General features: G+C 42.3%; 6 protein-coding genes across 8 annotated transcripts in view; 4 read left to right on the plus strand and 2 right to left on the minus strand.

The window, feature by feature from the left end:
• Positions 1 to 72, plus strand: part of LOC5505272 (F-box/LRR-repeat protein 15) — a 1230-nt gene extending 1158 nt beyond the window's left edge. Inside the window, exon 1 of the mRNA XM_001626059.3 lies at positions 1 to 72. This exon is cut by the window's left edge and continues 1158 nt beyond it. The gene's annotated coding sequence lies outside the window, so the exon portion shown is untranslated.
• LOC116613083 (dual adapter for phosphotyrosine and 3-phosphotyrosine and 3-phosphoinositide) overlaps positions 1 to 11213 on the minus strand; it is an 11257-nt gene extending 44 nt beyond the window's left edge. The window contains exons 1-10 of one of the 2 annotated variants that reach the window (XM_032373697.2): positions 11062 to 11213; positions 10142 to 10264; positions 9240 to 9373; positions 4743 to 4876; positions 4061 to 4108; positions 3623 to 3625; positions 2984 to 3046; positions 2156 to 2241; positions 1511 to 1598; positions 1 to 1426 (exon numbers count right to left, since the gene is read on the minus strand). The exon at positions 1 to 1426 is cut by the window's left edge and continues 44 nt beyond it. In XM_032373697.2, the coding sequence (XP_032229588.1) occupies positions 1382 to 1426; positions 1511 to 1598; positions 2156 to 2241; positions 2984 to 3046; positions 3623 to 3625; positions 4061 to 4108; positions 4743 to 4876; positions 9240 to 9373; positions 10142 to 10264; positions 11062 to 11180 (843 nt within the window). In that variant the 5' untranslated portion in view covers positions 11181 to 11213 and the 3' untranslated portion in view covers positions 1 to 1381. The remainder of the gene's footprint in view (positions 1427 to 1510; positions 1599 to 2155; positions 2242 to 2983; positions 3047 to 3622; positions 3626 to 4060; positions 4109 to 4742; positions 4877 to 9239; positions 9374 to 10141; positions 10265 to 11061) is intronic. The other variant, XM_032373698.2, reaches the window with a different exon arrangement.
• A 154-nt stretch (positions 11214 to 11367) lies between these two features.
• On the plus strand, positions 11368 to 13508 carry LOC116613085 (anaphase-promoting complex subunit 13). Its single transcript, XM_032373701.2, has 4 exons — positions 11368 to 11480; positions 11691 to 11778; positions 12303 to 12350; positions 12656 to 13508. Exons 1-4 carry the CDS (start codon positions 11472 to 11474, stop codon positions 12751 to 12753), a joined length of 243 nt encoding a protein of 80 aa, XP_032229592.1. The 5' UTR covers positions 11368 to 11471; the 3' UTR covers positions 12754 to 13508.
• Positions 13509 to 14702: 1194 nt separating this feature from the next.
• Positions 14703 to 32272, minus strand: LOC5505256 (serine/arginine repetitive matrix protein 2). The gene is made up of 16 exons (XM_001626073.3): positions 31832 to 32272; positions 28079 to 28255; positions 27796 to 27846; positions 27534 to 27647; positions 26756 to 26835; positions 25660 to 25762; positions 24980 to 25040; positions 24759 to 24853; positions 24148 to 24297; positions 22601 to 23595; positions 22244 to 22371; positions 21507 to 21614; positions 20975 to 21097; positions 19844 to 19982; positions 17774 to 17858; positions 14703 to 17248 (listed from the first exon to the last, which is right to left on the minus strand). Exons 1-16 carry the CDS (start codon positions 31943 to 31945, stop codon positions 16013 to 16015), a joined length of 3759 nt encoding a protein of 1252 aa, XP_001626123.3. The 5' UTR covers positions 31946 to 32272; the 3' UTR covers positions 14703 to 16012.
• A 16535-nt stretch (positions 32273 to 48807) lies between these two features.
• On the plus strand, positions 48808 to 57664 carry LOC5505260 (spermatogenesis associated 6-like protein). 2 transcript variants are annotated; one of them, XM_032373693.2, is made up of 12 exons: positions 48808 to 48992; positions 49129 to 49266; positions 49373 to 49421; positions 49523 to 49570; positions 51351 to 51481; positions 52006 to 52083; positions 52382 to 52718; positions 53301 to 53584; positions 54076 to 54116; positions 54396 to 54455; positions 54900 to 54964; positions 55592 to 57664. In XM_032373693.2, exons 1-11 carry the CDS (start codon positions 48945 to 48947, stop codon positions 54931 to 54933), a joined length of 1248 nt encoding a protein of 415 aa, XP_032229584.1. In that variant the 5' UTR covers positions 48808 to 48944; the 3' UTR covers positions 54934 to 54964; positions 55592 to 57664. The 2 variants fall into 2 exon arrangements, with proteins under 2 accessions (XP_032229584.1, XP_032229585.1); XM_032373694.2 differs by having other exon boundaries at positions 48813 to 48992; positions 52634 to 52718.
• Positions 57665 to 63986: 6322 nt separating this feature from the next.
• The window catches only part of LOC5505278 (bifunctional heparan sulfate N-deacetylase/N-sulfotransferase 3), a 14906-nt gene continuing 8590 nt past the window's right edge, over positions 63987 to 70302 (plus strand). Inside the window, exons 1-2 of the mRNA XM_048734383.1 lie at positions 63987 to 64329; positions 68831 to 69735. Coding sequence (XP_048590340.1) covers positions 64209 to 64329; positions 68831 to 69735 — 1026 coding nt within the window. The 5' untranslated portion in view covers positions 63987 to 64208. The remainder of the gene's footprint in view (positions 64330 to 68830; positions 69736 to 70302) is intronic.

Here is a 70302-nt window from a genome sequence, read left to right on the forward strand (position 1 = left end):
ATTGATTGTAATGTACACAATTATAAGACAACTGTCAAATTTTAAAAAGATAAAAATCATCATCATACACAAGATATTTTTCTGACTCAATTTGTCTTAATTAAAATTTATGTTCAAGGCAGGGAAACCCTAGACTATTACACTGATTTATCAGAACTTCAGTGATCAGAGGGGAAGTAAAGCAAACCATCTTGGAGTGTCTGAAAAGAAACCAGGCTACTAGGGCTTTCGCAATTCAAAAAGAATTTTGTCGCTTTAGTACTTATCAAGGGATGTTAGAATCAATTAATAAATATACAGTAGATACCAAATCATAAATAATTTGCTCAAAATTCAGTCAACCAAGATCAATTATATTTTATGATTTGATTAGCACTTTTTAAGGTTGTGTCAGTAAGTTGTTACAGAAATTCAGATTTTACAGTGGAATCCCAATAACTTAAACCCCCTACTAACATGCAAATTTAAACTATAAACTCCCCAGTGTTAAACACTCCTTTCTCGTGGGGACTTTTAAAAGACTATGAGTTCCCTAAATACCCTCATTTTTTTAAGGGTTAATGTTAATGGTGTTCCACAGTACATTGAATATTGATAAAAGATTAATTTAATACTTCTTTCTATATATATTTCCCTAGATGTCCTATCAAACACACATGCTTTCTACATTTATATAATTTACAATATCATACTTTTTTCTATTATACTCCAGCAAGGCATTGTGGGTCCATGGGGTACAGTGTTAACTCCCCACCCCCTTTGTACTAAGATTTTAGAAGAAATGTATTGGGGCTAAAACCACATATTTGGCTTCTGCCATGTGTCATTTATCGACGTTCCCAGATCCACCCCTGTAAGAATTGAGACAAAGACAAGCAATTCTCCTCCTATAAACTGTTGCATACATGTATTAAGCTAGTATATTCATTCTTTGCTTGCAATCACCTTAAAAATATTGTCAAAACACTTTGACAATAAATGAAAAGGTTATAGTCCAGTTTTAAAATTCTACTGTGGTCACAACACAGAATTAATAAGTGAACATAAATGCACATAAATCCACAAGTGTAGTATTCTTAGTTTGTTCAAATGGTTTCTTGCCATTAATTAGCTAGACTTTTGCCGTATTTATACATCCTTTGTATACCTTTCCAAGAACAGTGGAATTCGTAGACTGGACAATTAGATGGTGACCTTCAAAAAGGGTTATGAAAAAAGAAAGTACAGTAAAGGGAAAGACCTTGAATATCATTTATACAAAGAATTATCCCCATTAAGCCCCAAAGAGAGGTCACCTCCTCGGTTCCTCCATCAATGAGTTGACAAATAGTGACAATGCAAACAAAGTATAGTCTAGTTCTGTCAACCTAGATTTGTTGTGTTATCTAACAGATGACTGACGCTTTTTCCCAATAGACAAATTCTCCTGTGGAGCAATGAAAAGAGATTAAAATGTAGCATGACCAATTCCATTACTACACAATTTATTTGACAGACAGTTATTTCTCACCAGCTTCCATTGCAGCATTTTAATCCAGTCTTCAGCTTCTTGGGCGGAATTTGCAAAGCAGTAAAATGTCCTATATGGCATTACAATTCTGTAAGAGAAACACAGGGTTTATGGTTAAGAAAGATTTCTCCCTGTGGTTGTTTGTAGCATGTGTAACCAGTCATAGATATCACAATGGGAGAGGATTTTGCGATTCTTTACAGCAAGATCAAGAAAACGGTGAACACTGGAAATATGTAAGGAATGTTTTTTCGACCAATCACTCATGAGATATTCAAACAGTCAATTAGAAACATAACTCAACAAGTCTCAGTTTCTGAATTTTGGCGTCTGATTTGTCAGAAGAAAATAAACATTTAAAAAAAACACATATTTTTAGGTGTTCACGGTTTTAATGGTTGCACTGTAAGAAGATTACACTGCTTCTTTTGCAGACAAGAGAGGAGTGCACATAAACAACAAAACAAGAACACAATTGACAATGTTGAATCCTTCCAGAAAAAGCTGTCTTCAGTGCCTGTTTTTCTCAGCTTATAGTGTTTATAAGATGATTGATTTTGCTAATGGGTATGCTATCCATGGTGGTAACAAAGTACAGTTCAGTGACCCAATCTTTTAAACAAACCAAACATAATGTAATCTTACCTAAAACAGTTAGCTTTATTTTGAGAGTCATCTTTTGCCACTTCATAACATGCCTCCAGATCTAAAACTTTGATTGGTTCTCTATCCTGTAATAATAAAACATGATTAATATTAAACAAATAAAAGGTATTGTATTTTCTTAGGTGTATAGGGTATGATTTATGTTTCCTTGGTTGATCTGTATTTTTCCTAGTCTTACAGTCTGTCCTTTCATGTCTGTAGTTCGTAATAAATAGGCAGTAGTCAGTATCCACTTCAAAACCATAGTATGATAAGCATGCCTGTCAACCTCCAAAAATCTTAAGGCTTGGGGGGAGGGGTGGAGTATCTTTTTTTGGGGAAGGGGTGGGTATACCCTCATGGGCGTTTGTCGTATAGAAGGCTCTTGCTCACAAATCCACTTATATATCTCACAAGGGTTTTAGATAAATTGCGCTCCCAAGGGAATTATTCTAATGGGAAATAGGCAAAATGTCGGTTTTCTATAGAATTATTTTTTGGAAGCGATAAAAATCGCAAAAAAGCGGGAGATTTTGTGCTCAACGCGGGAGAGTGGAAGAAGGGGTCCAAAATCTTGAGACCTCCCTGATGTGAGAGAGTTGACAGATGGATGAGTAGATGAAAGAAATAACCACAGGAAACTCACATTTCAAAATAAATTTCTATATCAGTTAATATGTGACATTAGCGAGACAGATTCAATTCAATGTAAGTTTCTGTCTACAGTAACTTGGCACATACTTGTGATTTATATTCTGATGTAATAGCTTTAAATACAATAAACGCCGAGTCTGGCTCCATGCTGTATTTCTCTACAGTTTTACTTACGCCTTTTGTCTTATAATATCTCAACTCATTCTTGATCAGTACAAACCATCTTGTTCTCCAGTTCTGCAAAACAGCAAGCATCAAGATTATATTTATTACTATCGTCAGATTATCATCAACATTATAATTATGTTCATCACTATAATGCTGCTGCTATCAATTGAACCAAACACACTACAGCCTTACTCCTCAATATTTAAAAGGGAACATACAAAATTGAAAAAACGAGCGACACAAAAAGCTCTGCGCAGGAGGGTAAGGTTTATATTGTTATAAAATATTAACCTAATGGAATTTAAAGTTTATTTTTTTAAACTTTTATCATGCGACATTTTATCAAGTGACATTTTATTTCAATGTGTATATGATCAATTTGAAAAATCATTAATTGTGTTTTGACATTATTATCTGTTTTTAATGAATTCAAATGGTATTAGGTACAGTATTTTATTATAAACCAGTTTTATAATCATTTTTTTTTCATTTTCTCACACCAGCTTCCTTCTGCTATAGTTAACAAAGTAGGACCAGCCAGAAAAAGAAATCCCTGATTTCTTTAGACATGAACTGTACTGAGAATGATTATGAAACTGGCTTACTTTTTTTTATAATGGTATTCAAATAATCACTTTGACTCACTTTCTATAAAAGACAGAGCAGCCCCAATGGTCGGAGAGATTGCAGGAAAGTGATCATCATATGTCAGGGGTAAAATGAAAATAATAATACAAACTTAACAAAATTTAGAGTGTCTTACATGTGGAAAACTGATCAAAACATCTGTTTAACATTTTAAAGTGTGAAGGATATGAATACCTAGTGATTGCATTAATAAGTGCATTTTTTTAGTTAAACTAGTTCAATGTAACGTTTACCATTATTTCATAAGAAATAGTAGAGTCATATAAAGGAGATATGATATTTAATTGAAATGAATGTAACAACTGCAGTGTTGGTAAACATAAGAATGGGACAGAAACCACCTAGTTTAAGGTTTGTGTCATTTAATTTAAATATTTTTTCAAGAGAAAATCATAGTGAAAAATTTAAAAAATAAACATGCAAAAAAATACTCACCTTAACTGTTCCTCCCAATTTTGTGAGGTATCCTTCTTTAGATCCAAACTTTAGGAAGAAATAAAATAAACAAAGATGGTGAATGGATAGGTATAAATAGATGGGTAGAAGAACGAAGAAAGAAGAACTGAGGACTGAAGTAAATTTTGTACATGGAATCTAGATTGAATATTACAGTTTTGTCTTCGAAATCAAGTTAAAAAAAATGTGCGACATTGTTAAGTTTCTTCCAGGCTGTACTGTATGTTCAGTGATGGTTGTTCACTTTTCTCCAGACCATTAACATTAACATTGACATAATCAGCATGGGCACTCCAGCCTTCCTCCTATCTTTATCAAAATTCAAAAAGAAATGTATGGGAGAGGCAACTACTTTTCATAAAAAGATTTCGGATAGGAATTTTGGAAAATGAAATAGGGAAATAAAATTTTCTGTAATAATTTTTTTTTTTGCTGAGACTAACAGTACCAAGGCAATAAAGGCAGAGCTGTAGCAGGCCTAGAAATATAGGTGGGGCACAATACAGAAAAAATAAGAAAATAAGGGGTCACAGCCACTCCCCTACTAGTCATTTTCTTATAATTTTTTTAAAATATTTGGGGGGGGGGGCCCGTGCCCCCAATGCCCTACCCCCCTGCTTCGGCCCTGAATGGTTATAAATATAGTTTGTATGTGACTCACAGATTGTATATGTCCTTCTGTTGGGGATTGGCCTGCACGGTTTTTACCCCACTCTGCATGAACTCTCACTTTTTCGTACGTTGATGGCTCATCAATGTCTCTTGGATATGGATATTTCAAAAGGGTTAAAACTCCTGAAAAACAAACAGAATGTAAAATTAGTTTCCCTTCCTCTACAAGATGGCAGCCATGATGCACTTGAGGCTAGTTTTTCGCTGTAAAAACACCGGGCCTGCATTGCAGGCTATACTAAAGATATAAGTATACATTCTTCTTAAATATATACACGGCAAAAAAAGTCGAGTATTCTCAGATATACTCCCAAGGGCAGATTTAAGTAAGATTCGAAATCTGCCTCTGTCTTCCTTGCGTCTTCCCCCTAGGGGTAAATATTCCCGTGTCTTCCCTAAGTATTCTCCGAATATACTCAAGACTATAAATTACAACAAGTAATACCCTAATATACACCGTGTGAAGACACGTGGAAGATGCGAGTATGCATCTAATTTACACGACATGGAAGACAAGGTGCATACTAAGTGTCTACCTCATGTCTTTCCCAAATAATCCACGGGTGTAAACTCGTGTTTTACACAAGTCTTCCCCAATGGTAAGACATGACGTCGACTCCGCGTCTACTCGAATATTCTACAGTGTAAGATCTGGAATATGCCCCATGTCTTACGCACATATTCGCATGTCTTCATTACCACCCTTTGGTAACCCCCCTTTTGTTCGTATTCGCATGCCTTCCCCTAATAATCCACTGGTGTAAACTCGTGTATTCTACAAGTCTTCCCCGGTGGTAAGACATGAGGTGGACACCGCGTCTGCTCGAATATTCTACAGTGTAAGAACTGGTATATTACCCATGTCTTACGCACATATTCGCATGTCTTCATAACCCCCCTTTGGTAACCCCCCTTTTGTTCGTATTCGCATGTCTTCCCCTAATAATCCACGGGTGTAAACTCGTGTTTTCCGCAAGTCTTCCCCGGTGGTAAGACATGAGGTCGACTCCGCGTCTGCTCGAATATTCTACAGTGTAAGAACTGGTATATTTCCTATGTCTTACGCACATATTCGCATGTCTTCATAACCCCCCTTTGGTAACCCCCCTTTTGTTCGTATTCGCATGTCTTCCCCTAATAATCCACGGGTGTAAACTCGTGTATTCTACAAGTCTTCCCCCCGGTGGTAAGACATTAGGTGGACACCGCGTCTGCTCGAATACTCTACAGTGTAAGAACTGGTATATTTCCCATGTCTTACGCACATATTCGCAGGTCTTCATAACCCCCCTTTGGTAACCCCCCTTTTGTTCGTATTCGCATGTCTTCCCCTAATAATCCACGGGTGTAAACTAGTGTTTTCCGCAAGTCTTCCCCGGTGGTAAGACATGAGGTCGACTCCGCGTCTGCTCGAATATTCTACAGTGTAAGAACTGGTAAATTTCCCATGTCTTACGCACATATTCGCATGTCTTCATAACCCCCCTTTGGTAACCCCCCTTTTGTTCGTATTCGCATGTCTTCCCCTAATAATCCACGGGTGTAAACTCGTGTTTTTCGCAAGTCTTCCCCGGTGGTAAGACATGAGGTCGACTCCGCGTCTGCTCGAATATTCTACAGTGTAAGATTCCCCATGTCTTACGCGTATATTCGCATGTCTTCATTACCCCCCTTTGGTAACCCCCCTTCTGTTCGCATTCGCAAGTCTTCCCCTAATAATCCACGGGAGTAAACTCGGGTTTTCTGCAAGTCTTCCCCCGTGGTAAGACGTGAGGTGGACACCGCGTCTGCTCGAATATTTTACAGTGTAAGATCTGGTATATTCCCCATTTCTTACACGCATATTCGCATGTCTTCATAACCCCCCTTTGGTAACCCCCCTTTTGTTCGTATTCGCATGTCTTCCCCTAATAATTCACGCGTGTAAACTCCTGTTTTCCGCAAGTCTTCCCAGGTGGTAAGACAAGAGGTGGACACCGTGTCTGCTCGAATATTCTACAGTGTAAGATCTGGAATATTCCCAAGTCTTCCGCATGTATTCGCAAATATTTGTACTTATAGCAAAACCGGTACAGGGGCCAGCGGATTATTTCATTTCAAAATTTTGGCGGTCTTAGTTGGTTAACGGTTAACCGCCTCAGCGTTACGCGTGTTATAACTTTGTGTTTTGCCTCTACCTCGAATTCCTATCTTCTTCATGACGCAGATACAGTGGAATGCATATTATAAAGTTAATGGTGAGTTAAGAATATATTTTGTGGGTCAGGATATTCAGAGGGGAAAGCTTCGATAACGGTTGAAACAATGTCCTAACAAACTAAATTATTAAACTTACAATACCATTTAGCCAAGCTATTTATTTATAAGGAGATAAGCCAATAACCTTTAATTTTTTTGGATAACAGCGAAGCAAACAAAGAACTTATTCTGTTATGATTTATATTTCGTTCGAGGCTTCGGTAGTGCGATACCAAGCTATTAATCAGCAGCTGACACGCTACTGGTTCATCACTCAGTAAAGAGATTATTAGCTCTGAGGATACTATTTATAAACTTATCAATTTTGCTGTGTAGAGTATTCCTGAGCATTGTAATAATAATAATAATCGATTTTTATAGCGCCACTTCTACTATGAATCCAGTGGCGCTTTACAATATAAAAATTAAGGTAACAATATTTTATATAAAGTATTTAAAACTTAGTAACTTAGACTAAACTAGCTAACTAATTAGCAAACTAACTAATTAACTAACTAACTAACTGACTAACTAACTAACTAGCTAGCCTAGACTAACTAACTAACTCATAGCATCTTTGCCCATCATCAATGGCTCTCAGAATGTCATTTTGTATGCGCGTAAGGGCTGTCTCAGTACTATGCCCTTTTTTGTAGGCCGACTGATAGATCTCATGCAAGCCCCCGCAATCAAGATGTTGGTTTAGTCTATATAAAATAGTCTATATAAAAACTAGGCTGGATAACAATGAACTTTTATCACTTTTGCTGTCTAATGTGTTGCTCTTGTTTTGTTTTTCTTTGTTTTTAAATACAAATAGTAGTACTGATACTTAGGACTGCCTCACTAAGTGCTGATTATTGATGTAACGCGAAATTAGCTATAGAACGTATTTACATGATTGTATGATTTTATCACTGGCTTAGCAACCCATCTACTTCTACAGAAGAATGTTATGGGATTTGTTATTCTGAAGACATTATGCACTTGTATTTTACATTTCACTGACTTACATGTAAAAAAATTGTTAATAAACTATTTTTAACATGAATATTATGTCCAAAGTTTTACTGTCTCCAAACGCAAATTATCACCACGTTTGCCTGATGGACACGAGTTTGCGCCAGCGAATACTAGCGAAAGCGCTTGTCTGCACTGCGGAAGAATACCATAGGAAAACTAGGGGAATATTTAGATATGCACATGTAATCACCTTGTCTGTACTGCGGAAAAAACGCGCTTACGCTAGCGGATACTAGCGTAAGACGCAGCGAATACTCTAGTAAGGGCAGATAATCACCCATAGGAAAACCTAAGGAATATTTAGGTATGCACATATAATCACCTTGTCTGCACTGCGGAAAACACGCGCTTACGCTAGCGGATACTAGCGGAAGACAAGGCGAATACTTTAGTAAGCGCCTAATAATCATAGGTAGGAAGACGTGCGGATATGGTACGTTATCGCTCCCTTCTACCCGTGTAAGACCTGTGTAAGACACAGAATGTTCTCTCGGGCAAGACGCGCGCAGACAAATGGAATATTACAAATTTGCCCCGGATATTCCACATGTCTGCACTAGGTGCAAACTCGACTTTTTTTGCTGTGATAATTATACAGAAGATCCAATGTAACATTTTCCATGAAAAAACGAAGTTGACAGGTTAACGAACTGATAACTATATATTTTAAATTTTCTTGTACCACACCTCAGTTGAAGGGGGGCCTTTTCCTAAACAAGCCTTTTCCTAAACAAGCCGTGCATGCTTGTTGCGAAATTACAATTCAACAATTAGGGATAGCGGATAGGGTATTGTGGACATCAATTTTTACATCTAAGAGATGACCAAATAAAAATATTACAACCCTCTTATCAGAGATTTTTTCAGGTTTTCTATACTTGATGGGAAACACACAAACAATCTTCTGCTATCAAATAAATCTATTTTTGCCCACAACCACCTTGAGACAGCCATTGGGATTGCTAACTTAAAAAATGGCCCTAGCATTTGGGCTAATTTAACATCCTAAGGGATAGAAGAGGCATATATGTAACTTTTTTGGAGGAGTCAACTGTGTGTGTGTGTGTGGGGGGGGGGGGGGGGGGGTTAGCTGTGCACTCAATGGCATTTCTAAGGAAAGTACATAAGAAAAATGGACACTTGTAGTACCTCTCTGACAACATCTACAAATATGACAGCTTAGGAAAAAAGAATTGAATACAACAAAACCTCACTCATACTGTACCTGATTCACCTCCGACGAGAGGCTTATTTTCAAAGTGTTGGACAAATTCATTAAGAGTTGTGAATTTGCCCATTCCAAATGTGTAATGATGCCCTTCTCGGCCAATCTGAAAATGCTTTACTGAGTCTGCACATCTGTAAGAGCAAAGACATTTTGTGCACCAGTTTTAAATAGTTTATAAAAAGGAGAGTATAAAAAATTGGACTTCTTTGTCACCAAGGGAAATGATTGCTATAACAGAAATATTCTTTAATTGCACTATGTACTACTCTATGTTAATCTAATAAATCAGTAGTGAGGAATGCCTTCACTCTCATGTCTGCTTTTAGAATAACTATAGGTTGAGACTACTTATGTTTATCATTTGAATTTCCATCTTTTGAATTAAACAAAATAAATAAGGGGAAATGGTGGGGTGTTAATTTGAAACCAAACGGTTATTTCAAAGTTGAGAGTTTATTTTAAGTTTAATCAAGTTAAATAATCGAAATAGTAAGAAATCATACAACAACTATAACAAATAGTTTAATGTGTTGCTTTTTGTTCAAATTAAAAATAGTAATGAAAGGGTGCAATAAGCCTTACATTTCTTTGGGTGGTAAGGGATACTTATTTTAAGGGTAAAGGGGAACTTATTTCATATTTTGCGCATACTGGGACTGCATATTTGAACTAGGGGGCTTGTTGGAAACTGAGTGCTAAAACAATTATTTACAGTAGTCTACAATTTAGAATCCCCTGGTTTTGGTTAAAAAATGGTGAATCAAAAGAGAGAAATGTTGGCCTCAATCACAACTGAAGTGGACTTAACTTCCTCCCCTCCCTTCACCCCCTTTCAACTGCACCCCTCCCTTTGTTTTTATTTTTAAAAAATGCATACTTCTAGAGAAGCCACACTATACCTGCATGTTAAGGAGTATTCCCCTTTGTTAGTTGTGCTGTCACGTAATAAATAACTACCGTCCATTCCATTAGCCATGAGTAGGCCCTCGGCGACATGTCGACTGATGTTCCCATGGTACCAGCTGGCAATAGATTGAAGGCAATTAATAGAATAATCCACAGAAATGGCATACTGGATTTATTATCATACAAGTTCATTATCAATGTATTAAACAATAAAATAATCAGATCTAATATCTAAAACAGGAATAGGAATACAAATATTATTTGAATTAATGTTAATAAATGAAAATAAAAAGTTGGTTTAATGTACAAATGGCTTAAAATCCATCAATTTACGTCTCTAATTCGCGTTTCTTTTGCGCTTACGATATTTTAATCTTTCAGATATAAGGTTACATAGTTACATTTTGTCTAAAAACGTGGTTATACACTTTAGTTGCAAAAACGATATCTTTTCCTTTAACCGAATTTTATCAATCTATATAAGTTATTTTTGCTTGTGTTTAATGGATCATGAAGGACGATAAACAATTCCTTGTTAAATTATCAATCGCTTCTTGTACTTTATATTTGATATGAAAACAAAACCTTTGTCAGGTTATTTTTCCAATGGCTTTCGGAGCGAAATAACAAGGGTTTTTTTAAGATAAGTCTGCGAGAAGAGCAAATAGTAAGGGAATAAAGGCTAAGCGCTGTTCTCCTCCAAACAAGTGGAGGTTTCCTCAAGATCTTCAATCAAAAAGCTTTTTCATTTAGCAAACAGCTGTTCACCAACACAGTCTACAAATTCTCCAAAAAATAATTCCACTAACCTCAGATGCTCCTCATATCGAAACCATTAAAGTATATTGGAATAGATTTTAAGGTAAAGCCTCAACATTGATAACTTTTTTAGAGAAAACCCTCGTAAACTTACTTTAATTGTTCGACTTCAGCGTCTACGTCTTCCACATCCGCCATGTTTGAGATCGAAGCCGCCTTGGCGCGTTTCGTAATTGTTCCTGGGTCCCCTGGGGTTTCCCCGAACCGCATCATTTTAGACGTTGCGGGGGTGGGTGATATTGTTCTCTAATCTTTGGTGGTTGAAACGTGAAAAAACACCCATATGACGTTTATACTGACAATAAAGTACTTAGTGGTAATTAATTTAGACAAAAAGGTGTTTTCTTGTCTTTCTTTTACCTTTTTTGGATATTTCTCTTCTTGAAGTCTGGGTGCCAGTGTGCATTGACGTTATAAACATGGAACGCCTGCCGGATTCGGACCGCGCGCGCATTCCTGATTAAAAGTTTGCAAGTAAGCACATTTCATCGAGGTCAATTTATAATGTCGAAGGTAGGAAAATATCGTATACTTTTAGTAAAGAAAGGTTGTAGTCATAACTCTACCTTCAATAAGGAACGCATGGAGTTAAAGAGCTTCGAATTTTTATAATTCGTTCGAGTAAAATTGCCCCCTCGAGATCTTCTCTTAGTGCAAACCCTGCAAATATTGCGGCCAAGTTCTTGAGATGTGTCCATGATTATGGCTTGTTTTCGCTTGTAGGACGGCGAATGGTCGTATGCACATCGCGATGGAAGATTATTGGATGTGATAGATGATGCCTGGAAAACTGACCAACTACCAAAAGACGGTGAGAAAAATAAATAATGATTCTCATTAATAGAGCCGAAACTATTCACACAACGCCCTAATCTGCCTAGTTGTATTCCGACAATATTTCACCAACTTTTAAGAACATGCTTTTTAGTCCATTTTTAGTCCTGATGTGTTCTCAAATGCAGAATTAAATTTTGCTCATAGTAACAACCTTATTATTGCTATTGATCATTAGTAATTCCCTTCCTTATAACTCATAGGGTAATATTTTTATATACACTAAAATTTAAGATTCAGCCTTAAGGGCCTATGGTACTATCTTTTGAGTCCGTTGCTAGGGAAATGCGTTTGTTTTATAAAAGCCTCTGTGTTTTGTCAAATCTCCTGGAACTTTCAACATAAAGGTTTTAGACATAAATGACACAAGTGATGATGTCATCTGACTCCTCACATGGTCACATGACCCAGAACATAAAAATGTGTCGGAGAAGCTACTGTTCAAATTTTATGTCATATTTTTGGCAGAAATATTTTGACCTACCATCTTTTCATGTGTAGATATCGCAGTACCAGAGTTTGAACTCCCTCCAGTTGACGACAGTGATAGTAAGTTTGTTCTAGTTTTGAATCTCTCCTTTCCCCTGACCATGACCCCAATTATAAATTCTTTGAGGTATACAGTTTTCACCAATCAAAGTTTGACTTGATCAGAAATGACAGAGTGTTGCAAGTTTTCCAAGTGTTGTCGAATGAGCACTTGATTGGCTGGATTGCCAAGGGTTGTTTACAAGTTGAATTTAATTGGTCAAGTTCTAAAGGTCATTCACATGGCCTACTTTTTATATCCTGACTGCTAATGATAAAGATCAAGTTTTGAGCTTTCAATGTACTTAATGTCTGTCTCCATCTAGACCACTGTAATATGGACTCCTTGAAAGAGCAAGATCAGAAGTGGACAGACCTTGGAATCTCTCAGCTTCAAGAGCAGCAGCAAGCCCCTAGTAATTGATGTATTCAGTTTGTTTTCAAACAAGATAGAGCTGCACACCTCAGATCTTTCAATCCGAGAGCCTTAAGGCTTGCTTGTTGGTAATTTTGCATCTGTTGCACATGCGATTTTACCAAAATGCAATTCTTATGGTTCAGTGATCAGGAACCCAATAACTGCAGCACAGTTGTCTGATATCGGTGCATGAAACTGATAGTCACTACAGTTTTTAAATTCATCTAATATAATAACTTCCAAGGGCTTATTTTATGACTATCTTGATAATTCAATGCACTGACAGTAGGTGAGTAGAGTACAGTAGATTCTTTTTGTAGTCCAAAATTCAGGAAGACAAGTGCTTAGTAAAATAAGCAATGTGGGTATAGTTAGGTTGTTTGATCAAACAATTTTAATGCAACAGTTTTTAAAACCTTTTTATCAAAGAGCTGTACATTCTTGCTCAAAACACTGCACCGTAAAATACCATAGAAAAATCAGAGCATTAACACAAGCAATTTTGACATTGATGACGACATTGCTGTTATTAGTAGTCTGTGGTTATTATGCTTTCAGTGTTTAATGAAGATTATTCTCCTACACTTCTAGAGATATCCAAGCTGTCTGCTCATTAACAAAGAGCTTTAAGACTTGCCCTTGTGTAGTTCCGCATCGTAAAGTGCACTACAACCAAGTTCGATGTCTGGGGAAATAATGGCCATATAATTACTGGTGTTAATATTTATTATGACAAATAAAGTGTTCTTGATTGGTTTTGAGAACTGTGACATGATAACAGCATGGTAATAGGTGTATGAAGATAATAACTGTTAGACAAGCCTTTATCAGGAATATGATAGCAATTGCCTTTGTTAGTCATGTATTTGTATTCATGTTCTGACTAAAACAACTACAGACCAGCTGTAGCAGGCCCGTATCCAGGGGGCAACAAAAAAAAATGTTTGGCTGGATATACCGTGCACATCATGTCTTTAAATGACTTTTTAAATCTTTTTATAATAATTATCTTTATTATTATCGCTCTATGTTAAAAAACACCCTATTAATAAAATTTTAAATACAATATTGAATTTATTTGAATTACTGGTTGCCTAATTTAATAAGGCAAGGGAGCAGTATACTGGAATATTTGTCTGCTGAAATGGAAAAACGAACCACTCCGCTCAAAATCCTGGCTACGGGCTACGGGAAACTAGGTGGATTGTAAAGGCATGGTGGAATCAGAAACAAACAGTTTAACTTCAAGAATTAGGAGTAAGTACGCAGCTGCTTTGTCTCCTATTATCTTTGTTTTACAAAGGAGTTCTTTTGTCTCTATTCTTCTTGTTCTTTGTGTGGAGGTGCGGATATTGTTCATTTGCCCAATCAAATTGCAGCTTGTAAGAGCTGCATACTGACCCAGAATTAGCCCTGGATTTTTTTTAGCTCAAGTAGTGTAAAACATCCCACTGTTTAATGTTCATTTATTTCTCTGAGCTTTTTACTCATGCTTGCATGATCCTTATGTTAACAATTGGCAAACATCAGTATTCTGTATTGATGGGCTTGGTGTGGCATGTTTCACTTGTTAAAAGAGGAAAAAGGAGGCACTGAATGAGCATTTAGGGTACTTTGTCATGGGGGAATAGGTTTTCTGATCAGCCAATTCACACCTAAAATGGTACCCAGATTACAGATAAAGGGGTGTAAGGGAGGCTTATATGGCGATAAAAAAGAGCAAATGCAATATTCCAACACCTATTTTTAAAAAAAACTCTACTTTGGTCTCAAAATCAGTCCTTTCTTCTTGAGTCTAAAGAGCAAAACGTTTCGGCAAATACTTTTTCCTCTAAGACGAGGCTTCTGTTTTGGTGAACTAGAAAAAGGGCTTACTCCGGCAGTGGGTGTTCAGATTCCCCCAACTATCCATGTCCCAAACTCAGACAGGGTTTTATATGAATTACACATACTAGTTTTATATTTGTTCCTTAAAAATATTTTTTACTAAAATTTACACAAATGTGGTATCCTCTATACTCAACTAGCTACCCTCAATTCTGACTCTGAAATATTTTTTTGCTAATATTGATTGTATTGTTTGTCAATTAAAATATATCTAGAAGAGGGGGGATGGGTCATAAGGGGTAAAGTCAGATGGAGGGGAGAAGATGTTTAAGCTGAAGAAATTTGAGTTGTTGTAAAACTACTCTCAGAATAAAGGTTTCCTGTGCTAAGAGGTGACCTCTGAGGAAATGCAGGGACTGGAAGCCCAGTCAGAATGTCTGGGAAAAATGCTCCTGTACATTGTTCCTCTCACAATTCAAGTATTTGCTTAGAACGACTTACAGGAAACTACACACCTGGACAGATGCATAAATTACAATTCTTTGTCAATAATATGACTGGCTTTAGAAGTAGTCATTTGAGATACACTATGTGTTTGTTAATAACAATATTGTTGCCATGCCTTAAATAAAAGGTTTTCTCACTTACTCTCACATTTTTCTGCGGAATACAGAATATAATGACCCCTCTAAAATGTTTATATACACAAATTTGTACAGGAAAATACAGAGGGGGGATAAGGGGTCATGAGTTTTTGAAAATTTAAATTGTATTTACAAGGAAATGTGAGGAATGAATACAAGTTAAACTTGCTTGTTAGACTTGAAAAATGCACACAGCTACCAAAAGTATCACTAGAAAACTCTTGCTGATAATAATGATCCCCCAGGAGTGAAATAAAAAGAGAGCAGGATGTGTCATTTAGACTTTGCAATGGTTAAATACTTTGATAAGTATTTCCCTGAGTTTTAGCAGGTCTTGGACCGCACCCAGGACGTTTTTGAAGGAAGATGAGAGGGTTCCACTTTTACAAGTCCCCTGTCCACATAAAACTACTAAAACGGCAGTTCTACAACCAAAAAGAAACCATGGATCTCAAAATATATCTGACAATCGCAAAAAAGGAACAATTCATACAATTATCAAGGTAAAGCCATCATAATTCTGAAGTTATTTATTTACCCCTAAGTACTTTTTGGTTGAAGAATTGTCATTTGACATTGTCTGTTTGCACTAGGGATGTTTACTTGTAAAGAAGGTGTTGCTGATTGTGAAAAAAGGCGATTCCACTTTACACGTCTCCTGTCTTTTATATGCCAGGTAAAATAAGGTGGTTCCCAAAACCTGGGACCCTTTAAGGTCCCTGTATTGTGATGTGTCATAGAGCTGGCCTAGAAATAATGGCAGTGCAACCCTTGGAGACCCTGTTTTTGGCGGTCTAGTAGTAGATGGCACTGCGATCATGTGAGTGCCTCCTGCGTAGCTCTCCTTCACATCCAGCACACATTTTCTGGTGTCTCTCCACTTGCACTCTCTGGCATCGAACACACACTGGCTTATCAGCAATGATTCTTGCCGACATGGCATGCAAGTCCTTAGGGTCAGGCTCGCTACGCGGGTGACCATCCGACCTGGTAGAGGAGGTGTCCGAGTACCAGGACGTTTGATTGGGGCCGGCTGACAGACTCCGTAGCCCCTCTCGGGACTTCTGTACTGCTAGATAGGAAGGTGGGGAGGGGCGGTAGGCTGGAGGGCGGTGCTCAGATGTGACACTGCTGGATAGGCGCCCTGAAGATGAGGAGGATGAAGACGTGTCCATCTCATAGGGGCGTGGTCGAGCCCCATGATCCTGTCTTGAGGCTGTCCCGTTAGCTGTTCCTGCATACATGACTCTAGACTGCCTTCTTGGCTCTTCATTGTATTTGCTGGTGTCGTTCGACTGACGGTATTTAAGAGTAATTGATGCAGATGAGACTTTTCTCTCTGGAGGGCGTGGTCTTGTAAACTCCTCCTTGTCTCTTGAAGCATCAGCGGAGTGTCTGCTATCAGATGGGCTGACATCTTGATTTGAGTACTGGGAGCCGTACGAATGACGCTGCGACAGAGGAGAGTGTTTAGATGTTGGAGACCGCTGGGGTACCGGGGAATTTTGTGATACTGGGGATCGCTGTGACACCGGGGATCGTTGCGCTTCTGTTTCTCGTATCGGAGATCTCTGAGAATACCTGTGCCCTTCCGGCGAGCGTTGTAAATCGTTCGATCGTTGTGCATCGCGTGCCATATTGTACAACTCGGGCGCAACACGACGCAACTCGCTGGCATCTAGGCGCGAGTCGCTTGCAACACCCCTATCTCTATTCGCTACCGGCTGTTGCCTTATACTCAGGCCTTGCATTTTCGCGGAGACTTCATCGTGCTCGTAATGTGAAGGACTGTAGCAAAGCGAGTCTGGCTTGATCTTCTGAGAGCATGATCCATCTCGGGTATTTGATTCGCGTACCCTAGACACAAAATGATTACTTGACGACCTCGTTGGCTTTTGAGGGAGCGTAGGCGTCATTGTACCGTTTGCATTGTAGTATTCGCCATGATGTCGGCCAGGGCTGTGATTAAGGTTTTCAGACGTGACGGAGTACGCGTCCTTTTGCGAAGGGATATTCCGCGGTAAGACACGCTGAAATTACAGGAATGAAATGGATACTTAGTGGCTTTCTTTCGGTTTGTAGTTTGATACATTAATTTTGTAACAAGAAAATGTTTACTTATAATCAATTAAATCATTAATTTAGCTACTTTAGGTAATCATTTTGAACAAGCGTTTTGTGAACCCAAGTGACAACTGGTTAATAGCAAAAAAGGAAAACACACACATAAAAGCAAAACATGTATATGAAAACCGAGGGAAGGTGAAGCTTCAAGAACTAAAAACGAAGGGAATAGATAACGCTCTTTGAAGAATTTTGTATGTTGGCCATCTACATCTGTTCCTATAATGATTGGAAAAATACAGCCAAAATGTGTTTGATGCATGGGCAATAAGTATTAAGAGTTCAAACTCAATACAATTCCACATCAATGTTTACAAGAAAAATTGAAGAAAAGTATATCCCAACTCTCAAGAACTGTTTAGCGTTCGTTCAAATCTTTCTACCGGAAAACCATACTGAGAAATCTAGAATTTTCTATTTATTGTACTTACGTGGTGTTGTAGATTTTGCTGCTGTTGGCGCAAGATCATGTCGTCTCGGATTCTTTGCTGTCGAAGAAACTCTTCTTCTTCTAGTCTGCAATTCAGCGAGAGAACGGATTTATAAATTAGTGCGAACACGTATAAGGCAAGCTTGCGGTTAGAGTGGAGCTAAAACCGATACATATCTCTGAGTCAAGCGCGAACTAAATCAAAGATACCCAATTCTATATTTAGTTTTTGGGTAAATTCTGTAGATTGTTTATAAGAATATGCTACATTTGATACAAAAAAGCAATCAAATTCCTCTAATTTAATAAAAAAAATAAGAGCTTTGACTTTAACATTTTTGCCTCGATGATGTTGTTTACTTTAATCTTGTAAAAATCCTGGATTAATTGAAAATTTAGTTCATATTTCATTCTGTAAGCATCTCCGACATCAGAAAAACTGTCTCGTATCACACAAATATGGCTATTTTGGTAACCTTCATTTTGGCTACGCTTTTCTAGACTCAAGAATTCTCTAAACGGGAACGGAGAAGGGAGCATAAAGACGAAAGAGGTTTATTGCGCGTGTAAAAAATCAGAGTGAAGGAGGCGCAAGCGGGGAAGGGATGATGGGACGCTTTCTTGTTCAACCTTTTCCGTTTTTCTCTTTTCCTCTTTTTAACAACTCTGATTTTGACACGCACGGAAGCTCGTGACACCACTTCCTTTTCTGCCCCGTTTCATTTGCTAATGAAAAGCAGGCTTTAAGGCTGGTTCTCACGACCACGTAAGCAGAGATGGAAGCGTAAGAGTCTTATGTCGCGTGAGAACCGGCTCGACGTAAGCGCAAGGTTTTACGCATGCTCCGTTCGTAGGCTAGTGCCCATACCTCGTCGACGAGTTTGGTTAATTTATGCTTATCTCCCGCTTATGCTTACGTCGCTCGTGAGAACCAGCTTGGTAGAGTTTTCGATGCGCACATTTAGAACAGGGAAGAAAGGGGACGAGGCGATTAAATAAGAAAAGGCCCTGTAAGCTTTTTCGAGAAAAAAAAAATCAGCATCACATTTTTTCATTGTGTGTCATATTTCGCAAAGGAGAAATGGTAAACGACGAAAAAGCATGTAGCAAAGTTGATGTTCGGAATTATTGCCGCTTTACGGGCAGTTTTAAATACTACGATAAAAAGCGCAGAAGAGCATATTCGAATTGTAAACGTGTTGATGGATAAGCTTTTTACGCAAAATTGCATCGAGTGAAAAAAAAAGCACGCCAAAAATTACAAGTTGTAGAAAATAACAAACGAAAAGAGAAAGCAAGAGAAAGGCAAGGCAGCGTGCGAAAAAAAAAATACTGCGCTAAAAAATATCCACGTTGAGACTAAGGTTTGAGGAGCCTTAGGTCTAAAACCACTTCAAAACAATCATTGCGGTTAAACAAAGTTTGTATATACCCTCAGAATGTGGAATACAAAATATTAGCACAGCAGAAAGCGCGGGAAAAGCTATGGGGGTGCGCGGGCATTGTTATGCAATGTCTATTTTTAGTATTTTTTAGTTTTTACAGATTTTACTGTGGAATTTAACATCACAGTAGCAGGCAATTGATACATAAAATCTAAGTAATTTCGTTATCTTATTAACAACTAAGTGATTCTCTCCAAAAAATAACAGTCGTAAATATTAACAAGACAACATATCTGGTTTGAGGGAAAGGTAGATTGCTTGAGCAAATAAACCGAAAATCGTTCAGTACGCAATTTCACAAATAATCAATTCTTGCAAGAAATCTTTTAATATGAAATAATCAAATACAATCAATTAAAAAAAGCTTAATGAAAGTTTGCAACGTTCTTGAAGACTGTTTCTGCAAAAAAATATACTCGCACATTGTCGCTTTTTTACAAGACCGTTTCCCACTGCGTTTGATTTAATTCTCATTAATTTAAAAGGAAAACTTTTGATCCTACTTTTCAAACGACACCGTACTAAAACGTCAAAAACAGGCTTGTATGCCTTAGGGAAAAGCAGTCGAAAGGTAATTATCTGGGGTTTTCAGTTGGTGTTTCTTCTAGAAAATGCTTCACACATACCGTGCGAACTCGGAGGAGTGTTCCTCGAGTTTTCGTCTTAGTTGCTGGATCCTTTCGTGGCAAACATCTCTCTTCTTGTTCGCGTACATGATGTTGTTCGTGGAGATGCCGGGAAGGTCGGCCGCCTTACTAAACAGAACTGAAGAGATTCAGGGGAGCAGTGTTAATAAGAGTTTACAGGTCGCGTAAGGAATCGTGGGAAGACGCAAGTGACGCCGTCTTTTTCACCCCCCCCCCCCCCTCCCTCGCCCTGCAAGCTAGAGGGGTTAAGGAAAACGGGGGGGGGGGAGTCCTATTAACAGTGCCCGCTGTATCCACTTAGCCCCCCCTCCCCCCGTTTTCCTTAACCCCTTTAGCTTGCAGGGCGAAGGGGAGGGGGGATGAAATGTGGACCGACGGCGTCACAGGGCACGAAAGGATGTGGGAAAATGCGAGCGACGCCATCTCTCACAATTCCCCGCGCGCCTCGTAACCCAAAGAGTCAAGTTTCATTTCGGTCAAAAGAATAAACATGCGGTTTCGTACTCCATTTATCTGCCAAATAACTCTCCCTCAACGCACACTTTGTTTTAATAGCACGGCAAAGGCATTAAAATAACGTTTTACAGTGGAACCTGGATTTTACGATATGCCTCGGGAGAAAGAAAATGTATCGCAAAATCGAGGTATCGTTGCAAAGAGGTCCTCGATTTTACGATACAAAAAAATCCATTAAAAATATCGTTGTAGCGAGGTCGGGTTAATTAACCTTTACAAAGTAATGATATTGTAACTGTACTCTAGGGTAAGACTGTTCTGTTACTCTCTGTCAGACTGTAACCTGTATTTAACAAGATCTCTCAAGTCAAAAAATCGATTAAGTGTACTGTATGTGTGTGGTGTCTTTTTTTTTTCTGTTTTTGTTGATAGTCAGAACAAGTAATATCGTTGTATCGAGGTCAAAATTACGCTTGGAGAAAAAAAATTTGTATCGTAAAACCGAGAATATCGTTGTATCCAATATCGTTAGATCGAGGTGATTTCTTATACATTTCACTGTATTTCCGCCGGGAGAAAGGAATGCCATTGTAAAATCGAGGTTATCGTAAAATCCAGGTTCCACTGTATTTCTTAAATAAAGAGAGATCGCACCTGAAGCATCGGAGCAGTGGTTAGTAGCGTCTTGGTACTTAGAGGCGTTCTCGGCATTACGAGACTCCATCATGAGGCTCTCGGCCTCAGCGAACAAGACTTCGCACTCCTCTCGGTAACGGCCTGCAAACAACATCTATCATCAACAACAACAACAAACATCATAACATGATGAATAACAAACAACTGAGCTTCGGCTCTGGAAAAATCCATTATCCATTATCACCAACAACAAAACAAAAACTAACATGAACAACAACAACAAACAATCCAGCTTCGGCTCGCTTGGAAGTATTATCCATTATCAACAACAACAACAGCAACAACAACAACAACAACAAACAACATTAACAACAACTCAGCTTCGTTGAACAAGACCTCGCACTCCTTAGTACCCCACTATAACGGCCTACATATAACATTGTCCTTTGCTTAGCTCAGTCGTTGTCTCCGCTTCGCGGCTTTTTGGTAGTGAAATTAGGAGCCTCTGGTACCCAGGGTACATTCTATAGCGCTTTTAAAAAGTACTCACTTTGAGCGTTCCGATTTGTAGGGCGACCGTTCATCACGGGGTGTCTCATGGCTTGTAAGGTCAGACTGTAATCGATCAGATCCTCGTCGCTGCCACCATGGTTTGTATCTTTGGAGGATAAGAATACAGGGTAACATATAAAAACATTCAGACAGTACTCTTTTACATACTTTTAACGTCCTCCACACTGCAGTTCGACCCCACAGCTTTTTTTATTTTCAAATTATATTTGGAAGTTTACCGGTAAAACGACGCCATTTTGGCCAAGAGTAGCTGCCATATATTGCCATCTTACCAATTGTAGAAAGAAAAATTTTCGAAATATTATCGAAATATTTCGATTAAATTTAGTTAATGAGGTATAATTTTGTTTTTCACATGGTTATTTCGAGGTTTTAATAGTAGTAGTAGTAATAATAGGCCACTTGCACTAATAAATCACGTGACTTTTTGAGTGGCAAATTTCCGCCAAAATAAACACAGAAACAACTGCGGCCGTCACACCTGATACATAAATCTCTGACATAGAACATTACAAGATGATTTATAAGCGCGGAATAAGATTTTGTTGTTGTTATTTTGCCGCCAAAAGCCGGAGCGCGCGCGTGGTTGCCACCCAGAAAGTCACGTGATTGCTTAGTGCAAGTAGCTTATTGTCTTTTGATGTTGAATGAAAGCAACAACAAAGCGTTGCTGACTAGGGCGTTGTCATCCTTGCGGTACTGCGGCGTTCTTACCGGTAAAGCTGACGGAGCCGGCGGCGGACCCTATGCCGCTGTCGTGGCTCGGGGAGCGTAGATAGTCATCAGATTTGGAGTCGTACAACCTGAGGATCTCCTCCTTGCTGGTCAGCCGCTGCTCCGGTCTGACAAACACGTAAGAGTGCTCTTTAGGTATTGTTTTAAGTACTGGTATCTCATTAGGACCGTAACGGTTAAACTGGCGGAGCATGATACAAGGGGGGGGGGGGGGAGGGGGTACGGATTCCCCTGGCCGTTAGGTACTGATTACTTACGCACGTTTACTCGCGCTTTCACAAAATTTCTCAAGTTTGAAAATAATTATACCCGATGGTAACCCTGTGGTGTGCTCACCTTGTGTCTATCAATTCCAAGTTTCCATTCATTTCCGTAGAACAATCGGAAGGTCTCCGATCCTTAATCGACCCTTTAGCCTTCAGCGGCGCCTTCACACCGATTGCCACAGTCGGCCTCATCGCGTTGAAGATCGCGCTCCCGATTCTACGAAGTCCAGTCTTTTTTGGCTTCTCCTTAGCCGACCCCGTACTTCCCAACTTCCGGCGTTTATGTTTGTCTGTGACGTCACTTCCGCTACTCGATGTCCGATGCAACGCATTTTTAGAAGAACCCTCGTCTAGTGCATCCACCGATTTACTCCGCCTTGTGCTCACACGAAACCGACTGCTTAGCTTTAAGGCTTGTCTCTTTTTACCGCTGTCCTGTGGTTTTAGCGTGTTTTCCGGTTCGCTATTGCTTCCGTTAGCGTGTTTATTTCTCGCGTGTTCACTTCTCGCGTGATCAGTTTCTGCGTGTTCATTTTTCGCGTGATCATTTTTCGTGTGTTCACTTCTTGCGTGACAGTCTTTTGCGTTCTCGTTTCTGGTGTGACCATTCCTTGCGTGCTCACTTCTCGCGTGATCACTCTCCGCGTGACCGTGAGCTTTCAGCGTGTTATCCTCTTCCGTGAAATACTCGTAACGCTCAGCGCGCGTTATCGGACTATCATGCGCCTTGAGGGTGTCGTCTGAGCCGCCGCGTGAACGACTGTTCGTTAGAGTGCTGCTGTGTGATCGAAGCGTGTCCGTGTCTTCAATCGTGCTAATGTCGAATACCCCGGAAGGTGACTGAGAGGACTTGCGATGCCTTGACCGCTCCACATCGTGACGCCCCTCAAAGCTGAGTCGCTTGGAGGTGGGGGTGCGCAAGGTGGCGCCGTTAACGTTGATTTTCTCCGTAGGGGCGGAGTCAATGTTGACAGGCGTGCCGTCTGGATTGGCGTAGAGGAGGAGGAGTGGTTGGTAGTGGCAGCTTCGACACTTGTCACGGATCACGGACCAATCAGGACCGATCTGTCAGAGAAAGAACTTTTTACAGCAATACTGTGATACCCCCCCCCCCCCCGAGTTTATAAAATTGACCTCTAAAAATGGTATCTCACTGGTCCAGCGAAATTATTAGGTTTTCATACAAAGATTTGGCAAATTGAAACGATGCTGTGGTTTTCAACTGTAAAGAACGCCAAGATCCCAACTCCATTTTATGCCCCTGCTCAACACAAAAAGTGAGTAACTGAAAGGCTTCAAACTTGGATGGTTCATTTTTTTTTTCGGACAGTTCTATAAGCAAATCAAAGTATGTAGTCGTCAGCCCTAATTGGCTGAACACAATGACTAAACACGTGACTAAAACCTTCAGCTCTCATTGGAAACGCAAACAACACGTGACAAAAATCGATGTCAGCCTGTGACCGTAACCGTCAGCTCCGTTCGGATGAACACACAACATGTGTTTAAAACCTTCAGTTATCATTGGATAAGCACACGCCACGTGACCAAAACCCTAAGCTCTGATTGGCCACATTTGTTTGGACACGTGACTAAATAACGCTGTCTGCGTCTCACCTCTTTGACTCGCGCATCGTCGAAGTAGATCCATGTCTTGAGCTTGCTGTGGAAGAAGAAGGTCGAGTAATGCTTGCCGTAGTACGTGACGATACCCACAAGGCGTAGCGTGGCGTGCGCGGCCCGGTCATCACACACTTGATTGAACAGCTAGCGACGAGAAGGACAAAGGTGAGTATGGAGGAGAATAGCGAATTTATATTCAGGAAATTATATGGTAATGAATATCATGGTGATGAAGATGACGATGATGACGATAAAAGCAGCAAAGAAGATGATGAAATTTATTGCGATGACGTTATTGATGATGATGACGATGATGAGAATGACAGTGAAGATGCTGATTATAGTGATGATGACGATGGTAGCAATGATAATAAAATCATTGTGATGATGTTGTTATTGATGATTGTAGTGTCGATGATGATGTTAACAATGGTGATGATGATGTTGATAATGATGAAAATGAGGATGATAATGATGACAAGAATAACTGCGATGATGTTGTTATCGGTGCTGATGACGAGGATGCTTATGTTGATGATGATGATGACAATGATGATAATCATGACGACCGTTACGACTGCTATAATGATGGGTCAAATACATACGTATTGCAGTCTCAGGGTCGTTCCGATCACGTTCAATACGTCGCTGATGTGTTCCACGTCCGGTGATTCCGAGTCCCAGATAAGTCCAATACTCACTGTAACATAAGACACAGTAAACCAACTGAATTTGGGTGGGGTTCTACTGCGCATAGCTTAAAGATTGGGCCAAGTGATTTATTTGGTGATAGGATAACTATATGACCAATGTCAGAATTTCTTACCAATATCGGGGCAGTTAAAGAGCAATCTCTGCACTTGTATTCTCTCATCGCATTCAGGGCTCTGAAACAAAGCAAATGAGGTAACCACCATGGCGAAACCAGGAGTTCCCAAAACAGGGAGCCGAAACAAGTGTTTCAAAAAAGAGGGCGCGAATTTAATGTTCTTCCGTGTATTTCCTTATATTATTTGTTATTTGTAAGCCAAATATCTGAAAATAGGGGGGGGCACCCCTAGATCCGCCCCCCTGACCATCAGAAGACGCTTCTGTCACCCCTTTTTTTTTATCAAGGTATAAATTTGGAGGCCAACATATTAAACAGAATTGTACCGAAAACTTGGAATTATAGAAAAATGCCCCAGAAAATACACCTATTTCAATAAATGTTGACAGCAGAAAAGGCAAAGAATAGCAATTTCCAAATGGCAGTTCTTCGACCGTGTGGTGCTTATGGGTAGTAGTTATTTGTAAAAATGAAGGCGATGCCAGAGCCATAAATTAATTATATTAAATGGATAGTCGTATGTTTATCTAGATTTTTTTTTAATTTGGAATAAATATTTAGGGACCCGTGGGTCCTTTCGGTTGTAGAACTGTCATTTATCAATAGCCATTTGCGGTTTGAACTGAATGTTTTTTGAGGTATATGCACAAAAGACAATGCAAACGAGTTCAACATACGGGACATTCCCTGGTGTCTTCCCCAGTCCTACGCAGTAAGTTGCCAAAATGCCTCGAAGGGTCGTATTTCTCTCCTCGCTTCTCCAAAGCCTTTGCTTGAGAACTGGAGAAGAACAATATGACATGGGTAAAGTAATAGCATAAAAAGGCTAAATCACAAAACTGAATTTATAGGTTTAGATTGATTGAAGGTGATTGTCGAATGTAGTGGTACCTCTATTCTAGCATGGGCTATAAAGGGGGAGAGGGTCCCAGCACGGTTCACGAGTTTCAAAAATCGGAAATCACGTTTCTGGATAAACTGACGACAAGGATAAATCTTTACTCGGAAATCACGATTCGAAACGACGGATTTTAAAGAGCATATATCACGATTCACGCTGATCATATTTCGCCATTCACGGCGATTAACGGCGAAGGTAGCAATCACGGAACACGGTTTCACTTTGTCCTTTTCACAATTCACGATAAAGAAAAAGGCCGTTCACGGATCACGAAAAAAAACCTTACCGCCCAGGGGCTGTTCTCATAAGCGATCACACTCGGGACCTTACTAAGTGGCCGATAGGATAGGCGATTTAGAAATGAGGCGATTTAGAAATGAAACGAAATGGAACTGAGAATACTGTAAAAGCCGCCGAAAAATAAGTATAATTCGCAGCCGCCGCATGATGCTTGTTATACGTTAAATTTGTTGGCAATTATATTTATTATATATATTATTATTTGTCTGGCCGATTATAACAGACTATGTAACAGTAACAGTGAATAATGGATTAGAGAATGGTGACCGCGGCCGCTTAGTGGAGTTGGCCGCTTAATAGAGGTTTAAAGTACAGTATTTGAGTCACCAATATTAATGGACTTTGGAAAGTGGCCGCTAAACAGAGGTTGTCGCTAAATCCGAGCCGTAGCAGGCCCCGAAATATAAAGGGGCACGGTACAGAAACATCAAGAAGTTGTAGAGCCACAGCCCGCCCCTACTGGTTATTTATAATTTTTAAAAAATATTTGGGTGGCACGCCCCAATGCCCCACCCCCTGCTGCGGCCTTGTAGATAGAGGTACCATTGTACAAGAGCAAACCTGGTGCATACCATAGAGCAGATGCGGAAACATATCGAACAAGCTCAAAGAATGGGAATGGCTCTGATCTCTCGCCACATGGACAGATGGTCTGTAAAAAAAGTACATAAGAAGGTAAGAATTAAACGTATGAATACCAACAGCAATAGACAGAAAACATCATTATTACCCGAGTTATTACTGTACTGGCATGAGCTGTGGTAGGCCAGGGAGGCACACGCCCCTACTGGTCATTTCGTTATATATTTTTAAAATATTAGGGAGGTACATGGACCCTCTTCATTGTCACTTTTATCATCATCATCATTATCATCACCATCATCTCCATTCTCGTCATATAATCTTCACTATCATCACAATCTTCATCATCATCATCATCACAGTATCTTCATCATCATAATCATGACAATCATGATCATCACATTATAGCTGGCTATCACACCCTCTCCCTGTCCACCCCTAGCTACAGCCGCAGTGATTACATTATATGGGTGCTAGCCTCTCCCCTCCCCTAAACCAAGCCATGCCCTTGGCCAACACACCATAGGAGGGTTAGCCTCTCCCCTACTCACCCCTGGCCATCACATCATATGAGGGCTAGCTTCTCCCCTACCCTAACCATAGCTAAGGCCCTGGGCCATCACACCAGGGAAGGGGGGGGGGGGGGGGCTAGCCTCTCCCCTCCCCTTTAATTAGACAATCTTACTTATAAATATTAGATAATAATAGCCTATGAACTTGTTCACAGCACTCTAATAAATCTGTCTGTCTGTCATCACCTCCTCCTACCTGTTCAATCATCTGCATGGCAAACTTCTGATGGGAAATGCAGTGTTTGGCATTACAGCCATCATCATGTTCATTCATGGCCAGGTGAAAATGCATCCGGGACAAAATATTTTCCTGTAGAACAACAGATATGCAATTTTGCTATAAATTCTACATCCTTAACCCATCTCCTATTGAAGGAATGGCAGCAATTTTGTTAAGAGGGGGCAAATTAATATTATGTTGTAATTTTGACTGTTTGTCTGTGTAGAGCTCTACTTACAAAGCATTCGGCAGCATCATCCATGTCTCCAAGCTGGAACTTCCTTTGATCCTACAAGAAAAAAAATAATTTAATCAAAACAAAGGGAAACATATTTTACCTGAATAACTGCTGTCTAAATATTCAGGGGAAGATCCAGTATTTCTCAAAGGGTTGGGTGATGATGACAGTTAAATCTGTGGGTTTGAGTTTCTGAACATTTATTCTAAAATTTGAGTCTAAAAGGGGAAAGGGGTTTTAGTTTACCCTCTAGGTCCTTGCTTAATTTGACATCTCTACTCACCCTGAAAGTTCCAGCAAGAGCAAACCTCAAGGCGTCTGGGGGCAAGGCATCGTTACTGCTGTACTGGAACTCTTTAAATAAGTACTGAAGAGCACAGAATATGCAAGACTTGCCCATGCAATAGTGCCCCTTGATCTCGCGGAAACTACGCCGGAAAACGTCAAGGTGCCAAAACACCTATAGAAAAAACATAAAAAAACTAAGATTTATTACTGTAATCTTCAACCCTGCAATGATTAGGCTAAATAGTCATGTTTTGTATCAAAGTGTTATTCTAGAAAATGCCTTTTTCACTCAATCTTGTTTGGGTTTTGCAAAATATATTATAAATGCAGTATTAGCTAACTGAAAAGCTTATAACTGAAATGCTTTAAATTTGTTGGGTAATGACATTTGTGTGGTTTGAAAACCAAAAAGATGTTCTAAAAAATGGAGAACAAAATCAAAAAAGAAAAATGTATTTTTTCTACTATATCCATCACCTTTATGAACTAAACAAAACAGTGTGAACATCAACACTGAAAATAGATATTCATATTTGTAGATTTTTTAAATTTCTTTAGACAAATATCAAGCAAGAATTTGGTAATGATAGTTTTATTGAGACTTGATCCTTTACAGTATTTCCCTGTCCATGATATTAATTAATATATACATATATTTTTAAATAAGGATTAGATATCTAAAGCTAAAATATTATACCAAATTAAGAGCTAAATTCTATTTTTGGCTAGAGGGTATCATTCTAGAAAAAAATAGCCTATTACAATCTATACATGAGCTTTATCATGAGGATGGATGTCTTAAATCACTCATCACTTTATTGATATCAGAAAAGATAGAAGAAGAAGAAGAAGTATTATTCTCATCTTTTGGTGATTGGTTGGGGGATAGGTACACTAAATGGAACAGAACAGGGGGTATTCTAATAGATAGGACAGGACTTATGCTCATATATTTGTAATGGGATGGAGGAGGGCTGAATAACTAAATAAGACCATAAACTAAAGCTCTTGCGACAAGAATTAATCAAAATAGCAGTGTTTGGCAAGTCTATTCTATCCATGCAAAGTAATACCCCTATATCCTCTTGGGTATTCTATACCCAATCAAACAATGGAGAAATGCTAGTTTGAACTAAAATAGGAAAACAAATAATGGGATGGAATTTTGTTGATAGCAGCGGGTAGAAAAATACATAGTGTGAAAGAGGAAATGCTTGGAAAAATACCTTAGTTCTATATCACGCAGATCTATATCATGATAGACAGATTAATGAAGGGGGATTGTGGTTTGGAAGCATAGTTCACAACAGCTTTGTGAAGCAACCTTGGACTACTCTTATTGCAAACTATTGTCTCTAAGTGTCTGTTGACCTCTTCACTCTACTTGAAAGTCTACACAAAAACATTGTCGTTTAATCTCCCTTTTAATGTTTTCTTGTGCTATGGTGTAGACTATACTTAATTGATGCTTTAAAAAGTTGGGTCTTCTTTTTATTGCAAAATGGAACCCTTTATTAGCCCAAATCGTCAAGGAAGAGAATAATAATTTAAATATAAGGCAATCTCTCAATTTCATTATCAACGAAAAATTCACAGTAGTAAACTGAAACTTGGAGTTTGAGTTTGAGTTATCGAAATTTCAGTAGTCAGAGTTCCATTGTGTGATATTTATCATAAAAATAAGAGCTCTCTCTGCATAAATGAAATGGATTAACATCATTGCTGTGGTCTTTCTATGGATGGTGCAAAAGGAGGTCTTAACTCTCATGCTGTGAATGAATTAAAATGAGCACATAATGTAGACTTTTTTATAATATCATGAGAATGCACCTTTTAGAATAGGACAACTTTATATGGTTTTTATACGCTTTTTATATGGCTATGCATGAAAAATGTCAAAATAAATAAAAAGTAAATTAATATTGATCACTCCAAGTTAATTGCTTACCCATTAGGAAATCAAAAGTTGAAAAGTCTATGATGTATGGTGCCAGTTTGAAATTCTGATATATCTTAAAATTGATAACGAGTTAAAGCATTTCAAATTTAAATACTGTATAATTGTTATATCATGTTATAATTGAACTAAAATTGGTAAGGGCTAGATTAATAATAATCCCTAAACATAATTAAATTTGCGTCATAAATATCATAAATACGTCATAAATATCATGCAATAGTATGTTTTTTCTCATATATGTGTGAAAACTTTTAAAGTTTCTGTCATCAAAAAGGTTGTTTGCAACAAATGCATAATATTTATCTGGAGATGCTGTAGGGTTTTGCACGAAGGAGCACAATAAATGAATTCGCCAGCATTACAAGTATTGTTATTCTCTTGAATAACAAAAAAAAGATTATGCTTAGAATGATTTTGGAAACAAAAGCAAAATTCCTTGGGGCTTTTTGCTCAAATATTTCGCAACTCGCGAATTTCTTTGCTCATGCTTATCACCTTATTAAATTTATATCTCGTTTACACTTCTTTCGTGTAAGGGAAAAAAATGACTGTAAGTGTGAATCTTTTATTAGTTTATCAGTTTATGCATCAATAAAATAGTAAGTCACATTCGTCAAATTTTCCATATATTTTTTTTTCCATTTTTCCATATAGTTTCGATACCCAGCACTAAAATGGGTTCCACGAACGAATTTTTTTTTTTGTTTATTGGGAGTCAAGATTTTGTTCGTGGTAACAAACAGAACCAGAAATTCCTTACCACATATCAGGATCCATCTTGCTGATAGCTAATAAAACCAATTGTTTATATCTCGACAAGATACAAATTCTAAAATAACAAACCAAAAACTAAATAGAAAAAATCTTGAATCACCAGGAAATAGTTGCTTTTAAGCAACTATTCGAAGGCAAGCCAATTGCAAATGCATTCATCGATTTGACCTTTGAATAAAGGTACTGTTTTCGTTTTATATTTTGGCGTTGATGCTATCGGTAGTGAAGACACTATAGAAATACGAAGTCAAAACTTACCACCGTTAGAAGGCGGTTAAAAAAAACCCTGATCTTTTTGTAAAAACTCAGATAATTTCAGATACTTATAGGGTTAAAGTTGTCAAGTATCTTTAGTAAATAAAGCCAAAACACTTGAGGCTCACCAACTATACAATGACGCGAACTCGACTAGGATTATTGTGGCTTTGGTGAAATTTCTGAACTCCAAATTGGTCATTTAATTTTTTTTCTGTCACCCCACAAACTCTAGCACTCTCTTCTATGAAAATCATTTTTAATATTTGAAATATAGTAAAAATAGAGAAGTTTTCTGTTATGATTTGATGGGTATATTTAAAAGTTAAGACAAAGATTGACATACAATTTCGGTTGGATACGGTCTTGCGTGTACATACAAAGGTAGATTTCACTGCGTATGAATTCGAACTTATAATTTCTTCCAAAACCTTCAATTAAAGCCTTTATAAATCCATACATGGGAGCCAACATATATCTTATGTATACTATGTGTACTTCGTAGAAGCAATAACACACAATAGTTGTCGGTCTGAGGTTTGTATTTGATCAGATAAAGCGAGCGACTGACAACTATGAGAAATCACTGAAGTGGAAAAATTCCTTTGACGATCTACTACAAGCATCCCACATTTTGCTCAGAAAATTAAAACTCGCACAGACATATTCCTGTCTCTTTCGATTATATTATAATCTAACAAGATAGAGAATTTCTTAAGCTACATGGTTTCGATTACAAAAATTAGTATACACACTTACCTGAACTGCAGAATTTAAGAAGCAATTGTTTTCCCCCGGGTTGTTCAGGAGACCTTTATTTTGGATAACAGACATGGTTCTTCCCAATCGTTCATCACGGCCAAGAGTAGCCATCCTCGGGCCAAAATAGATAGCTATTCTTCTAATTCAGGGTAATATGAATCGTAGGAAACTCGTCCGCTGTGATTCGCAAACTTTTTCACACACGGTATCCTTATGGAGAACTCGCTCTGAACTCCAGTACAACTCTTGAAATGCGACGAATTTACACCAAAAACTGCATTATTCGCAGCAGAAATTTGACCACAACATCTTCTAGCATCTTATCAGTCCACGAGCTCTTTTAAAATCCCGTGAAATCTTTTGTCGAGTCAGTGTGGAACGTCGAATCTCAGTGTAGTCGAATATTTGTTCTTACCCGGTCGCCATTTTGCTACGATGTTATGTATATTCGTGACGTCACGGTGTGTTCAATGAAGGGGGAAATAGAGCGGATAACACATGTGGGACTGACATATCAACAACTCAACAAGATAATGATTTTATATTCAAAAGATAATTACAAAAGTGAATATCAAGAATTACCAATCATTATTTTTATCAAGAATACTTTGGGATTTCATCCCACCAGGATTTGTTAAAACCAATTAATCTGAAAAATAATGTCGTGTGACTTGACCTCACCGGAGGGTAGTTCCCGTATGATAATATAAGGAGTGACTCAGTTTTGTCAGATTTCTTAAAACACGTTTAAGAGATTATCCTACTTGGGTTGGCAAACAAACCGTTTGAATAAAAGCATCCTTAAAGTAATGGTTATATCAACCAATAACTGTTGTTTTTCTAGCTCGCTCGGTCATTTCATTTATTTCGTCCGCTTCAATCATTTTTCTTTTTTTTATCGCTCTAGAACTTTGTAAGTCGAGAATTTCCGCAGGAAATGGTGCCTAGTCTCTAACGTTTTAGAATATTACAGGTCTCCCACGCGCTCGCGGACTGCTTTTTACATTACGTACATATGACGTACACAAGAGGTAAGTAACCCCTCCAATTTTTAGAGATTTGGCATAAAAAATACTAAATAAAAATATAAATTCCAAGCTTTCTTAAATCCTCCCTCCCTTTGGTATTGGAACTACTGGACCCCTTCGACTTTGACTCGCTATAGATCACGTGAATAAAAGGAATTGTGAGTGAAAACAATCATATTTGCATTCTCCCCCACCATGGCCTGATGTAACACCGCCAAAGTGACCGCCCGCTGCTGTAAATTTTGCTCATACTTATGAGCCCCTGCCCCAACGCTAATACACAAAATACAGAATACTAGAATCTCACGCTGCACCGCATAATGCAACAACTGACTCGTGATAGCTTGAACCCTTTAGTAGCTAAGCCCCCACATACCTCTCTCGGCTGGTCACGTTGATTTTTTACAATTTTGCTTTACGCTCAACAGCACCTAGAGTGGCGACTGCTTGTAGTCTATCAGTGAGGGATTTTGTGGTGGGCATGAGAAAAAGAAATTGAAGATAATACCCCGCCCACATATCAGGGGCCTGGCCTCTTGCCAAAGGATCATACCGATCAATCCAGCAATATTAGCGGTTTGTAAAAAAAAAAAAAAAAAAAAAAACGAGGGCCATCGAATGGTTGATAAGCACATGCGAGCATAAGAACCCAGGACCCAGGTTGTTCTAAGGTGCATAAATAGAACTCAACATTAGAATTCCATAGCCGTAGCAGGCCTCGAAATATTGGGGGGGGGGGGGACGATACAGAAACATCAAGAACATATTGGGGGCACAGCCACGCCCCTACTGGTCATTCCCTTATAATTGTTTTTTTTTGGGGGGGAGGGGGACACGTGCCTGAATTCGAGCTGGCGACAGTTTGATTGAAGTAATATCGCTGAGAAATACATATTATTCGCTGCTTATATTTCAATAAATGAAATATGTTGTTCCATGAACGCTATAATGGAACTCAAAGCAACCGAAATAAGAGTATAAACTGGATCAACTCAAGTATATTAAGGCCTGGGTAGATTGCTTTTAGCATCGAATATAACTTATTGCAATAAACTTTGTTAACATCGCCTTAAATTCGTTCTTTTTGGCAAGATGATTGAAGTCGACGGCCTAAACATTTTCGTAATGTTTTCTTGCTGGTGATGACGTCACACAATAGATCACGTGACAAAATAGTTTTTTGCCTTTCCGCCAGTAAGAAAACAGCTTGGACAAAGATGTTTACTAAATAAGTGTTGACTTTATGTGTGTCATATGATAGCGTTTTAGCATCCATAATTTTCTCTGCCGTTAACAAGATATTAATTATTTTGTTAAGTCACGTGACCTGCTGCGAATTAAAATGTTGATTTGTGACCGAAAGGCTAAACTTTTCTTGCAGGTTAAGACATCAGTGTGCAGATGTGTTTCAAAGGAACATGAAAACATGCAATGTTTTCTTTTTCATAGTGTATCCACCAGCGGAGAATATTTTGAAATATTGATTTGCAAAAGTCACGTGATCGGCTGGATGACATCATCACTCAAAATAAAATATTACCAATCAGCTAACATTGCCGAGTTTGATGTTTTGACCAAAAATGGTGCATTTAAGGCAATGTTAACCCACTTTAAGGGAACTTTCAAAATTTCAACTGTTTTAGCTTAAGATCCAAGCCTTAATACACTTGAGAACTTTAGAATTTTAAGGAATGGACAGGGTTAGAAAGATAGAGTAGAGGTAAAATATATCCAAGGGAAACAAGGGGGGACTGGGTGGTTTCATAGAAACGAGGGGAACCCGCGCCGCGCCCCGCCGCGCCCCCCAGCCGGTCTTCCGTGGTCTAGGGTATACCCGAGGCCTGGGGTATGCCGTCTGGGGGACTGGGTGGTTTCATAGAACGGGCTGGGAGGCGCCCCGCCGAGCCCCCCAGCCCCGTCTCAGGCAGATCAAGGATCGCGTAGATTAATAATTGTCAATTATTAGCAATCATCAATCTACGTCGGGCGGGGTTCGGGTCGGGCGGGGTTCGGGTACGCAACTCTTTGGGGCGAAAAAGCAAAGGCCCCCATTGTGTGGTAACATGTGGGAACCTTGCAATTAGACCCTCGTCTGTCCTATAGTATACCGAGCATTCGGAGGATGAAGTGCGGAAAAGATTACTGCTGGCTAAAGGTCGGCCATGCAAACACGTGTAGCCAGAGGTGCATGGACACCTACTGCAAGGTGCACCACCAAAGGCTCCGTAAAGGCAGCCCCCTCCCCGTGCCGTGCAAGATCTGCGGCATAGGGACGCAGTCGGAGACGCGGTCGTGTCGCCCCTGCGGAGCGAATCGTGTAGGGCAGAGGATGCGCAGCACCGAGAGGCGCGCTCGGGAACAGTTCGCACTCGTCCTGTCTGATATCGCAGCCCGCGATACGGGCAATTAGAGACTGGGTGGCACAAGGCATACCCAAACACTCGTCCTGTATGATATCGTAGCCGGCGATACGGGCAATTAGAGACTGGGTGGCACAAGGCATACCCAAGCACTCGTCCTGACGTCGTAGCCCGCGATACGGGCAATTAGAGACTTGGTGGCACAAGGCATACCCAAACATGGACGCTTACATAGAGGAGATTCTCAATAGCATGCCTGACAAAGAGGCGCCTGCCGTACTAGCAAGGCTGGTCCAGAACATCCTGGACGAGGACATCTCGCTCGCTTACTCTCGCTTACTCTCGCTTACGCCGCTCGTTCCGGCAAAAGCGCGTCGGCGAGAGGCTGACAAAGAGGCCGCGAAGCAGGAGCCGTGGCGCGAGTTCGACCCGCTTCTAAAGCAAAAGGGCCCAGAGGGCTTAGATCCCGAGAAGTACTATTCTCTCTTTGTCGGCGGCGCCCATCTTCGGTTCCCAAGCGTGGATGCCACTCTACGGGGCCAAGACATAAGCGCCGGTGTTTACCAAGAGATACGGGATCTTGGTGAAGCAGGAGTCATTGCTCCAAAGCCGGTTATGCAGGGGCCTGATATCAATGACGATGGCTCAGTGTGGTGGGTCTCGCACGAGCGAGAGTCTCTGAGGGCAAACGCAGTGTTGCCACTGGTGCTCGAGATGGTAGACCCCGACCAGCGTCTTCACTCTTCACGGTCGTTGGTAAGGCCCCCGCAGAGCCATTGGCGCCAATCACGGAGGAGGAAGGGCGCTCGGAGCGCAGGATCGGTGGGTCATTAGTCAAAAGTGGAGACCAAATCGCAGTCGGCGCCCTGGAAGGTATCGATGCGGGTATTTGGGAGAAAGGACGAGAGTACCTCGTTTACGTGAGATACGAGCTTCGCCCTTTATCTGAGCAAAATGGGAAGCCTGGGCCAATGTTTGAGCGAGAGGGGAGTGACGCCTTCGCTAACTGTGTTGTGAGTTACGTTGCCGACTTCTTGAGGAATCGCAGTACCTCACGCTCCCTTGGTCTAACCAAGACACGAGGCAAGATCCTGGCTGCTACGGGATGCACCAAAGAAGACCTCTTTGAGATGGGAAAGAAGCTCGAGATAAAGCTATTAGCCGTGGTCGCCCTGGGCAACGCTATGTGGGACTCGGGGAAGTACAAGACTAAGGCGAGGTTCACTATCCCTCGCCACAATAACCACGCCTGGGCGGAGCTTCCGACTGAACCACCTGCGATCACGATCGTCCACGGCCTAGACTTCGAGGCTGAGGATGAGCTTCGTTCGCTATGTCAGGAGACGGCTTTAACCAGTGCCGCCACGAAAATGCACGAGGCAAAAGTGCGAGAGGTGCTCATTCGCTTTATAAACAGGGCGATCCCCAGAAGCACGAGGATCTGGCTATGCGGGCGCGTTATAGTCACGCACGAAGGCAAACTATACCGATCGGAGAGAGATAGCGTCGCGATCGACAGAGCGTTTACGGACAAGACGGGGCATGATCCTCAATGGCTTCCTGATGATCACCCAGCCTACCAAGAGTACGCCGAAGCTACGCACTCGATGGGCGGCGCAATAGGGTATCGTTTCAAGAAGTGGGCCCAAAGAGAGAACATCAGGCCAACGCCTCTTAAATATAGGGACGTCTGGCAAGCGGCGCAGGTTGAGTCCAAAGTGTGGAATAGCAAGGAAAACTTAGGGGCGCAGCCTCATGCGCACATCGACATGCGTGCGGCGTACCTAGGATGCGAGGACAGTGTCTCCGGCGGTGCTCACTTCCGAGAACGACCTCGCCCACGACCATCGCAATAACCCGCGCCTCGCGGTGAAGGCTCAAACCTACCACCATTACCTCTGCATACCAGCGGAGAAGCCGATAGAGGAGTGGAGACCTTCCGAGCTGGGGCACAAACTCGACCGTCTCGCAGAAGTAAACATCATTGACGAGTGCTGTAAGGTACAGACTAAAGTGCTATGCGCCATCCTAGAGTATCTCACCACGCGGCTGTGTCAGCAAGTGTGTTGTGGCGACTATGGGCAGGTCCTGCCCTGGGAAGATAAAGAGGGGCCTCACGATATGCTCGAGGAGTGGGCACAAGGGAACATCCGCTGGTTCGAGTCCGACTACCGCTGCCTGTGTGAAGACTGCCAAAAGCCGTACAGTACATGCGACTGCGGCTCTGCCGCGCCCTCCTCCAGGCTCCACGACATAAGGGGCCGGATTTGGTGTAGGTCAGATTCAAAACAGCTTGAGGTGTTTCGAGAGGAGTGGGATGGGGTAGCGTTCGACGCGGCGGTCGAGCAGGCCCACCCAAGCGATATGTGGGTGTGTTCGACCATTAAGATGGGGGCTCTTGTTCAGCAGCGATTGATAGAGCACCACAGGAAAAACTACCCCCCATTGCCAGCAACCATCCCCTTTGACCCTGATCTTAGCATTGCGCATCGTTATCGCAAGCAAGGGCGGCCAGTGCCCGTGCCAGGCAAAAGGGGTGAGAAGGTCGACGCATACAAAGGCACGGTAGTCGAGGTTCCTCTCGACGCGGTCCTTAACGGGCTTCCCCTCGAGTGGAAATACGCGGGCTGGGGAACCGTCCACCGGGTGCAGGGCAAGACTATCCAGACTCCAATACGTCTGTTTATCGTAGACCACAGCTTAGAGGGCTGGATCACGAATGCTGTATACACCGGCATCTCCCTCGTGCGGCTGATCAGATAGTCAACGTGATTCCCCCCGATAACGCCCCCGGTGCCTTGGTTCCCACAGGACTGCAGGCTACGCCCAGTGAAGAGCTCATTATAGCGCGAATCAAGCGATACGCTATAGACGACAGGCAAAAGGGTCGCGCAAAGTACACGGGATCGCACCACGTTCTAACGGTAGACCACGTACTCGGCAGGATTGCTGACGTGGAAAAGAAGTGCACGGTCTGTGGCACTCAGATTCTGTTTCAGGGATACACCGGCTGGACGACAGTCAGGGTCACTACAAGTGGAATGTCAGACTCACGTGCCTTAGCTGCAATAGAAGGCACAAGCGCTGATCACGCAACACGCAACTGCGAAAGCGTGAAGCCGTGCTTAGAGTACGACATGTAATACAACACTGGCTGTCCGGGCTCCATAACCCTTTTTAGTATTGGGTATACCTTGCTTGTCCACCACGGGTCCGTCGCTCGCCGTCGGCCCTTGTACTGGAGGTCTTCCTCGTTTACGGCGATGTACACCTCAGTTCCGACCTCTAAGGGGACCTCTAGGGGGGGAGGGGGGCTTTTCGGCTTTATGGCGTCTTAAAGCGCAAAGCCAGTCATGCGAGATTTCGTTGCGTTTATGTCCGAGATGACGATTGGCAAAGCAGTAACCCACTCGCGGTTTGTTTCGCCGGATGCAAGCTCCTTCGAGTACTGCGCACGAAATAGGCGCTGTGCCAGCCAGCGATGGAAAGACTCGACGAAAGTTTGGCTCCTGTGGTGCCCTGGCTCAGCCCGTCGGACCTCCACCCTGTGGTCTGTTAGGAGCTTTGTGGTAGCACCCTTGAACTCCGTGCCGTCATCAACCATGAGGACTTTAGTCCATGTGAGTGGTCCGTCTGCATAAATGTCAGCGAGTTCGCGGGAGACAGCGGCCGCGTTCTTAGTCTTCAGTGAGCGGGCGGCTTTATATCGTGAAGCAACGTCAACGACAGTCAGGGCATACTTGTACCCGCGGTCGGTTGGCAAGAATAGTAGGTCCGACTGGTGGATACGGTTCGGTGTCTGCTCCGAGAAATGGGCGTGTGTAGTCTGAGGAGGGGGTGTCTGTGTGTAGCCCCCGACGGGCTGCGAGCTTACCCACTTGCGCACTCGATCTATGGAGGCTGAGCCCTTGGGAAGTTTGTCATGCAGAGCGGTCACTCCCTGGAAGCCACCTCTTGCGTAGTAAATAGGACGAAGGAACGCATCGAGTGCTTCGTCGGACATGCGCTTCGCCGCCATTACGTGTCGGCAATGTACTGCAACAGGTGTATCAGTCTCCAACAGGCGGTTGCTGTCTGCTCGGGTAGTGCCGAGGCGGTCTTTCTGAGGTCGGTAGGCCCCCGGAGAACGACATTGGCGAATCCCTTAACGCACTCCCTGTCTGCGCGCCACAACTCGAGGCTTCGGTTAGCAGTGTCACCAAAGCTACAGAATCCACCCATCGACACCTTCGGTGTCATCGACCTGTCTCCCTTAGCAGCGGCTGATACCTCGTGCATAGCACTCCACAACCGGTCTGCAATCATCTTATACGTATACGCGCAGTATGGAAAAAGGCCGCCTAGATCTAAATCACAGCAGGCGGCTAGCTGTGTAGCCGATGGCGAGAGCGCTAGCCGCGTTTTTCTGCGTTTTGCTGGGGATGTAGTAGTCGGACAGCTCAGGAGCCCGCGTCGACTCCAGGGATTGTTTTGGTCGGGTCTGGTTGTAGAGTTTGAGCGCGTAGTCAGTGTCGGTGAAGTTTTGCTTTGCGAGGGACCCTCTCTCGCGACTTTGAGCTTGCCAATCGAGGATTTTTGTCGCCGCTGTTGGTAGCGTCCATAGTCTTGTTGGTATTTCTCTAGGGCCTTGTCGTGCCTCTCCTTCTCAGCTAAGGCAGGGCTCTCATCGTTTGACAGGAACTTTGCGAGGTAGTTGCCACCAACGAATGCAGTCGCGTTTAGGACGGCGCCGCCAACCAAAATCGCGATGGAGGCCATCGAGTAGTGTGTGTACGTTTCACGTGCCCACACTTCACGTGCTGTGTGTACGCGAACACGAGTCTAATACATGGCATACACATGTAGTAGTGTGCCACAGTACACTACTACATGGGCAGGATCTTCTGGTCCTCAAGGTAACCCTTCAAAGCGACAGCACCTGCAACGGCGGCAGTCATTTTTGCGTAGTTCATGGCGTTCGCGGAGGGGTCTTTGGTGAAGTCTTCGCGCAAGACCTTGCGCCCAACCCAGCCAATGCCGGCGACGAGACCGGTAAAGACTGCGGCGTCGGTGATGGTCTTTGTAATCTTGCTTTGCTGCGTCTTCGACATTGCGATGCACGGACGTGCGGGGAATGGGTGGGGCCCTTTTGTTTAAATGCCTGATTACTCCATGGCTAACAGCCGAGATTTGCATAGTCCGGGTCGGCTCGCCGGGGCGGCAAGCGGTGGTTGCTGTGAATTTGCGGGATTCACGTCGTCGGTACCTTCGGTAGCTGTGGGTGTACGAGTGAACGCGGCAGCTAGCTCCCGCCTACGTGTGTAGAGGCCGATCAATGACACTAGAAGACCAGCGACCCCGATAACCGAGCTGGCCGACCAAGCAGAGTTGCTTTCCGGGACTGGCGTGTGTTCGTCATAGCCCTCGCGTCCCTGCGACTCGCTAGCGACCGGCGACTCAACGTGTTGCACAGCTTTCTTCTTCGCTCTGTTAAGTCGGTTCCACTCTGCCAAGCGTCTTCCAGCTTCGACTTGTCCAGGGTGTTTAGGTCAGGTCGCGGGTGGCTCGGGGCTCGTGATTCTCTCCACCATCTGGTGAGTCCGCGACTGCTACCTCGTGTTTACACCACGTGTCAGCGCCGTTGGTGTTCACATGACGTGCTACGTGTAACGCCCCGACAGCTAAAGCCATCAAACGACCGCAGCGTAGAGACAGGCTTCCGCACAATGTGCGGGGCTCGTTGTTGATGATGTAGTCGGACACGAGGTCGTTGTGAAGATCGACCGCACTGTCTATCGGCAGCGTCATGCCTACTAGCTTGGTCGTAAGCTTCAGGAAGCTGTCTGCCAGGGCGTCTGTAGTCCGGCTGGCTAGAGCGGTCTCGTATCGCTTCTCGTACTTCTTTACCTCCTCGGCGCTCATGCGTTTGACGTCGTCGTGAGTCAGGGCCTTGCCTACCATCTCTCTCGACTTCCCCGAGCCTACGAGAATCGCGAGATTCTCCCTCGCGTCTGCTATCTCAGTTTGCTTACCTCCGGTAGCTGGCTGCGTCGAGCAGTCCAACGACTTGATATCTGCGGCGCCCCCCTCAAGAAGACTCTCAAAGTATTCGTCGCTCATCATGGTACACGTGTGTTGTCAAGCGTGATCAAATCGTATACGTATACGTGAGCGGTGATTTACTGCGCTTACCGTTCAACTAGGGCGATGGTATAAGGTGACGCGAGCAAAACTCTAACTTCGAGAAATTTTTTGTCTTGAAGGCCTTCATGTACTCTTTCATCTTCTCTTCTGAGAGCTCCGCGCCGTAGTCATGCAGGATAGCTTTCATGTCCGCCTTGCTCGGGGTATAAAAGACCACCAAGGCCGCGATGTTCTCACGGAACGGCTTCGTGATGCTGGTGAGCTGCTGCGTGCACGCTAATACCCACGTGGCGTGCGCTGAACGCCAAGTTGACGAGCTGGTCAGAGCGCCTCTTTACGTATTTTGAAGCCGCACATTCGTCGAGTATGATTAGCGTATTAGTGCCTTCGAAGACAGCGGACACAAACCTCAGCAGTACGTCGATCTGACCCGCCTCAGATGTGACGACAAACAGACGATCGTCGCCCTCGCCGAAGCCGTCGTATGTTTTATTGTAGACAAAGGTAGGGCACACGAGTACGATGTAGTGGAACTTGCCCCGGAAAGGGCCGCGCAGCCGGTCCACTATGAATCGGGTCTTTCCGCATGACGTCGGGCCCACGATGAGAGCGTTAAATGGGATGTTTTTCGGGTCCATACTGTACTACTGTGCTCAGTATTGTATGGACTCTAGCTGTCCGTTCATAAGGTTCATTTGGGCGTCGGCCACCACAAACACGTGGCAGTTTACGGCACCCGTGCCGCTTGCCGTGCGTTTTATCTCAAGATGCACACCGTCGCGGGTGTTGACCAATCGGAGCATTGTCGTCCGTCGTTCGAAGGTCGATCCAAAAGCAAAATTGATGTCGCCATAGAACGACTTGGACCTGACACTAGGCGCTCCGCTGCCACTGACAAACCGCCTTTTTGCCTTCCTCCAGAAATCCGTGGGGCGTAGTCCCTGGCTGAAGACCTTGTTTGGCATGCCGTCGATTGTAACGCGGACGCTCTTGATGTCGGGGTACACGAACTTCTCAGAGTCGCGAGCCCCTGCCGTGTATGGCTCCACAAAGAGGAGCAACAGACCACTCATAGACCTTCGCGGCAGGTTGACACTCTTTGATTATGCTGTCCGTCCCTAAGGTCTAATCACGAAGGTCTTGTGGAGGTTCACCTGCTCGTAGCAAAACGTTGTGCCGTTTTGGTAGGCGGCGGCTGCAGACCGGGCGAGGTTGTCGTCCCTCAGGCTTTCGTATTCCAGCTCTAGATTTTTGATGCCGTAGGATAATTTGGTAGCATCGCTTCCGACTACTACCTGGTCAACCGTTGCGAGCGTGATCTCGAAGAGCAGCGCCTCGGAGAGCGCCCTTGGGTACAGTACGCTGTGGTCCGTCAGCAGAGAATGGTCTAGCGGGATGGTGTACTTCGCCCCGTGGGCGGCGTTTAGAGCGTTCTTCTTGGCGTTACTAAGTCGCTTTATCGCCAGCCTTGGAGCGAAGCTTGCGCATGTTTTCTGACTGTATGCCCTGCTCCAGGCGGTCCTCTCTCTCGACCTTGGACAGGTAAAGCTCCTCATACGTCTTTAAGACATCGCAGCGGTTGGTGTCCTGGCGCGTTTCTCCTGCAAACGTGATTTTCAGGCGGCTCACGAGATTTTGGCCGACGTTGTTCACGACGGTATTATTCGCTTGGCCCGAGATGGAGAGATCCAAACCGACCCTCAAGGAGCCAGGCACAAGCGTGACGCCTTCCGATAGCTTTAGGACCGCCACATATATTGTCTCGCCGGGGGAAGCCGTCGACGGGTTGAGAGTGACCCGGTGAACAGTTCTCTCGGCTTTCAACCCCAGAGGAGTTCTGGGTGTTCGTTGGGGGTCACGTTTATCGCTGACTGACATTCCTAGTAGTATGAAGTCACGTGACTATGGTATGGACTGTTAGACATGTCTAATATAGCGTAGCATATGATTTACGCATCATGGGTGATGTTGACGTTGACATTGACGATACCTTACCTGGTTCGTCCGCCGAAGACAGGGACGACGAGACGCCCCTTATCCCGTTTGACCCCTACGATGGGGAGTCGATCCCAAGGACGAGCACGTCATCGCGGGGGGCCCGGACGCAAACGACCGCTAAAACCTCATTCACCACAGAGGGTTCAGCGACAAGACTCGGTCTCCAGTCCCTCAAAGAGAAATACCCAGACCTTAACGAGAATCTGATACGGTTCCAGTCAGACCAGAGGGGAAAGACGCTAATACAGCTTCGCACCTCAACAAAGGAGAATGAGAACGGGGGCGTTCGACAGGACGTTGCGAAGTTGAAAGTCTTCAAGCTGGCGATGGGGTCTGTGGCAGAGAACAAGTCCAAGAGCTGCAAGGGGCGGTAACCACAGATAGGGAGACCATCGACGACCCTAACACGTCAGAGAGTCGCCGCCAAGAGGCCCGTGAGCGCAACGAGGAAAGGCTTTCCGAGATTGACGAACTAGAACGCGAAAACCGAGAGTCCGAGAACCAAAAGCCGCTCAGAGAGCGCATCAAAGCCATCTTCGGAAAGTACGGCTTTACCGTCACCGCTATCGGCTTGGCCGTAGCGACGAAGATCACGGCCATTGTGACGTCGCTCGGCAAGTCGCTCTCCTCCGTGGCCAGAGGGGCCGGTAACGGGCTTAAGGCTACCGGGAAAAGCTAGGCGAGCTTCTCCCTGGGCTAGTAGGCAGCATCGCGAACTTCGTGTTTAAGGCTGCAGGAGAAGCGGTGAAATTCCTTGGCGAAAATGCGTGGCTGCTCATTCTAGCCGAAGCCGCGTTCTTGGTTCGTCGAATGCAAAGCAATCATCGGAACAAGTAATACGCCGCCGCCACCGCGAGTGCCGACAACCCCGCCTTGAAGGCGGTGTTGTCACTTAGATGTCATGCTGCGCATACGCGAAGAGGAGGCAGGCGCCGCGCCCTCTGCGTGCACTACGGCCTTGCCTCGCACCTCGCGGTCAATCCTCAGATTAGTCACGTGTTGCACCCTAGGATGCCCACCGCCCATGTTATGAGCACCGACTGGCTTTGTCTCGGTGTTGATCGCGTTTGCGCCGAGCGTCATGGAGTCTGTGGCTTTCTGCAGTTTATTGTTGTAGCCCACGACCTTTTGCGTGTTTATCACCAGATCGCTCGGCATCAGCCACACTCCTGGTGCGACCGCAAGGCCCAGTCTCACTTTGGCCTCCTGCACGGCTAACTGGTACCTTTGCACTCTTTGAGCGATGTCGTTTTCTACGATCGCGTCTTCAAGCAGCTTCGTGAACTCCGCCTGCGCCTCCATGGCCGGCCCACCGGCCCCCGCGATAGAGGAACGGACGTTCACCTGGGCGCCAAGCACTGTGTAGACGAACGCCTCGACCGAGCGATCGAGTCTTCCTAGCCCTGCTTTTGTCAGCCCCTCACCTTTGGGAGGCGCGAACCAGCTATATTGCACGCCCCCGTGGTCGTCGTTGCGTATGAAACCCACCTGCTTCCCACTATTGTACGTCCCACCTTCGTCGCTAAACATATTAATGTGGCTCGGGTACTCGTCTGCCGCTGTGTCGTAGCCACGGATCACGTGCACGTTGCGATACCTCTCCCCCGGGTAGAACACAAACACATCGCCTAGCCCGTGGTTCCGCCCGCCTTTCCATCGGAAGTCCGGCTTACGCGGCAAACCGAACTCTATACATAGACGCTCGAAAGCGGCTTTCTTGTAGGGGTTATCTTTTCGCGTGAACGGGCTGTCGCCAGGCAGGGGGGCGCCGAGCTCGTAGAGTATCCTCCGCGTGGTAAAGTAGACGTGAAACCTTAGAAACCCCCTGATGACAGAGGTGAGCGTGGCGAAAGCGGGGTCGGTGAGGGACACCCCGCATCCGGCTGTTGCGCACCAGACCGCAAAGTTGAGTTGATGTGGCCAGCACCCATAGGAAGGCTCCGATAGCCACCGGCGAGACTCCTTGGCGGACTTGTGCGTGACCACTGTCTCTTTGAATATGTCTCGGACCCTAGTCGTGAATGACTTGTCCTCAGCCACGTGTGTCTCTAGCTGCGTGAGTAGTGGGGGTGATGTCTGAGGCCGTGCTTTCCACGGGGGTCGCGGGCTCGGCGTAGAGCAGCTTTTGCCCTAGGGTCATAGACCTAGGTAAACCGGATTTTGCGTGTTTGACTTGTTCGGCTGTAGCGTGTTTGATATGTTCGGCTATAGAGGCTTCCGCCGCAGTTGCCGCCTTTTTCGTCTCTTCCGCCCCTTTTGCCTCCTCGTTCAGCATCCGCCAGCCTTCCCAATCCATTCTCAGTCCTATTAAACACGAAGGCGGGCTGTGTTTAACAAAATGTTGGTCCTACATATTGTGCTCACCAAAGGCGAACAGACGCTCTTCTTCGAGCGGCCGATAAGACGCCCACGCTTCGTCGCGCTCCGGCAGTGCTCGCTGTTTAACAGCTGGTATAATCTCGAGCAGGAGCATCAGATAACGACTATATCCGCCCTCCCGCCCATCGCTACTCTGCCAGCCGGGCACCACACGGCAGAGTCCATCGTGGAAACGATCAACCGCACTGGAAGCAAGATTCTGACCGCGAAGCTGGACCCCCTCACGGGGGAGATCGCGTTTACGTCCAATGGCGTTGCGTTCCTGAATGCCGAGCTTTGCGCAGTATTTGGCCTAGAGGCTAAAGACGATCAGTTGGGGGAGCGGGGCCTCGCACTGCCCTTGGAGGGGCCCCCACTTAAGGTAGCTTTGCCGAAGATAGAGGCCCTCTACATCTGCTGCGATATCGAAGATCGCACACAATGCCCCTCCTTAGGCGAGCCTTCAAACGTTCTTGCTTGCCTAGAAACCCGCGGGGGACCGCACGAGAAAGTCGTCTATGGACCCGACATCTCCGTTTGCGTCGCAGCAAATTCCTCTGAGTTTGTCTCGAGTATCCAAATATGGATCAGGGTACGGTACGGTACGGTAGACGGGTGGACTTTAAGGGCAAGCCTGTTCGCCTTGTATTAGAGCTAACCTAGGGCCGACATAACAAGCATGGCAAATAGCGACGTTAGCGGTGGTGCCATATACCCCTCGCTTCCCAGTATGTACAGTGGCGGCGACGTGCAAAGCTTCCGACTCCAGAAAACATGTGACACTCAGGCGGTTCTAGACAACGAGATAACGCATCATCGACAGGTGCGGAAAAAGTATAAGCGCGCGTTTGCCGTTACCCATGATGTGTCTGTGGTATCCGGTATCGCTGCAGGGGCGCTTTCCAGCGCCGGGGTCGGCGGTCCGCTGACAGGGGTCGCTGGGCTGGTCGGTGTCGTGGGCGTGGGCGTAGGCGCAGGGATAGTCTCTAAAGATCTTACGAGCAAGGTGGCTAAACACGAAAACACGATGGTTTTAGCGGAGAGTAAGAAAAACTCGATCAGCGAGCTAGTCTCTAAGGCTCTACAAAACGGGCACATCTCAGACGAAGAGTTTCAGTTAATACTTCGGGAACAAGAGAAATACTACGCGCTCATGGCCGTTATCAGAGCTCGACACGACCTCGCATCGCGTGAGAAAAAAAGCAAGAAAGGGCCCCCGAGAAAGTCCCTGGAGACACGCGAAAAGGTGAAATGGAGACTGCGAGAAATTCGCGAGGAGTTCGGGAGCGAGGTGTTCGAGTTAAACTCAGGTTTAAACTCCACGCCAGCGGCTTCGAATTTACGGCCGAAAAACGGTCATTCCGCGCTCCGTAGGCTCGGTATACTATAGGGCAGACGAGGGTCTAATTGCAATGTTCCCACATGTTACCACACAAGGGGGGCCAGCGCCTTTTCGCCCCAAAGAGTTGCGTACCCGAACCCCGCCCGACCCGAACCCCGCCCGACCCGAACCCCGCCCGACCCGAACCCCGCCCGACGTAGATTAGCAATTGCCAATTATTTATCTACCCGAACCCCGCCCGACGTAGATTGATGATTGCTAATAATTGCTTATTATTTATCTACCCGAACCCCGCCCGACGTAGATTGATGATTGCTAATAATTGCTAATTATTTATCTACCCGAACCCCGCCCGACGTAGATTGATGATTGCTAATAATTGCTTATTATTTATCTACCCGAACCCCGCCCGACGTAGATTAGCAATTGCCAATTATTTATCTACCCGAACCCCGCCCGACGTAGATTAGCAATTGCCAATTATTTATCTACCCGAACCCCGCCCGACGTAGATTGATGATTGCTAATAATTGCTTATTATTTATCTACCCGAACCCCGCCCGACGTAGATTGATGATTGCTAATAATTTCTAATTATTTATCTACCCGAACCCCGCCCGACGTAGTTTGATGATTGCTAATAATTGCTAATTATTTATCTACCCGAACCCCGCCCGACGTAGATTGATGATTGCTAATAATTGCTAATTATTAATCTACGCGGACCCCGCCCCACGTAGATTGATGATTGCTAATAATTGCTAATTATTTATCTACCCGAACCCTGCCAGACGTAGATTGATGATTGCTTATAATTGCTAATTATTAAACTACGCGAACCCCGCCCGACGTAGATTGATGATTGCTAATAATTGCTAATTATTTATCTACGCGAACCCCGCCCGACGTAGATTGATGATTGCTAATAATTGCTAATTATTTATCTACGCGAACCCCGCCCGACGTAGATTGATGATTGCTAATGATTGCTAATTATTTATCTACGCGAACCCCGCCCGACGTAGATTGATGATTGCTAATTATTTATCTACGCAAACCCCGCCCGACGTAGATTGATGATTGCTAATGATTGCTAATTATTTATCTACGCGGACCCCGCCCGACGTAGATTGATGATTGCTAATAATTGCTAACTATTAATCTACGCGAACCCCGCCCGACGTAGATTGATGATTGCTAATAATTGCTAATTATTAATCTACGCGAACCCCGCCCGACGTAGATTGATGATCGCTAATAATTGACAATTATCTTGGTGATTATCTATGAAACAGCCCAGTCCCCCAGACGGCATACCCCAGGCCTCGGGTATACCCTAGGCCACGGAAGACGGGCTGGGGCGCGCGGCGGGGGCGCGGCGCGGGTTCCCCTCGTTTTTATGAAACCACCCAGTCCCCCCCCCCCCCCCCCCCCCCCCGAAACAAAAAATTGTTCGAGTAAGCGGGAAGTTGCGAGTTGTACGGTTCAAGAACGAAATTCGAGTTATTCAACTTCAATGGATTCTTGTATGATTTGTCCGACCCCTTTTTCCTCGTGTCGATATTCCAATAAATTGAATAATCCAATTACGTTTACCTACAATAACTACTCTGGAAAAGTATTTAGAGCACTATGCACCTGTGACGTCACAATACAAATGTAATTTTTGTTCGGTGAGATGAATACATGTATTTGTTTGATTAACTCGAGCAAATAGTGCGCTCTGATTGGCCCGCTAGTGTTTACAGAATTTCGCGTCTATCCAGTGCGCGCGTCTACGATTGATTGTTCGTTCTTGAGGCAGCTACACACAAGCGCGGCGAAGAGGACAATACAGCCCGCAGATTCGCGGTAATTTTTCTCAACACGAATCGCAATTGCTAGACAAACCATTTATCAAGATGCCTAGGAAAGCGATGAAGGTTATTGTAGAGCTAGACGTTCACACGGTAAGAAATTTCTGCAATATTTAGCTCCAAATGGTTCGGATTCTTGCTTGTTGCTAACGACGCGGTGTCACGATTCCGCTTTCCTTGATTTGCACCAACATGCCACTAAAGACCTGCAAATCTAATTTATCTACAGATTACCTGTCCCGGGACATTTCTACGCGATTATGGCTATGTTTACTTGAAAGTAAACTGCATGGGATTGGAAGTGAATACGAAATCTGTACCACCAACTTTTCCTGTCTTTTTCCACGAGAGACTTCGGTTCGAGAGAGTAAGAAAAACATTTGGATATAAATTATAACAAGGTTTTGTTTTTGTTGAATTATTAATCACAAAGCAGTCTATGAGGAGTTTTACTTAGTGTTTTTAATGAACAGGTTTTTAAAAGCTGCCAAGATCCCGCATACGTTTCAATCCATCTCAAAGGTGAAGAATATTTCAGACATACGACCGCCATCTTGAATTCTAAACTCACAAGTCTTCACGATTTCTGCTTTGTATTTACTGATATAGCATATTTTATATAGGAGAAGACGTTTTAGTTGAGCTTCGGCAGCACGATGATTATATATCAGGTAAGAATTTAGTTTTTGTGTGTAATATTTGTGTCTGTTTGGGCCAACGCAACAAATTCCGGTGCATAGCGCTTGTGAGTTGTCGATTTCACGTCCTGTGAAGTCGGTGTGTTGTCTATAGAGCGGCCAGTATTTTGTAGATTTGTTTGTGTTTAAACACAACCAGCACAGCATGTTTAAGTAATGGAATCTCGAGGACCAAAGAACAGAGAAATAAAGGACGTTCTGTTGACGAAGCAATTTTCTCATGCGTACCTTGGCCGACCATTAGTTTAGAGCATTAATTTATTTTCCTTATCAAACATTCCGATAGAGAAATAAAACCATCATATTATCCAAGCACAAAACCCAGTGTTTCTTGTTTATTCTACTGATATTTGCTTCTTGGATTTGCGTTTATGTGCGTATTTTAAACATGGCGTCCCTGACCTAACCTGGGTTTAAATTGTTTAAAGGTCATTGTATACAATTACAATAACCATTTCGCCTTCAAGTGAACATTTCTTTCGCAATTTTACCCAAATATTCTACTTTCCATCATGTGCTTGGCTTTTAACTTGTTTCTGTTGATAACTGACATATCAGTGAAGTTTGCTAAGTATGCTAAAATGGTTTTCAATTACTGTCTGTCAAAAAATTAGTTTGACACTCTAAGTATGCTGAGCTTTCTCAAAGCCCTATTGTAATTATTGTATTGTCTTTGACGGCAACCCAAGCCTTCTATTGGACCACTATAATTCTTTGTTTATCTCCTTTGAGGTCTGCCCTGTGAAGACATCTGTTAGTTTTGGGATCTGTTAATCTGAAAATCTTAATTGGAAATTTTTGTTAAATTTTCAAGATCAAAGATAATCACTAAAAATTTGAAAACTATTCTTTAATAATCTAAACAATAAAATCAAAATCAGAAAGTATTTAAGTCTTATAATGTTTTATTGCATTAAGGAATCAGATTTTAAATAAAAACATGGGATGTATTATCTCCTTTTCATTTTTTTGGTTGGTTGCCTTGGCAAAATTATCTACTTAGCTATCAAAGATCTATGGCTTATCATTCCCTATTTTTTTGTGGCTGCACTGGTAGCTTTAGTCTCAGCTAGATTAATAAAACGGTTGGTAATCAAGCTACATCTAACTTTAATTTGTTTGATTGGTGCACAATTGCTTTGGTTATTGAGCACAATTGAACTGGCCAAAAAAATTCACATCACTAAAATAGAATTTTAAATGAATCAGAATTTGTTTTGTGTTTGTTCACTCTCTTTTTTGATAAGATCTAATTTTTAGTTGAGGCTAAGCCGTTCTTATTTTTGGAGCAATTTAATAAGGCCGAAGAGGTTCTTAACAATGTTCTTAAATTTAAGTGTATGTGAGAATATAAAACTCAATGAATTATTTGAAAGAGAATTACACAAATTATCAATAGCAATAATATTTAAAAGTGTATTATGAATAAAATTTGATTCTGCATTTTAGAACACATCACACAAACAAACTCAACATTTTGTTCTAATCTCAGCCTCAGCATGTTGTTAGCATATGGGTTTAAAATTTGGTCAAATCTCAGACTGGACATTCTTATGAAAAAGGTTCTTATAAAAAAGAGTGTATTCCAGTATATTTTTATATGCCTTTTATAAATATTGTCCAAAAATCTTGTTAAGCCCAGGGAGAATTAAAAAAAAAACTGTGGACAGTCTTCATGGTGATGCATTTGTCATCCCCTTTTTAATGTGTAGATCTGCTATGTATGTATTGTTATTTCATTTTATGTTTCTAGATGGTTATGTCATTGGTCACTATGCAAACAATGCCAGGGATTTCCTTTACCCTGCTGTCCCCACCTACCCGGGAACAGGACGAGAATTGACACTGTTCAAGACTTCACTTTTCAATCCAATAAGAATTACTGTAAGTACGTAAACTATTCTACCAGTTTAGTCTTTAATTCCACAGTTTGGCAGCCCTATGAAGAACAAAAAGGCATGCTACCAAACAAAAAAAAACTGCCAGGCTTTTTAAAATATATTGGCCAAACTTCCTCCCCTTATAAAAGACGTTAACTGGTATGACATCTGAATAAATTGCACACACATTTTCCCCAAAAGGGGTACTCTCAAGATTTTGGCATGTGAATGCTTGTCTTTTCCTAGACCCTTTAAGATTCCCCCTCCCTATCCCCCTTGGGGATCTACCTCATTATTAAGGATGTTCTTAAGAATGTTTTAATTGTTAATTACTCGAATAGGGGGTAGGTGAGTATTCACATTGAATTTTTTAGGCCTCCCTACTGAAAATCAGCGACTTTGGAGTCCCTTTGTCTCTATAACTATTAAATATGAAGGAGCCTCCTTTGGGCCAGTAAGAACATTGCACTCATTCCTTTTTAGATAATAAGCAGTCCCTTATTAAATAAGCATAATTGAATTTTCCAGGGACAGCCATTACGTCTGGAATTCACAACCAAGACAACTATCAAAGAAGTTCCAGACCCTGATGACTTTATCTCATCTGTAAGTATCCCTCCATGAAATCTGGATAAGATTGATCACAATCCTTGTGTTAAGGATTGCAACATGCCATCTGTCAGGCGTGCCCTCTAGTCCTCACAACCTAAACATAATATAAAATAACAAATAATGACTGAAATAAATTTCAAGCTCCTTTTACCTTTTTTTTTGCTCCATTCTTGCTATAGTTCAGCATAAATTATAGAAAAATTGCTCAAGAAAATTGTACAGGAAACTAACTCTAACCATTCACCAGTCTAGTTTTTTAAAAGCACCACTGAAGCTCATATATCCCTTTCAGGATTCTGGACTAGAGGAGCCTTTAACAGACAGTATGTTACGAGCAAGTCGCCGCTCAATCAGCCCCTCCCGTTCCCGATCTCCCACACGAACCCATTCCAGATCACGTTCAATATCACCCAAGCGGCGCTCTTTCACAACCACCCCTAGGGCTGACGACACTCTAGCCAATCATTCTGGTCACTTTCTTGTTCGTCGTAAAGATGAAAAATTGCTAGAAAGTCGTGACTTTGGTTCTTTTACTCGCCCAAAGCCTAGACGATCAAAGTCTCCTGTGCGACGCCCAAGATCAGTTTCACCATCTCGACTTGGGAACTCAACCGTGGAGCCATTACCTTGTAAGTACAGTGACGTAGCACCATTATGAATATCGAGGCACTCAAGGGGCTTCCAAAAACAACTGATGATTACTGCTGTATCCCTAGAGGTCTGGGGTTAGTTGGCCTGTTGTCCCTTAGTGTCTTAAGCTGGTTGTGGACAAGAGATAAATTGATTTGAAATTTCAAGTAATAGGTCCATCAAGGTGCATACCTGTTGACCACACCCTTTAGGAAATAGTTCAAAGCATATGCAACTTTTAAGGGGGAGTCCCGGCCCTCTGGGAACATACACAAGATTTGCTAAAGGATAAAAGATGCTTGGATAGATACCAAAAAAAGAAGAAATGATTCTCACATAAAAGGCCATTTCAAGGGATTTTCTCCTGTATTTTAGATAATGTTTGACATTTACTGTATTTTTGGCTACAAAAAAGGGGGGCGTGCCCCCTGGCTACGCCCCTGGAAGTGATCCCCTTTTTTATGATTGAGGGGTTGTGTATGCACCCCCTGTTCACACTCCTAGCTAAAAGCAAGCTACAGGATATTTCTTGGGACCAAGACTTTCAAAAAGACAAATTCTAACCTTTTCTTATGCTTTAGCCTGGAAATACTCTGAAGACTTTCCGGCTACTTCAACTGCTCGGCGCCGTCACCACTACCGCTCAGCAACCGAGCCGCTGAGCCTTAGCTACTCCAGTAGGCCTGCTAGCCCCTCGCGAAGCCTTTCTTATGCCTTGGATGACCTGAATGTCACTTCTAACTCGTACAAGAAGTTTAGCGACCCTCTGCTGCGGTTCAAATCCCGCTATTCACCGAATCTCAAAGCTGCACTAGGAGCATCAGATCGCATCCAAGAACGGGTAGAGCGCATTTTGGACACAACGGTGAGATGATCTTTGAAGCAGGCAAAGCCTTAGAATACCTATAGCTTCAAAATACCAAAGAAATTGATTGAATCAGTCCTATAAAGATAAATTTTGGAGCAGCCTAATCTTCAGAATACCTTTGCTTGATCTAATGAAATTCCATAATCTAATCATATAGAGTTATTATGGACATCTATTATATATACTAAACAACTAAAAATTTGGAGGATATGACTAACAAAGTTATGCTGACTGTTACAGATAGTAGGCATTATCTGCTTGGTTCAAAGTTGTTTTTTAGCGCTAGCGCTAGAGCTCTTGCAACAACAATGTCAACAAAATAAAACATTTATGTTAGACTATATTCATTAATTGATACCCCCTCAAAAAGAATCTTCTCTCAAAGCAACTCTCAAAGTGTTGTTTACTTGAAGAATAAAATGCTGCTTTTTATTTGTCCAAAAAAAAAATATTTAGAATAACTTGGCCTGTTACTTCCGTTTTTTTAGAGAAATGTTGAGGAAGATGTGGAGTCACTAGACATCCTCAGGTGTGTAAAGTGTAACTTTAGCCTAAACTGAACATAAAAGAAAGTACATTTACGAAGCTAATCACTCAAATACAAAAAGAGTGCAGATTCAAAATAGACAGGAGAGCTTCTCAGGCTGCTACCAGATGAACAATTAAACAAGGCTTAGATCGAAATTGTTAGTTTTTGTGTTTTATATTTCTTTTTTATGTCTGAGACCAGTGGCACCTGAGAGAAAGTATTTTTTTGCTCACGTTTTTGCGGAATTGTTTAATAATGCTTTTTTTTTTTCTCTGGCAGGGACTCGTTGAGGGAAGAGCGAAGGGCCTTGAGTGATGCTATTCGTGAGGCTGATAGGGCGTACGTATTTCACTAAGTCCCATGCAAGCTATGAATAGGCCCAAGGGGATGGGCCCGAGGGGGTGAACTCATCTTTCACCCTTGGGTAACGCCCCCTTTAAAGTCACATATGCTTGTCCTATTCCTTAGGGTGTAAATTTTGCTCCTACCATCAGGGACAGATCCAGGATTTCGGGAGGGGGGGGGGGGGGGGGGCGGTCGAAGCAAGGATTTAAAAATAGAAAGTGGCCGGATTCACTGATCATTCGTGGATTTCCTATTCAAATTTTTTATCGCCTATGACCATATATTTTTTATATGATGGTGCCCTTTTCTGAAAATTTTAAAACCTCCTATAAATAACAAACCTGTGCGCATCTTATGAAGTAGATGTATTCTCCTCATCTCACTTGAAATTCGTCGTCTGGATATAAATATATATATATATATATTTCATTTTTGCAGGGCGTATTACAAGTCAATTGGCCTTGACATCTGAATTATCCAAACAAGACAAAAGACCAATCCCTGTAAGTGAAGAAGAAACGGACGTTCACGTGAAAACAACTGTCTCAAATAAGGCTGCACTAAAAAAATCCATGAACCGTTCCCTCACAAGCGCGTAGTTCTCGGACGCATTTGTAACGGTTATTTAAAGTTTTTCTGACGTGTCCCTTTCTATTTTAGTCGCTTTCTTCTTAGTATTGTTGGTATGGGGTTCATGGATTAATTTTCTAATGCGGTTATTTGACGAGTTGTCAGGTGTTTCTTTTGCGTTTATTTTTAAAACGTTTTCTTGCGTTTTTTTTTTTTTTTTTTTCGCTTTCTACCCATTGGTTTTTGCCTTTTTTTACGTTTCTTGATTATCGCTTGGTTATCTTGCAGGTTTTGGGCGCTTTTTATACGGTTATTTGCATTTAGCAATTTGTTGCGCAGTTGCTTCGCTTGCTTTTTTTACGTTTTCACAAGGTTTTTTTCTTTGACGCTTTGTTTCACCGGGTTATCTTGCAGTTTTTTTGGCTTTATTTATACGTTTTTTCGTTTTTTTTTTGTTTTGGTTTAACTTGTTATTATTTTGTATATTTCGCTTTTCTTGTGGATATTTTGTGCATTCCTTCTCCTCGCCTTTCTTACGGTTCCCTCTTCGCTATTCACAGGCGCCGCTCTCCAAGGCAAAGTGTGTGATGTCCTGTGACGTTCGTCCTAGTCATTATAACGTATTTTACATATGGGGGTGTTTTTTAAAATAGTCTATGGGGAAAGCACTGAATCCTACAAACCTTAGGATCTAGGTTCGAATTGAATTGTCAAAGTCTTTGATCCCAACTTGTTTGACACATTGTGGATTCATATTGAGTATTACATACCTTGCCATTTAAAAAAAAATCCCAATCTATTATTTCATGCTATAGAAACAAGATGGAGCCGTTTCCATTGCAGGAGGGATTTAATTTCAGAGCGATTCAAGCGGATTTATTTATCTACTGAAATGCTCATATCATCTACATAGTTTTTATTGCACCACTGTAATATTCGTCGCACAATATGAGCAAACTCCTCCGTTAAGCCCCGTGCAAACTGCGCCAACACCTGCCAGCTTTGCTGGCGATTTTTCGCTTGACTAACTATAAGACAAAGGAAATGTCAAAATGGGAAATGGATTTTCAGAATTTTCTTTGTCTTGTGGTCAGTCGAGCAAGCATTTGCCAGCAATGCTGGCAGGTGCTGGCGCAGTTTACATAGCTTTACACACTTGGTTTGGTAAGAATTTCCCTGTAGATTTTCCGTAAAAAGCTCACACAAGGTTGGCAAATTGTCACCCGCTCGGTGGAATTTCCCAAGTGTTTTTAAATGTCTTTTTCGTTCGGGGGAAAATTTCTCACCAGGTAAGAGTGAAATTGTACACTAGGGAGAGGAAATCTCTGCCAGGCAGTGTCTGGAATATCAGCAAAGAATTGCAAAGTCTTTACTATCGAATCCGTTGTATCGCGACGCCGCATTTTCAAACATCGATTTGTTTTTGTCTTTTGGGATTTTTTGGTCCGCCAGTCAAATTATTCTAAGCCAATCAGATTCTTGCCATCTCTCGTTCACCAGTTGCTCTGTCGCGAGACTCTGATTGGCTCAGAATGGTTTTACTGACGGAACAGAAAACCAAAACAAATCGTGTTTTGAAAACGCGGGTCGCGATACAACGGATTCGACAGTAAGACAAGGCTTTGCTTTTATGAGCAGAAACGATAAGGGCTTATTCATGAATAATTCTAAGTATTAATTACTATTATTGTTATGATAATTTTTACATAAGTTTATTTTTTTAACAAATCATAAAGTCCATTATTTTGCTTGACATTAAGGTTGGTCTTTCTAGTCTATGTTCTCTCTTTAAAACGCATGCGACTTTAAAAGTTATAGTCTGAAAAGCTGTAGGTAGTAGCCTTTCAACTGAAATCAATGGAATGTGTTTGTTTCAAAGCATAGGAGAAAATTACCTTTGATTCTCTCTGGTTTTGTTTCTAGTGCCAAGCCATAGCTCTGGCAGCTTTTGGAGGTATAGTCTGAGAATCTGTAGGTAATAGCCTTTCAACTAAAATCAATGTAATCTGCATTCATCTGCTTCTTATATCCTAGAAATCTAATATATCACGTTTAATCTTAATATATTATATGGCTTAGATGGTTCAGCTCTTTTAGTAAGGTCACTGTAAATATCTATTCGAAATTATCGCCTTTATCTACCAAATTTGAAGGCTGAATTTCAGGTTGCGATGAAGCAAAGTAAAACCTTTCTTTTTTTTATACGCAATTGTAGCAATCATCTTTCGGAATGATGAAAGCAATAATTTCTATTTAAGATATCATTTTAACTTATATTTTACAACAGTTTTAGTTTTAGAGACCAAAACATAGATCTGCCTTCGGAATGTGCATAGGAGAAAATTACCCTTGATCCTCTCTGGTTTTGTATTTGTTGCAAAGTCATAACTCTAACAGCTTTTGGAGCCATGTTTCCTTATATTCCTTTCCTTTGTTATAAAATCGATGAGATTCTGACGCTAGAATGGTCGCGTTTCTATGAAGCTAAAAAATAATCGATTTTTTTATTACTTTATGTTCTACGTTTGCTTAGCAGAGTGTGTATTATATATGAATGAAAATGATTCCAATTTTAGGCATAGTGAGTTTGAGATTTAATGAATAAAAGAATATTGTATATTCCTAATATTTTATATTCCTGTGTCTTGTTTTTTTTTTTTTTTTGCGCGCCCATGTTTGCGCAAGACCCCCTTCACGACTATTCGCCATCCGCACATCTTCCCACAACTCTTTGCGACACGCGCGCGAAGACGAGGATAAAAACGAACTTTGCCTTCTTGTCAACATGTTTTTTCTCTTATGTCGTTATGTCGGGTTTATGTCAAAATGACGAACCATTCACACTTGAACATACGAAGATAAAAGTGCGCGCGCCCATGTCGTTATATGTCGTTATGTAACTAGTGTGCACATAGGCGTAACTGACCTCGATTTCACGCGCGCATCATAAAGATTTGTGGGAAGATCGGGGAAAGGTGACTTCACGTTTGTCTTTAACGTCTTGTTATGCGTAAGGGCAAGTACACAGTGTTTTCACTAGGGGGCGAGCGTTACATGTTACATGTCTAGTCCCTGGCTTTCTTGCGGGTTCCCTGTGGTCGAAAATGAACCGTGAGAGCATGGACAGCGTTTTGCGACGACACAATGGGTTAACATAATAAGTGCACCCCACCTGTACCCGCTCACACTTACTCTCCCATTAGAAACCTTATTTATAACAGGCTTAATGCATTATCAAGTCGTTGATTTACCAAACAGGTTTTGGCTTCATACCAGAACCGTTGATATTGCAAAGAAAACCCAGAAAAAGCCCAAAATCAAGGCAATGCAACATAGTCATTGCTGGCGATTGCTATCTTTGCAAAACAGTATTAACAGTTTTTAAGTCAAAACATGTCCAGGATTTGTACTTTTTGTTCTCAAATCCTCTTATAGACACTTTCGCTACCCCCCCGCGTAGAAGATTACTACCAGGAAAAGACTATGGTATAGAAACCACGTTTCTAATCAGGTGTTCAAAAAGCACTGTAAAGAATAATCGTCTTCATGTGCTACACGCACTACCGTGAACAGGTGAACGTACGTACTACAGTAAATGTTGGAAAAATTCGCGACCGGAAAATTCCCGAACACTGAAAATTCGCGGTAAGGTTCGATCAGGTCTTGGACTCCGAGGTTTTTTTGACCCCACAAAATACTTCTAATTTACCAATAGATATACAAAATACTTACAAAATAACCGCTGACGGTTTAAATCACGGATTTAACCCTTGGACCCCAAGACCCACTCATTGTCCAACCTGGCGAAAGAATTCTTCAGAGAACCTTACGAAATCCTCAAAGTTAAGAAAATCGTGATGGTCGATCAAAACTGTATTTTTACATGTAAAAGGATACATTTCGGTTGGTGGTCTTTATCACAATAAATTAAGCACGCAGTAAGGGTTTTTCTTAAATCAAACATTATTATTATTTCGAACAGATAAAGCTGTGTTATTGAGTTCGTGCTTTGTACCATTCTTGTATTGCAATCTCGCAGTCCCCGTCCCCCCCTCTAGCTACGGGCCTGATTCATAGGGCCATTTGCCCCCACACGCTTAAGTTATAATATTAATATCCGGTGTGGTCTCTTTAGACAAACCGTGTGCAGTCATCAGCTCTTCCTTTTAAAGAAGGCCAACAACGCCGCCATTTTATGCTCCCGCTCAATGGCGAGTCACACAAAGAATCCATTCCCATGCTAATTCAAGCAGGTAACTGAGAGACTTTTAATCAAATTTCATGAATTAAGTATCAGACTTCATTCGTGGATGGTTATTCTGAAATTTACTTGCAAATAAGCCATTGTATTTTCAATTATAAACAATAACAAGGGAGTGGCTGATCGGCATTCTTTAAGGACTCACCTGCTTGTATAACCACAGTAGTCTGGACCCCAAACAAACTCGACATATAAAAGTCAGCATAAAACCATGCCCCATGTGAGATGAGTAACAACTGGGCTATAGAGTCGTTATTCGCGGATTAATTGCTTCAATGCTTCAATAGACTTTGCAGACTAATGTTTATTGGAATTAAAGATCCTGACTGGTTTACTGTGCAGGGGCACAGTAAACCTGAAATGAAAAGATACAATGACAACAATAAAAAAGACAGCCCAAGTGGGGGTTTTGAACCCCCAACCCCCCCCCCACCACCACCACCACCACCACCACCACCACCACCACCTCCCCGTAGATCCGCTACTGCTGTGCTGCCGATTGTGTCTCTTTGAAATTCTTTCGTTACAACAGGCGACTTTGTAATAAAGACTAAAGCAAAAACCAAAGGTTTTATAATCACCCAAAAAATTACCCAGCAAGCAGCGGTTTTTCTTCCATACTGCACGATTTTTTCCTCTGTGCTACACAGATTTTCACTGTAACTTGCACGGATTTTTTTTGTTGCATTGCGAGTTGCGCATAACACTCCCCTCTTTGCGAGCGTGTATGATGCCTCCGCAATCTGCAAAATGCTTTTTTCGTTTTGGTTTCTTTGCTGTGCTAGTTGCAAGAAAAATAGCCGCCTAGGCCGAATGCGAGCGAGGGAGAGAGACCTCTGCCTCTAAGGGTACCAAAAGATAAGATATTGGTATAAAAATGAACCTTACACAAAGACTGCGGCAATGGCATCAACGAATTGCTAGTAAAATGGCATTGTTGTCCGCGACGGCAAATCTAGAACGGTATTTTTCTATTTTCACGTTATACGCGCGCCGTTACGGGCGTCAACGGTCGTTTTGAAATATAAACTAAACAGTAGGGGATCTACTGTTTGGGCCTTTCCCTTCATCCTTACATAATGATTCGATGATGATCGGCTAGGCGGGTTGCTAATAGGGTGATTTAGATCTACGACGCCGGTGACAGTGCTGAATAACGTATGCGCATGCGCGTGCTCTGGCGAAAACAAGCAAAATCGTAGTGTTGAATTCTTGAATCGTTCGAGAAAAGGTACGAAAGGCTGACTTCAGTCGCTGATTTGACTAACTGTACAGCATTAAAACTATTAAAACCAAAAGATGACAGATTTTTGTGATAATGAGGGAGTCATAGCCTACTTGTAGGCTTTGATAGTTTTTCCGGCACGTAAACCCCGAAAACACGAAGTTCGCATACCATGTCCGCCATCTTGGATAACGCGATCCGCAGGGGAAGGGGGAGAAAAAAATCGGCTGTGGGGTTTTCGTGCCGGAGGTTTGGTCTAGTTTTCTTAGCATTCGCCAAAATGTGACAGTTCGCCGGTAAAAGGTCGCCATTTCAAAACAAAAAGGCTGGATCAACCGCGCGGTACTGGAACTAGTCTTGTGTTTTTCAGCACTGGCGACGCCGGCAAGAAGACGCCGCCCAGCGCCCTTTCGATTGCGCGCGCACGCTTTTCTTGCCGGCGTCGCGTCCTGGGGCCCGTTTCCCAAAACACCCGAGAATTCTCGGGCCCGAAAATGTTTTATTCCATAAATTTGAAAAGCTGGCTAATTCTTTTAAAATTTATGGTATCTAAATTGTGTTGAAATATCATTAAAATCGTATTTTACCACATAGATTTATGTGAAGAATAATCCTCTTTTCTGGTTTTATAGATTTTGATCTTTCCCGAACTTCTCGGACCAGAAATTCACATGGCTAAAATATTAAGAAAGTTCTCGGAACCTCGCAGTCACCCGAGACTTTTCGGGTAACTTTTTTGCTTTAGCAAAATTTCTAAAATAGCCCTGTTGAGCGTAATCATTTGGAATACGAACCAAGGGAAAGTTTAAACTGTTTCTAAAACATGAAAGCGGTTCTCCAGAAGGAAAACATGCGAAATTTTGAGCAAAAATGCAAAATAAAGTTTTCGGGCCCGAGAATTCTCGGGTGTTTCGGGAAACGGGCGCCTGTTCAGGGCGGCACTTCATGCTTTTTCACGTCCTCTTCAGGACGGTACGCCGGCAAAAATTAGCGTGCGCGCGCAATCGAACGTGCGCGAGGCGGCGTCCTCTTGCCGGCGTCGTGGATCTAAATCCCCCTAATGTGCGCGGTTCTGTCCTTGGATCATAGTAGCCACCGTGTCTGATGGTGCGTGGGGTCTAGTTATCTAGCGGAAATGGCAGCAACTGATCGCAAATTACCAACTAAATCATTTAATGACGAGTCACGGAATGCCAAATAAAGATGTTCTGCGTGTAGAACCCCAGCACAAACTCGAACTTACTTTAGATAAACAGTGTCAATCATCATGTTTGTGCTCTCGTGTAAATCATCGAGTGGATCAAGTGTTTTCTTTTATTGGCCGCTATTAGCTGATGCTGGTTGTGTGTGTTGTTGTTGTTGTTGTTGTTGTTATTGTTGATGTACTCCCGGTAGCCAGCTTTGATGCCTTCCTGTTGCCACTGATTACTGCTACGGATGTTGATTGTTCTTGTTGTTGTTCACGTCCTCTCTTTTAGAGTTGTTTATCTACGATGATGTTGTGACGTTGCCGCCGTGCTGTTTTTACGAGTCTGTTGCTGGAGGTTGCCGCTGGGTTGTTGGTGGGTTGCCGCTCGGTTGCTGCTAGGTTGTTGGTGGGTTGCCGCTGGGTTGCTGATGGGTTCCTGCTGGGTTATTGTTGGGTTGCCGCTGGGTTATTGGTGGGTTGCCGCTGGGTTATTGGTGGGTTGCCGCTTGGTTGCTGACGGGTTCCCGCTGGGTTATTGTTGGGTTGCCGCTGGGTTGCCGCTTGGTTGCTGATGGGTTCCCGCTGGGTTGTTGGTGGGTTGCCGCTGGGTTGCTGATGGGTTCCCGCTGGGTTGTTGGTGGGTTGCCGCTGGGTTGTTGGTGGGTTGCCGCTGGGTTGCTGATGGGTTCCCGCTGGGTTGTTGGTGGGTTGCCCGCTGGGTTGACTGTAATTTGGCCGCCGACTCCATTGCGCCTTTATAGATGCCTCTACTACTACTACTCGCTGTTGCTGCTGCTTTCTGTTTTTCATTTTTGATGTTGTTGTATCGAATCGATATGGTTGGTTCCTCCGCCGATGCCACTTTGGAGAGCAGCCGATCGCATCCCGAAGCGAGGCCGACTGCAGAGGGTCATGGAAATGGAGAAGCGAGGAGCGCTTTTCTTTTGTATATCCTTCCCGTGATACTTTGCTGGCGTGCATAATCCTTCCCAGGATGCATTCCGAACAGGACGTGACCCTTTACCAAATTGAGACTCCTGGTTACGAGGCAGATTGCTTTGTGTCTTTTTTCCTGCCATTTTTTTGTGCTGTGTACCGTTTCGGTCGTTGTTGTTGGTATTTTTTGTGCACTTTTGTGCACTCTATGTTGTTGTTGTTGCCGTCACCTGATGCTGGCTGCTGTGATGCCCGCTAACCCGCAGTTGTTGTTGCTTTTTGTATACTAGTTTTCACCACCCGCGCCATATCAATATTTGGGTGACCTTAAATCTCGCTCGGCCAATCTCTTGGAGGCCTGGATCTAAGGGCTTTTCAAGACTTGTGTGATAAAGATTTGACCAAGCGATAAAGTTTTTTTGACACATTTTTGCCTCGAGTCTCAAATTGAAAGGAATCAGTATTTTTCACCATGTTTTATGGAGATCAGGGAGCGGGTAAACTTTAGCTCTTCTAAATATGGGCATCAATGCCCATATAAGGCAATGCATACGAAGGACACTATCCGTGGGGAATATGTTTGATATGGGTTGTGCAAGTTGTCGGCTCGAAAATGTAGTTGTTGGCTCCTCCATTTTTTGTTTTTCTGTGATGTTGTTGACATCGTTGCCGCCTCGGCTCTATCGTTAATGTTATTTCCTACAGTAAAAATTGCTGCTGCTCTCATATTATCATGATTATTTATGCTTTACGGTGAAGAACTACCCCTCCTTCCCCTCCCCCCGCTTAGAGCAGCCCCGAAGAAAATAACTCAATAATTCATACCAACTCCTTTTAAAATCGGCCATGTTGCAAACCCAAGTATGTTTGTGGCCATTTATTTTGCTTATCCAAATCTTATCTGCAGAAGGAATCTCGCGTATCACTAGAATGCTCGTTGAAGTAAATAACTATTTGTCATCTGGGTGGACTGCACCGATAAGAGATAATTGCCTTGCGTTTGTTGCGTCACTTTTTACAATAAAAGTTATGCACATTTAACGAAAGCACTTTAGAAAAAGCAATTTGCTAATAATGTGTTAGCTAATAGACATTCATGTTATTTTGACATTTTGATATTGCACACTGTACGCGAAACCCTGTATGTCTAATTGCAAACTTCCATGACTCAAATGCTGCTCCCAAAATTGATATATGCTTACGCCTTTTTTCCTGTTTATTTTCCGTGATATTAAATTTTGACACATTCGTTTTCGATAATTGCTGTTCGGCTCGGACAATAAACGCGCTCTCATGTTACAACGCGTCAATGTGGACAGCAAAGCCCGCCCCCATTTCACTCCAGTACAAAGACATTCACACAATTCGCAGATCAGCCGTGTGATCTCTGCACTGGCATTTTGAACAGAGCAAACACGCGCGCGGAGTTTCCAAAGCACGACGGCTTAGCAGAGCTCTGTTATCCGTCCACATATAAATATATGGAAACCTTATTTTGACCTCTCTCCGCTTGAAAGCAAGATTTCACCGGCTAAAGCACCGGGAGAGCTGCGAGTTTTCATTGAGATGAGGTTTGCAACTCGGTTCAAACGGCTACGACTACCACAACGTGTTATTTTTGCCGGGATTTTGTTCTGCTGGGTCGTTTTCTTTCTCGTGTTTACAAGCTACAGAAAAACTCAGGATGGTGAGTAAGAACTGTTGCTGGGAATTCACGTATTTAGGGGGTTTTCACGCTGGGTCTGGACTATATTTGACCGCAAATTCACCCTAAGTTCTTGCTAAACATTCGGCTGTTGGGATTCCCTAGCTTACAAGCATACGCGCTGAACGATCCACTGTTAGTTCTGTTACAGGAAATACCAACACGTCGGCTCATTAGTCGCTGTCAGTTCTAGTTTATAAAAACTGTGCAGTGTTATTTTTGGAGTTAATTTCGGGTCGAAGTCGCTTTCCATTTATCGTGGAATATACAATCGCTTCCAAACATTAACTGCAGGGCATTGGTCTCCTGGGTATTTTCCCTTTGTGCATGCATAGACCTAGCTGTCCATTTATCCATCTAATCCACAGCTCGAACTGTATACAACTAATTTAAAGCGAGGAAGGATTTTAGTCTTGCATGACCGATAACCACGCATCATAGCTCTCTCACTTTCAGCTGCCATGTTTACATTTAATTCTGTATCATGTATAAAGATTAATTCCAATTTCTTGGCAGCCTAAGACAAAGATTAGACAAGATTTGTAGAGGTTTTGTCGGGGTATTAGAGGTTTCTTAGCATTTCATACAATGTTTATGAGGAAGGGTGTAAATCAAAATGTAAACTGTGGCCTCCAAAGACTGCCTAAGATGCTATCACGTTGGGTGTCAATTTACACCGCGATTGAGAAACCTCTTATGTTTGTCAAAGAAAAACTTACTGAAATAGCTCTTAGCAAGCGAAATGATCACACAAACATAAATCAACATTGATTATCCATGGAATAATAACAATACTCCCTTTGCAATTTGTTTTTGGGTTATATTTTCCCGCAGATTGTGTGTTTATGTTAACAGTAGACACTCTGTCTGTGGAAAACGACAACACGCGATGCGAGCGGTTGATTGAAATTCACTTACGCATAAAGTTATTGCAATAACGTTTCTTTTCGCATTGATTGGTAAAATGTTATTTGACTTATTAAAGGAAGATGAATTGTCTGTTGTAATGCAATTTTCGCACGTTAGGGAAGAAGATCTTAGCGTCGTTCAGATAACATGTGGTATGGAGTGCGCATAAAAGACCGCTTCCCGCCTAAATACGCCGCTAAACCCCTGTGGAGACGGTATCGTCTGTCTGAGGCAGAATTTTGCCAATGAAAAGTAGAACTCAATAATGTGAAAATCGTAGAATTAATCTCACACAAAAAAATCTCACTTCTTAGCTTTCACCTTTTCATCTTTAAAAAATACTTTCCTTAGAATCGCAGTAAAAAATTTTACGGCATTATTATTTTTACGGCAATATACATAATAGCTTAAAGCCGACACTACTTTTTTGAATAACTTTTTTTTATGTAGATGTTCTAATTCGTTCCAGTTATAACATTGTTTGCTTAAGACTATTTTGTGTGCGTTCTGTTGAACAAAGTTATAAACACGCTTTTTCCTCTACTAATATGAAAATAGAGATCGGGGAATTGTTTCCCTGTAACCAGCCCACGGATTCACAAAGGTCTAATATAATTTTATTTCCTGATCTGACCACATTTCCGCCTAAAAGCCGTTGGCCGATCCAAATCCTGTAATTATGACGAGCCTCAAACTCCTTCAACAAATTGAACTTTTATCTTCTTTATGAACTATATCAAAGGCCCATCTTTTTTAATTGTTGTTATAAATGCTTTAATTTGAGATTCAAATGAAGATCGTTTTGGGGAAACCTCGACCAATAATTACTCCAGTTTTGAGTATTTCTACATATTCCCTAATCATAAAAACTCGCCAAGAAAGCAATAAACCACCGAAAAGATGTTTATCAGCGAAAAAAAAAGCCGAAGTTTTATTGTTATCAACCCCACCTTTCAAACTAGCCGTTTTACTCCCTTTATCAGATATAGACGATTTTGGTGAAGAAAAAGACAAATTGAGGTTTTATCTCTGGCAAACCATTACCATTGGGCCCTCCGGCAAATTCGTTTGGATCAAAGTAACACCCATTTTTGCCCTCAAGGAATGCTTCCTTTTTCGCTCAGGTTAATTTACAGTTCACTCTGATTTAAATTGCATATCTCTTTACCTTTTTTGGTATGTAGGTCTTTAGCAATTACTAAAAACATTCCAAAAACAAACAAACAAACAAAACTCTATGTTTTCTCGTATGACGCAAAAAACTGATCTAAGCTCATGCTTTACTCTCTTCTTTTCATTAGCTAATAAAAAAGACAGCTTTTACCACTTTTCAAGACCTCTACTGAAATGTACAACTTTTTCTACCCAAACTATTTTGTTATTGCTTTTCCTGACATCGCAAATGGCAACAAAATCAAGGACCTCCAAATGGTCCCCTGAAATTTGGCTTTGCACGCTATATAAAGTGCAACAATTGCTCCCAGAACAAGCGGTTTCTGTAAAGCGTTCCCGAAGGAGTTTCGCGTTACATTCTCGAGCGGTAGTGCAATGCACAAACAACTATTTGTATGGGCTTGCTTTTCCAACTTCTTTTTTGTTGCAAAAGGACAGAGTTTCCAGATTGCTCGCAGTAATTTCCTGGTGTTCGCGAATACCGCGAAGAAACAACATGTCTGGAATAAATATCTCATGTTATCTTTTGCAGCAACCTACCTATTCGTTTATTTGTTTGATACGAGCCATGAAGCACTGCGGGTTACGAAACATGTTTTGTCCTAGTGCAACCTTATTAGAAATAGGTGTAAATAGAAAGTAAATTTTCGCCGTGAAAATTATTTTTGTTAGATAATTTCCACCTTCAAAGATATATAGTGAAAATATAGATGTTTAAAGTCTCTCATATTGCTCGCACATTGCTTAAAATAATGAAAATTGGGTCACAACTTGATAATTGAATGAAGAGGCGGTTTTGCAGTCTTAATGTGAGGTGAATTGTTCTAACTGGGCGTCTCGACTTGATTTGCTAACGGCTATATCAAGTGATAAAAGGCCATGCTTGAGCAAACCCTTCCTTATTGCGGATTTAAGTTTAATTAGTGCTAAGGTTATCAATTGGTTTCGAGCCACATTGCCATCATATGTATCTAGTTTTGAGTGCTGTTTCACAGGTGTTCGGTCAACTATGAAATGATATTTACCCATAAGTCATCTGTGAATTCATACTCTGTGGTAAAATTTAGGGTATCAAGAAACTCTGGTCTTCGTTGCTTTGCCAGTTTATCATTTGCGAACTCTTTCGGTTTTTAGAGAATTTTAGTATTATTTTAGTGTTATATTTCCCGATAAGACTATTAAATCATAGCTTACTTATTATAAAATGCCCAGAACCTCGGTGAACAAATTGAATTCTGGCGAAGAAGTTTATTTACCAAATCCTATTAACATTTTCCGTAGTTTTTGTTTGAAGGGATGTTTTCTGGGAGTTGGTTCGACTCGCAAACAGGCCAAACATATTACGATGGGATTTTTTCAGTAAAACCGCACTTATGAAAACGCCAATTAAATCCCTCTTTGAAGAGCGATTCCGCAGATGAAAAGCAGTCGTTCTCTCCATGTGTTTCCCATTTACCTGAATATACCTTAATTCCCAAACAGCGGTTGTATTCGATAGATACTCGTTAATTGCAATCTTGGTATGTCCATTCCCATCCCTTGATGGCCCTTGGGGTAAAATGTCTGATCGCCAAAACTTATTTTCAACATGTGGCACCTCCGAAATCCGCGTTCCTGTGTGTGTGGATCAGCGGCACGAGTCAGTATTCTCATATGGCTATGCAACGAATGGAAACAACGCTGAAATAATTTGAAAAAGGTCAAAAGCCTAATCTGGGCTCACAAAAAAGAAGCTATGAATTCACTATGCCAAAAAAGACAAGCCAAAAAAGGCAAGCGCAAAATTTGTGGGCTTGTTACTTTAGGCTTTTCAAAATAGGATATTCTGGTCTTTTTTAATATTCGAAAGTTTAGCGCGTTTTAGGCGTCCCGCAATGAGCAATGAATTTAGTGTCTGCTCTCAAAACCACCGACAAGTTAGCCTTGGGATCCCCACTGTGTTCAATATGGTTAAATGTAGCATGATGGATGTTTCTAACACTAAGTACTGTCACAAGACTAGATGCCGCTCATACTAGAGTAAATAAGTTGCGCATCTAGTTTATAACACCAAAATACTTATCATTCAAAATACTGGGTTTTTTTTTCACCTGTTTTATTAATCGGCAGTTCCCATTGAACAGCCACGGTCTCCTTTTACGGCAGTCGCAATTGTATTTTTGCTGCGCTCGACATCCTGCACGTCAAACCATTATGTGTTTATCTCTTCATTAATTCAGTGATCTTTATTAACCAAGGATCATTCTCCTTTCCGCAGGTGAGCCCTCCGGCAACGCGCTCTCCACGCTCACCTCGCGCGACACCTATTACAACACGCGAGACGCCCGACAAGCCATTATCTGTTTATCTCTTCATAAATTCAGTGATCCTTATTAACAAAGGATAATTCTGTTGTCCGCAGGTGAACCCTTCGGCAACGCGCTCTCAACGCTCACCTCGCGTGATACGTATTACAACACGCGAGACGCGCGATGGCTCACCACCTCCAAGGAACACAACAAAAACTACAAAGTGCGCAAAAAGTTACTCCTTGTTACGCGAAACCCGCCGAACGAACGCTTCAAACTCGCACAAGTGCTGCGGAAACTCCTCGATGGATTGAGAATTACTTATGAATTCACCTTCACAGAAGACAAGGTGTTCCTAGACATTAGACATGCTCTCAGGCCGGATGTACTCACAGGTCGCTACGCTGTCATTATATTCTTAGACATACAATCATACTTAGATCTTAAAGACATTTTAAAGGAATGCATTCTTGATTATTCCAAGAAGTTCAGTACTGGGATCTTATTCTTTACGACAAACTATGAAGGATTTGTGAAAGAGTTTGACCTAGATGTGCGTAAACCCCCAAAAGAAAAAGGACCCCTTTATAACATGGTGAATAGAACCTCTAGTCTTCTCCGGATCACTAAAGATGGCGGCCAGATTGAGAAGCCACGTGTTTCACAAAAAGGTGCTGGCACCAGATGGGCGTATCTCAGTTATGATCCAAGTAGAGCCCCTTACGAGACTGTCAGCTATGTCTTACCGAGTCCGCGGTCAAAATCGCGTCGCAGTTTACAGAATTCTCCCTACGACCGCGCCTCGGTGGTAATCGACCCTGGCACAAGAGATGGGATCCAGCGGGTGTTTTTCGCAGGAGGCTTCCCGTTCTTCCTTCACTCCATGTTGTTTATGGACGCCGTGGATTATTTGTCTCCCATGCCGTTGATGTTCTCGCTTGACAGGTACTTGCAGATTGATGTGGATGACATATTTATTGGAAGCTCGGGAATTAGGATGCAGAGGAGAGATGTGGAGGTAAGTGGCCTGGTTTCATATAGTTGTAACAGTCGTTAAGGGTTGTAACAGTCGTCTGGAAATAATGCATAACCTATCACCATCTACCTGGTTTCCATATAGTCGTAACAGTCGTAAGGGTCGTAACAGTCGACTGCAAAAAATGCATTACCTATCACCATCAACCTGGTTTCCATATAGTTGTAACAGTCGTTAAGGGTCGTAACAGTCGACTGCAAAAAAATGCATTACCTATCACCATCGACCTGGTTTCCATATTGTTGTAACAGTCGTTAAGGGTCGTAACAGTCGTCTGGAAATAATGCATAGCCTATCACCATCTACCTGGTTTCCATATAGTCGTAACAGTCGTAACAGTCGACTGCAAAAAATGCATTACCTATCACTATCGACCTGGTTTCTATATAGTCGTAACAGTCGTAAGGGTCGTAACAGTCGATTGCAAAAAATGCATTACCTATTACCATCGGCCTGGTTTGCATATAGTTGTAACAGTCGTAAGGGTCGTAACAGTCGTCTGAAAAAAATGCATTACCTATCACCATCGGCATGGTTTCCTTATAGTCG

This window comes from Nematostella vectensis, chromosome 11, assembly GCF_932526225.1.
Source record: "Nematostella vectensis chromosome 11, jaNemVect1.1, whole genome shotgun sequence".
Lineage (NCBI taxonomy): Eukaryota > Metazoa > Cnidaria > Anthozoa > Actiniaria > Edwardsiidae > Nematostella > Nematostella vectensis.

What these genes read in the sequence shown, in the direction of transcription:
- LOC116613085 (XM_032373701.2), top strand. An exon ending in TGACCAACTACCAAAAGACG is followed by an intron (nt 11,779 to 12,302) that starts GTGAGAAAAATA and finishes TTTCATGTGTAG; the next exon opens with ATATCGCAGTACCAGAGTTT. An exon ending in TCCAGTTGACGACAGTGATA is followed by an intron (nt 12,351 to 12,655) that starts GTAAGTTTGTTC and finishes GTCTCCATCTAG; the next exon opens with ACCACTGTAATATGGACTCC.
- LOC5505256 (XM_001626073.3), bottom strand. Translation starts at nt 31,945, where the DNA reads ATGGCTACTCTTGGCCGTGATGAACGATTGGGAAGAACCATGTCTGTT. An exon ending in CGGCTCCGTCAGCTTTACCG is followed by an intron (nt 21,615 to 22,243) that starts GTAAGAACGCCG and finishes TATCCTCCAAAG; the next exon opens with ATACAAACCATGGTGGCAGC. An exon ending in CACTCCTCCGAGTTCGCACG is followed by an intron (nt 17,859 to 19,843) that starts GTATGTGTGAAG and finishes GCTGAATTGCAG; the next exon opens with ACTAGAAGAAGAAGAGTTTC.
- LOC5505260 (XM_032373693.2), top strand. Translation starts at nt 48,945, where the DNA reads ATGCCTAGGAAAGCGATGAAGGTTATTGTAGAGCTAGACGTTCACACG. An exon ending in TAGAGCTAGACGTTCACACG is followed by an intron (nt 48,993 to 49,128) that starts GTAAGAAATTTC and finishes ATTTATCTACAG; the next exon opens with ATTACCTGTCCCGGGACATT. An exon ending in ATTCGTGAGGCTGATAGGGC is followed by an intron (nt 54,456 to 54,899) that starts GTACGTATTTCA and finishes TCATTTTTGCAG; the next exon opens with GGCGTATTACAAGTCAATTG.